At 42.2% G+C, this 58,907-nt stretch overlaps 3 protein-coding genes and 1 pseudogene across 14 annotated transcripts in view; 1 reads left to right on the top strand and 3 right to left on the bottom strand.

The window, feature by feature from the left end:
* Window positions 1-1,638: 1,638 nt before the first annotated feature.
* LOC109254145 (zinc finger protein 177-like) lies at window positions 1,639-33,533 on the bottom strand. 5 transcript variants are annotated; one of them, XM_053896649.1, is made up of 7 exons: window positions 33,514-33,533; window positions 32,809-32,897; window positions 10,345-10,430; window positions 9,588-9,714; window positions 9,047-9,139; window positions 8,262-8,344; window positions 1,639-7,736 (listed from the first exon to the last, which is right to left on the bottom strand). In XM_053896649.1, exons 3-7 carry the CDS (start codon window positions 10,375-10,377, stop codon window positions 6,633-6,635), a joined length of 1,440 nt encoding a protein of 479 aa, XP_053752624.1. In that variant the 5' UTR covers window positions 10,378-10,430; window positions 32,809-32,897; window positions 33,514-33,533; the 3' UTR covers window positions 1,639-6,632. The 5 variants fall into 5 exon arrangements, with proteins under 5 accessions (XP_053752624.1, XP_053752625.1, XP_053752623.1 ...); XM_053896650.1 differs by lacking the exons at window positions 32,809-32,897; window positions 33,514-33,533 and adding an exon at window positions 32,038-32,152 and having other exon boundaries at window positions 1,639-7,731; window positions 8,260-8,344; XM_053896648.1 differs by lacking the exons at window positions 32,809-32,897; window positions 33,514-33,533 and adding an exon at window positions 32,038-32,152.
* Window positions 28,648-30,107, bottom strand: LOC109254150 (zinc finger protein 559-like; annotated as a pseudogene).
* Window positions 30,200-33,676, bottom strand: LOC109254158 (zinc finger protein 426). Its single transcript, XM_053896672.1, has 4 exons — window positions 33,514-33,676; window positions 32,809-32,897; window positions 32,038-32,164; window positions 30,200-30,799 (listed from the first exon to the last, which is right to left on the bottom strand). The coding sequence occupies exons 1-4, from the start codon at window positions 33,674-33,676 to the stop codon at window positions 30,723-30,725; spliced, it is 456 nt and encodes a 151-aa protein (XP_053752647.1). The 3' UTR covers window positions 30,200-30,722.
* A 16,022-nt stretch (window positions 33,677-49,698) lies between these two features.
* LOC109254141 (zinc finger protein 699) overlaps window positions 49,699-58,907 on the top strand; it is a 12,666-nt gene continuing 3,457 nt past the window's right edge. The window contains exons 1-5 of one of the 8 annotated variants that reach the window (XM_053896643.1): window positions 49,699-50,014; window positions 50,097-50,181; window positions 53,983-54,032; window positions 54,911-55,037; window positions 58,834-58,907. The exon at window positions 58,834-58,907 is cut by the window's right edge and continues 25 nt beyond it. In XM_053896643.1, the coding sequence (XP_053752618.1) occupies window positions 53,988-54,032; window positions 54,911-55,037; window positions 58,834-58,907 (246 nt within the window). In that variant the 5' untranslated portion in view covers window positions 49,699-50,014; window positions 50,097-50,181; window positions 53,983-53,987. Of the gene's footprint in view, window positions 50,305-53,946; window positions 54,033-54,910; window positions 55,038-58,833 lie in introns of all 8 variants that reach the window. The other 7 variants (XM_053896641.1, XM_053896639.1, XM_053896644.1 and 4 more) reach the window with 7 other exon arrangements.

Genomic DNA, 58,907 nt, shown 5'->3' with positions numbered 1-58,907 from the left:
CCTCCAGTAACAGGCCTGCTGACTTCACTCTGAGATGCAGCCCTTGAACAGCCAGCCTGTGACTCAGCTGTTGTCTTTCCCATGTAGTAATCAAGAAAGACTTGTGTCCATCTGTGTTCCTAGAGGCAGGCCTACTAACTTTGGTCTGACTGCAGATATTGAAGCAGCCCATAACCCTGCTCCAGACACTCTGGCCGTGATATAGAAGGAATCATCCTCACCTAGGGACCTGGGTGGAGACTTCATCCATCAGTGCCCACCGAGGGAGGCCTGCAGAACTTGGTCATGGATATGGACCCTAAAGCAGCTCTGTGACATGGCTACAGCCTCTCTCAGCTGCGTTGTGGGGCCATTAATGCATGTTTAGCGAGAGAGCCATACATTTCCACCTGGAAAAATAGCCCTGCCATATGTGAACCCTGAAGAGATCCCTTGTCTTAGTGTCAGCCATACTGGCCCAGGTCTTGAAGTGATGTCCTTTCCTGGCCAGGGACCAGACAGGGTCGATTCACCTGGTAACAGGATTGTGTACCACAGACTCCAGTACAGACCCAACAGCAGCCATGTGACCTGGTCTCAAACCCACTTGACTATGATTCTACAGGCAAAACCATCCGTCCGGGGACCTATCACAAGACAGTTTTATCTATGAAAGCAGTCTATATGCTCTGAACTATACAGTTGCCTGCAGGCAAGACCAGCAGACCATTAAATAGCCTAAGCTGAGCTGACAGGTGAAGGACTATCTGTCCTGATGTGACCCTGTAAAGACTGGAAGAGTGATTACTCAAAGATAAAATGCAAAAAGGCAATGATGACAGGAATTAGGTAGTACCACCACAGGAAGTACCCCAAGCTGAGCAACATAACAGTAAATGCAGCAAATTTTACCAACCTTTATATATTTGCCACTAAATATTAACACATTTATAATAGAACTGCATCAAAACACAGACATACTGTCAAAACAGTATATTAGCATAAGCAAATATATTATTAGCACAGAAGTATCTAGAGCCTAAAATAGGAATTTCTTGTTTAATAAAGTTGGTATTTCAAATTCAAAAAAGTTGAATTTGAAGCAGGTCAAGAACAGTTTATAAGTGGTACTGAATCATTTCACCATTGTTTCTGGGGAAGAAGTGACTTGATCCAGTCCCACACCCCACATGTTAAACTATATTCCTAAAGAGTTAGGATTAAAGAGTTCAATGTTTTTCGGGCACCTGGGTGACTTAGTTAAGCATCTGACTCTTGATTTCATCTCAGATCATGATCTCACAGTTCATGAAAATGAGACCCCACACAGGGCTCAGCACCGACAACACAGAGCCTGCTTGATTCTCTCCCCCCCTTTCTGCCACTGCCCCACTTGCACTCTCTCTCTCAAATAAATTTTTTAAAAATAGAGTTCAGTGATTTTAAACAATACATTTAAGATGAAAATCATAAAATCTGTATATAACCAAGTTTGAATAGACTTTTAAAGGCAAGATAGTAAAGCCAGATATTCTCAAAAACGCTCTTTGCCCACATAAAAATTCAATGTTTTGTGCCGTTAAATGTGAATCTCTAACATAACAAAATAGATAATTCAGTTGATGCAGTTATGTTTAGAAATGGACATGTGTAACTAAATCAGTGTTTTAGAAGATTTTTATTAACTCTACAAAGACAATCTACTCAAAATCAATGCAAACATGATTAATGGAGTAACTTTAGAACCATTCCTGAATAAGGGAAGAATGCCCAGTGTCAGTACTTTTTCACAAAACAAGTACAAAAATAGGTATGTGAACAAAAATATGAAAGATTTATAAAATGTCATTACATTGAAAGCACAAGGAATCCATGATTAGAGTTGACCATTGTGTCCAATGTTAAATAAAACGAAAGAAGGGGAAATAAAGGCCTAAATACAAGGTTGATGGAATAGGGGCAATACACTGGTTTTATTTTTTTAATTTAAAAAAAAAATTTTTTTTTTTAACGTTTATTTATTTTTGAGACAGAGAGAGACAGAGCATGAACAGGGGAAGGTCAGAGAGAGGGAGACACAGAATCTGAAACAGGCTCCGGTCTCCGAGCTGTCAGCACAGAGCCCGACGCGGGGCTCGAACTCCCGGACCGCGAGATCATGACCTGAGCCGAAGTCGGACGCCTAACCGACTGAGCCACCCAGGCGCCCCATCTGGTTTTAAAATTAGGGGGAGATAAATACTGAAAAAAATGAGATGCTAGACCTAAGTCCTTTATTTACTAGTAACTACATGATATTATGGACTAATGTTCCAAATGAAAGAAAAGGATTTAAAGTGTGATTTAAAACAGAACTCTACATATAGTATGCATAAAAGGAGACTAATAAAAGGCTAGAGGAAGATTAACAAGTTGAGGAGAAGCAAGCTGATGTAACTGCACTATAGCACTTAAACAACTTTCGTGAATAGGTAGGAGTGTATGGCTCCAAGTCCCTCTTGTCACCCATATCACGAGGAAACCTCTCGAGGCAGAAATTTCATGACTGCATTGCAGACACTCACGTCTTCACGCACAGCCTGGCCACCATTGTTCTCCCTCCCTGAAAAGCCATGACTATATTAACATGTCATTCCCATTGCCAAAATTCTTGAACGTGTGATTTGATTATTCCTTTCTTCCAAGGCCTTAAGTTAGCCTGTCACTATCTCATTGATGTTGGCAGAGAAGCTGAGACATTGACGTCAGAGACAAAGGCCGTAACTCAGTCATGGTCTAGCCAGCAGCACAAGCATCAGCATGTCTGAATTGGCTCCCTTTGTACCCACGTCTGTCTAGGGTTACAGAGGGCCTACATGGATGTGTCCGTACACCCTGGTTGCTAAAGGAAAGGAATACTGAGCTTGTAGTATCTAGCTTATTTGAAGCAGTAAGCAAGCCTGCTCTTTGTCTCAATGGGAGAGATGATCTCAGCGTTCAAGTTTCTTCACTGCAAAGGTACATTTAACAAATTGCCTAGGGAGAGTGTTGACGGACTTGCCTTCTTCCCAGGTATAAAAGTGATGGAGGGCAAGAGAGAAAGGTACACAGGTAATTCCCATTCAGGATTGACTGTGAAGCTTGATTTGGATGATCATTACAGTGGTCTGATTAAGCCTCAAGAAAAGTGTCACCAAGCAGCTGCAGCCCTGACGGCCACCCATGATGTAACCCAGTGTTGCTGGGGCATCAGAGTTGTATGAATTTGTATCACTAAGGCTGAAACGAATTTGTGTCTGTCCCTTTCCACACCCAACGTTCACACTTAGGAACTGTCAGGGATGGCATCAAGCACAGGAGATTGTCAAGACCAGCTATATTCACACCATTTTTCTGTTTTCACAGCACATGGATAGAATGACAAGCACAGTCAGACCCCCGCTGCGACACCTGTTGCTTGAGCTACACAGATGATATGGTTGCTTTGCCAGATTGTGGTACTGGATAAAGGGGCAGAAGAGCACATTCATTATTCTCACCCTCCTGCTGCAGAGCTTGAATAGAAGAGTGTATGGGCCTCCCCAGTTAGTAGGGCGGTGTTCCCAGGGCATGTGTTCATGGTGTCTCACATCACTAGGTGTAATCTCACCTTTTCACCACTCGTCCTATGCTTCATCCTGAGATTTCATGGGATAGGATCAGGTGAGAGAGGGACACAAGGTCATCCTTCCAAAACTGACAGACACGGTTTACATCCCCTACCCTGGCCAGTAGGTAGGGGACTCCAGTGCAGATGGACTCCATGAGCATTTTCAATGATGATGTAGTCCCTGTGTTAGCAATGTCCGATCATGCCAGTCAAGTAAGAGCATTCAGGTGGCAGAAGACAAAGAGTGAATTGTGTAGGTCCGCTTTGGGGCAGGATGCAACCTGGAAGGCGCAGCAACTAGACTGGTCTAGCCATCAGGGCAAGAATACACCATGCCCGCCAAGAAAAGGTCAGGATACAATGATAAATTTTAAAACAGACCTATACAACCACCCACAGGAGATAAAAGGTCTGAATCAGGCTGAGCCTGATGTGGCTTGAACCCACGTACCTTAAGACCATGACCTGAGCTGAAGTCGGACACTTAACCAAATGGGCCACCCAGGTGCCCATTACTGTTTTTAAATCCGTAAGCAGTTGAAGACTAACATGTTTGCTAGACCTGACAGTTATTTAGTGCATAAGATTTAAAGTTGCCTTTCTTGGAAAGGGAGGGATTGCTCGTAGCCACATAAAACCCCTGCCTAGTTTTTTTTTTTCCTTTTGGACTCTTTATTTTTCCCCATTTTTTTTTTATTTTTAATGTTTATTTATTTTTGAGAGACAGAGTTTGAGTGGGGGAGGGACACAGAGAGAGGGAGACCCAGAATCTGAAGCAGGCTCCAGGCTCTGAGCTGTCAGCACAGAGCCTGATGTGGGACTTGAACTCATGAACCGCAAGATCATGACCTGAGCTGAGTCGGCGCTTAACCGACTGAGCCACCCAGGTGCCCCTCCTTTTTTTTTTCTTTAGGTATTTACCTATAAACTCTTGATGGTCCTGAGTGGCCCTTTGCTATGAGCAGTGGTCTCCTTTTCTAGATGGTCCCTTTCAACCTCAGAGGGGCTGGAGTCTATCTCCAAGACAGCAACACAGGGAATTCCCAATTTTATAATAGTTTGACTTTCAAGAAGATGCTCTTACATATTGATAGGCAGTGGCAAGGGCTCAAGGGAGCCCACGCACACTGACCAAGAGATTTACAAACCGGTTTGAGTTGAGAAACCTCCTGAGGTTTCTTAGGAAACCTCATGGATAAAATCGGTAAGATCCCTCACGGTCCACCAGGTAGGCAGGGGTACACATCATGACAGAAGCGAAGCAAGAACAACAGAGACGTATGTGAGGGCCACTGCTGTCTTTGGCAGAGAAGGCTGCTGAGGACCTCCTGATCTCTTTGTCCCCCACGGGGGATGTAGTGGATGAGGAGACTCCCCCACCCCCCACCTTGGAGTTGCAAGGAACACCACCACATAATATGGAGGAGAGGTAAGTTGTTTCTGGTTGTCCTTACAAGTTGGTAGGGAGAAAATGTTACCGACTAGGTCTACAGTTTGCATTTATACCAGCGAATCATAACATTTATTATTAGGGAAGACAGATGGGCCCTATAGAAGAACAAAAGGGCAATTTACCAGAAATATCGGAAGACAACATTTGTATGCATCTAGTTATAGTGCCTCAAAATAAAAGAGACAGAGTTAAAAAAAACCAACAACCTTACTATCCACAGTGATAGTGACGCATTTTAACATACCTATCTCAATAAAGGACAAAGAAGGTTTGTAATGACACAAATTTTAAAAACACAGTAAGATTCATCCAACAGATGCACTGACAGTCATTTATACCAAATAATTACAGAAGAGGTGGTGTTTCCAACCACACTTAAAGGATTCATAAAACTTGACTACACATGTATTATTTAGGGGCACCTGGGTGGCTCAGTCGGTTAAGTGTCCGACTTTGGCTCAGGTCATGATCTCGTGGTTCATGATCTCGTGGGTTCAAGCCCCACATTGGGCTCTGTGCTGACAGCTCATAGCCTGGAACCTGCTTCAGATGATGTGTCTCCCTCTCTCTCTTCCCCTCCCTGCTCGCACTCTGTCATTGAAATTTATTAGTTAACTGAAATCCGTTTTAACAGAATCTTCCCTCCAGAGTGGTTTAAACCAGTTAGGAATTTATTTTTTCTTGTGTTACAGGAAGTCCAGAAATAGGCAATCCAGGGTTAGTACAGACAAATAATACTGTATATATCCCTGACATATCATCAGTAGCCTCTGACTGTCATCCTCTTGGTCTATCTTCTAGGAAAGAAGAGATAGAATAGAGGGCAAATGGTAGAGAGAAAATTCCAGAGGAGACATTCCCATTTCCATGAGCTTTTCTAGAACCCACAAGCAGTGACCTCTTTTTCTCACAGGCCAGAACTATGGGCTTATGGGCAAAGTGGCAAAGAAGTTGGGAGAGGAGTCCTTAAAAAACTGTCCACACTGCCAACTTGAATACAATTATATAGTTTGTTACTTTAGGAAAAGAAGGGTGGAATAGATCTGGGGATAGCAACTCATTGTATCTGACACATCAGCCCACACAGAAAGTCTCCAACAATTTTCTGTTTGAATCTGTCATACAGAATCTGTATCATGAAGACCATGCATTTTGTGTATAATGCAATTAAGTTAGAAATCTATCAAAAATAACATATGCATGGAGTCTTCACATTAAAAAATACATTTCTAAATAAACTATAGGTCCAAGACATCTTGATGAGGACTGGAAAACATTTAGTAGTAAATTACGGTGAAAACATTTATCAACACTTCTGTGATGTAGATTAAGGGGACTACAGAGCACCCTATAACCTTTAATACTTAACATGGTGTCGCTCTTTCAGGATGAAACACTCGCTGATAAAGACAATCACAGACCCAGAACATTTGTAAGATTGGTCCCAGGAAGTCAGGAATTGTGCCTGGAGGCTTTCTACATTGGTCACAACAGGGCTGCTCTCCAGTGTGACTTCTACAATGAGGAATGAAGTGTCAAGGATCAGTAAAGGCTTTCCTGTAGTTATTTCATTCATACTTTCGGCCCAGTGTGTATTCGCTTGTGCATTATAAGGTTAGTGCTGGTGCTGAATGCTTTTCCACACTGAGTACATTTATAGGGCTTCTCTCCTGTATGAGTTCTCACATGCACCCTCAGGCAAGAGGAATTCCTAAAGGCCTTCCCACATTCTTTACACTCATAGGTTTTCTCTCCAGTGTGAGTTCTCTTGTGCACAATGAGGTAAGAGCCCGTGCTGAAGGATTTTCCACACTGACTACACTCGTAAGGTTTCTCTCCAGTGTGAGATCGTGTATGTTTCTTAAGGGATGACTGATCAATGAAGGCCTTCCCACAGTCACTGCATTCGTAGGGTTTCTCTCCGGTGTGGGTTCTCATGTGCTTCTGAAGGGATGAAGGAACAGTGAAAGCCTTGCCACATTCCTTACAGTCATAGGGTTTCTCTCCAGTGTGAGTCCTTCTGTGCACGTTAAGATGGGAGCTCTGGCTGAAGGACTTTCCGCAGTGATTACACTCATAAGGTTTCTCTCCAGTGTGAGATCTCACATGTTTTTTAAGGGAAGACTGAAAAATGAAGGCTTTCCCACAGTCACTGCATTCATAAGGCTTCTCTCCAGTGTGAGGTCTCACACATTTCTGAAGGGACAAGGGGCCAGCGAACACTTTCCCACGCTCATTGTGTTCTGAGCTTTCCTCCACAGTACACAGTTTTTGGTGGGTGCTAAGCAAAGCTCTTTCTCTATAATCACTGCATTCACAGAGCTTCTTTCCAGTAGGTATCTGGTCATATACTGGAAAGGAAGAGTGTATGCTGAGGGACAAAAGACACTGGTTACACTCGTGAGGTTTCTCTCCTGTGACAGTCCTTAAGTGTTTCCTAAGGGAGGACTCTTGATTGAAAGCTTTGCCACAATCCTTAAAGGTCTTCTCTCCACTGTGAGTACTTACATGACTCCTAGGAACTGAGGGGTGGCCAAGGTCTTTCCCATTATCCTTATATTTGTGGCATTTCTCTCCCTTGCAATGTCTTGTACACATCAAGTGACAGTTCTTTCTGAAGAATTTTCCACAACGATCAAATTCCAAGGGTTTCTTGCTGGGTTGAGTTGGTCCAACCTGCTGAACAAGGAGTAAGTAAGTAAATATTTCCTCACTTTCTTTACATTCATGGGAATTCTCTTCCAAGTGGATTTGGCCATACACAGGAAACACACAATCACGACTGACATTTTTACTATTTTTCAGTGCACGCATGGGAATTTTTTTTGCTCTATTCTTTCAAGTTGAATCAGCTCCAACCCAGGACTCCATCATCCCTAATAAAGGACATCCTAAATATGGAGTTTTGCCAATAATGAGTAAAGACTGAATTAATTATGTATTAAATACTTCACAATGGAATCATATTTAAATAAATGTTTACTTTTTGGCATTCTCTGTGAAACAGCAAATGTTGAGCCAAGTTTAGAGATTCCTCTAATTTTACGAGATTCAGGAATACTTTCCTGAGACAGCTTTATGGTGAGTGAATGCCACCTGCCTCACTGTCTCTCCTCATTTGGAAGCTAGGGCTTTAACTCCATGACATTCACAGACTTCTCCTCCTGTAAAAGACCAGGAATCATTCCTAGTGCATCTTACCGTCTTTATGTCATTGCAAGTTTTTTCTCTAGGAACATTCTGTACAGGAAATGCATCTTTTGATTTCAGTTGAATATCCAAGCCTGAAATTGAAAATTTTTATAACTATTGGGATAAAAAAATAGGGATAACAGAAGGACGGACACAGGAGCCCCATGGATGTGTTTTCAATAACACTAAATATAGAGAGGAAATGTGAAAGAGAAGACGTAACCCATGACCAGAGAAATTATTCTAGGAACTTGGCTCTTTGAGAAGATGCCATTGATAGGAATGAGCAATGGAATGGGAAGTGTTTTACTTAGAAAGGATTCTGGAGGTTTGAGACAATAGGAGAGTGTATTATCTGGAAAGCAAAGTAGGGAGAATGGCACAGAAAGTATTCAAAGAAAAGTAAAATTTACAGAGGAATTAAAACAGTATTTTTCTCAGGGCGCCTGGGTGGCTTAGTTGGTTGACTGTCTGACTCTGGTACAGGTCATGATCTCACGGTTCATGAGTTTGAGCCCCGAAGCCCCGCTCTGGATCCTCTCTCTCCTTCTCTCTCTGGCCCTCCCCTGCTTATGCTCTCTCAAAAAGAAATATTAAAAAAAAGAAGAAAAAAAAACCCAGTTTTTTTTTTCTCTGAGACCACACGAAAATATGAATGAGGGGAGAGATGGTCAAAGAGGGAAAGTTCAAATAATGGCCTCCGTGTTGTCAACACAAATCGACATTCCTAAAAGGACCATCCCACATCAGCTATGGCTGCTCCACACAATGACTCCCTTCTGCCTGGGACTCACCTATACAGGTACCTTGGAGCATTCCTCTCTCCTCTGTGCTCAGTGCTTCCTGCCCCACCTCAGTGATCAGACTGTGCTTGCAGAGAGGGTACCCTGCTCGTAGAGAAAGACACATGAGGTGGGAGGACTGTGAAGGAGACAAGAAGTCTGTCCACAAAAGTGGTTCCAATACTTTGATACTAAAGGATTCTGAAGCCAGGCAAGTACCACCTCAGGAGTGACAAAGGAATCAGATCCAAGCTTTTCCACAAGGTCCCCCAAACAAACACCTACATAACGTCCTGTCCACATGGAACAGACCCTTGACACCCAAACCCAAGAACAAATACACACTGCAATTACCTAAATGTTGTAATAATACTGAAAATGAAATCAATGCATTTTTACTGGAAGCCACGAGATTCCCACAAGAGCAGGGGCCACTCATTTCGTGTTGACTGTGTACTGCCGTTCTTTTCACAAAACCCAGAACACGGTGTGTGATGAAGGACTACCTGCTGCATGAAGAAACGGAAAAATGAAGGAAGGAGGCCAGTCTCACCCACAGAGGCCAGGTTCCTGTAGTTCTCCAGCATCACGTCTCTGTATAGGATTTTCTGAGTAGGGTCCAGAAGTGCCCACTCCTCCTGGGAGAAATCCACCGCCACTTCCTCAAAGGTCACTGAATCCTGGAACATCGCACACATTCGGGCTCAGCCAAGGCCCATTTCTAACTATGTAGCAAAAGAATGGTGGGGGAGGCTGCCAGGACCGGGGAAGGAGACCAGCGCACTGCTTGGGAAGTGCAGTTGTGCTCTGAAGGTCTCTTGTTATCTACCCCAAGGCTCAGTTCTTGGAACTCTCCTCTTTTGCTCTCTTTGCCTGGACCACCTCATCCAGACTCAAGCTTTTAGCAGCTTTTCTAATACATAGTTGACCCGATATTTCCACCCAGTAGGTTGTGAGGACCCTTCCAGTCTTAGTCAAGATCCAGTACAGACTGACCATACTGCAGGAGGAGAAAAATACTTGGAAAATGAATGAATGATTTTCCTAGTGAAAAATCTCTTTTCCTTCATAGCACCCAGCAGAATATGGAACGAATACTCAACCTGGAGGAATATCTGGAAAAAAACAAAAAATTTACAAATGTTGTAGTAATCGAAGCCTTTCCAAAGGCATTCTTTCTCTCGTTCTGAGACGCCCAAAGAACTGGGAAAGCCTGAGGTCAGCCCGCTGGAAGCTGTGGGTTGTGGGCAAGACACGTATCCTTTGGAAACAGCATTTTTTTCTTTGAAACAGAATAATTTCCTATATACCTGTGACCAGGTGGTCAGCAATCCTGCAGCCATTCTTCCTCTTGTGTGTCTCCCTCGTCACCAGACAGGGTTCTGAGCAAGCCGACCTAGAGAAGACAGAAGCCATGAAAGTCTAGGCTTGACAGATATTCAACGCTTACAACCTAGAAGCTTCCTCATACTAGCTTCAGAGGGACCACACACCCACACACACAGTAGAGTTCACCTTAAGATTTTATCTCCCTATCCAAGAACAACTAGGGATTAGAAATCTAATATGTTCTTTTTCTTTTTAAACTTTTTTCTGGGCCAAACTCCTAAAAATGTCTAGGGCCAATAGGCATTGCAAGGAGCAATGAGCCCCCACTAGTTCCAGAATGCCTCTAAATGTCACTTGCCCATGAAAGAAACCAAGGCTCATTTGAGAAATAGCTGAGTCCAGTGCAGAATGTGAAGTGTTCAAGGTGAGTCTGGAACATCTTTTTTAAGTTATTTTTTTTAATGTTTATTCACTTATTTATTTGAGAGAGAGAGGGAGAGACAGAGTATGAATAGGGAAGGGGCAGAGAAAGAGAGACAAAGAATCTGAAGCAGGCTCCAGGCTCTGAGCTGTCAGCATGGAGCCTGATGCAGGGCTCGAACTCACAAACTGCGAGATCATGACCTGAGCTGAAGTCAGACACTTAACCGACTGAGCCACCCAGGTGCCCCAAGTCTGGAACATCTTATAGCAGAAAATAAGAATCCCAGCAAAGACTAATGGAGTTGTGTCAAAAATACACAGGAGAAAACTTAAAGGAGCTCTCCTTGGCTTAAGATGGAATAATTTAGGGGCCCCCGGCTGGCTCAGTCAGAAGAGCATGTGACTCTTGATCTCAGGGTTGTGAGTTTGAGCCCCATGCTGGGTGTACAGATTACTCAAAAAAATAAAATCTTAAAAAAGAAAAGAACAATTTAATAAATAATGACTGCAGTCAATTGAAATCATCAAATGTAAAACAAAATCATGAGTTCATAATGATATTTAAAAAAAACCTTAATGGTCAGTATTGGAGAAGGCCAGGATATCAAGTCATAATTCTGAAAATTCATGAGAGGCAAGAATCAAGCATGTGTCTCTCTCTCTCCTTTATGAACAATAGTTTACGACTGCTAAGTTGTTGTGATGGGGAAGAGTTCTTCTTTATACAAGAATTGTACATGCTTTATAAGCTTTGTTTATTATAAAGAAAATGCTAGAGTCAGAAAGTCACCATTTGCAACCAATAGTAAATTAATGAATCTAAGCAATAACAATCAGTGGTTACTCAATTATTAGGGGAAAAGAGAGTGGGGATGTTTGCTTATAGTTTTCAATTTTGAAAATATGTTAAAACTAAAAGGAAGAAAGATCTGTGTGAATATGATAGACTTCCACAGATTCTTTGCCATTAAAATTTGTCTTCTCTCCCCCACACCCTCCCCCCCGATTTCCTCTGTGCTTCAGCAAGAATGTTATTGAGAAGAATCTATTCGAGAAGAAATATCAGATTCCATGACCCTTTTCTCCTACATACTTCAGAGTGGCCCAGGAACTTGGACATTCTCTAACATAACCACAGTGATCAAAATCGGGAACATTTAAACATGGATTTAATATTATACGCTCTCTATGCAGAATATCACTAACTGGTCCAGCAATATCCTTTATAGCAATCATTTTTTTTGTTGTTCAGTTTTTTTAATGTTTATTCATTTTTGAGAGACAGAGAGAGACAGAGTGCAAGCAGGGGTAGGGCAGAGACAGAGAAGGAGACACAGAATCCAAAGCTGGCTTCAGGCTCTGAGCTGTCATTACAAAGCCCAACGTGGGGCTTGAACTCACGAACCGTGAGCTCATGACCGGAGCCTAGGCCGGACGCTTAACTGATAGCCACCCAGGTGCTCCAGCAATCACCTTTTTAAAAGTGTATTTATTTATTGGGGGGGAGGGGCAGAGAGAGAGGGCGACAGAGAATCCAAAGCAGGCACAGCGCAGTGGGGCTCGATCTCATCAACTGTGAGATCATGAGCTGGGCTGAAATCAAGAGTTGGCCGCTCAACTGACTGAGCCAGCTGGGTGCCCCTCCAGCAATCACTTTTTAAATTTCCCATACGGCATCATGCCCTCAAACCATGGTTCTTTATGCTTCTTTAATCGGGACCCATCCCTCAGCCTTTCTTCATCTTTCAAGATACAAAGAGTCCAGGTCTGATGTTTGATGGACTCCACCTCAGTTTTGGCTTTTCTGATGTTTTCTCATGATTAGATTCAGGAAGTTCAGTTTTGTTTTGTTTTTTAATTTTTGATGTTTATTTATTTTTGAGAGAGACAGAGACAGAATGCGAGTGGGTTGGGGCAGAGAGAGAGGGAGGCACAGAATCTGAAACAGGCTCCAGGCTCTGAGCTGTCAGCACAGAGCCTGATGCGGGTCTCGAACTCATGAGCTGTGAGATCATGACCTGAGCTGAAGTCAGATGCTCAACCGACTGAGCCACCCAGGCACCCCAGGAAGTTCAGTTTTGGATGAAGGACTACCTGACTGATGAGTGTCCTCAGCGTGCCACCTCAGGAGGCCTTAGGTGCCAGTCTGTCTCATTATAGGTGAGAACTATGGTCAGTTGGTTAAGGTGGCATGCCACAGGTTTTTCTATGAAGTTACCATTTTCTCCTTTTGTAATTAATGAGGAGTCTTATTAACTAGGGGGATAACTGGAGACTGTATAGATAAGCTGGGAACCTTTATCAAGGAAGGATCAAGCTGACACTGGAACCAAGTGATAAATCTTAACATCACAAAGACGATGTCTGGATAGCAGGTAAGTTCCGGTATGATGTAAAAAGAAACAGCACCATCTATAAAGTACTTTTGCCAAAAACAAAAAAACAACAACAAAAAAAACCCCTGACAAATCCTTTCATCTAATTAGCAGTTTACAGAAGAAAGAGTCTGAGGGGACATGTTAACATCATGAAGATATAGGATGATATCACGAAGATACAAGCAGCCAAACCCAGTCTGGGGGACAGACAGGAAGGACTTGTAACAGCTCACAGAAGCGTGTGGACCTTCCATCTCGATTCCAACAACACCAACTGCAGAAACACACTTTGAGACATTCCGGGGGAAGTGAACACAGACTGGGTATTAGATGATACTGGCAAAGAGAAAAGCAGCCCCTGACATCCAGGAGCAGCCCTGGGACCATCAGCGAGGCCTGTGTGTTCTCCTATTGAACATGAACGACGTCACAGAACAGCAACAGCAGACACGGCCACTCTGACCACGGCATACGAAGACACAACAGGGCTGTTCTGTAGTCACGTCTGAACACAGAACATTATCTAAGCCTCAGAAATGACTCAGCGTCCCCCCTTTCTGGCCAAAATGAACAACGCTGCTTCCTTATCAATTACAGCTTCACCCCTGGTTTATTTTCCCTCCTTCTTGGTAAGCTTTACTAATAAATTCGATTGCAGAATTGCCCTCACTTCCTGACAACATCTAATCCGGAACCCTCCACCAAGAGCACCTGCCACGAGCTCACACCCTGGAGATCTAACACCCTTGGACTGAGAGGTCCCCCGGTGCACAACGCTGTGCATTCTGCCTTGCTGCAAGGAGTGATAGACCCAACCTGTGTAACTACTTGTAGCCAAAGACCACTGAAAATATCAAGAAATGTTCATTTAGGGAGTGTGATAACGGTATTGTGACAATGCTAAAAACTTCTGTTAAACATTTATTTTTATTAGTGGATTGCCTCCTTAGTCTCTTGATCTGTAACAGCTCTCCCTTCCTCGTTTAGCCCCAAACCGGGTTAGGTAGTTATATCCTCATGCTGTCCTTTCCTTTTACTTTATTATTATTATTTAAAAATTTTAAAGTTCATTTATTTATTTGGAGAGAGAGAGAGAGGCAGAAAGCAGAGAGAGAGGGAGTCAGCACTCCCTGCACTGTCAGCACAGAGCCTGACGCAGGGCTTGAAGTCATCAACTGTGAGGTCATGACCTAAACTGAAACCAAGAGTTGGATGCTTAACCAACTACGCCACCCAGGTGCCCCATTATTATTATTATTTCTTTAATGTTTATTTATTTTGAGAGAGAGAGAGAGAGAGAGAGAGAGAGCGAGCAAGCGAACATGAGCAGGGGAGGGTCAGAGAGAGGGAGAGAGAAAATCCCAAGCAGGCTCAGTGCTGTCGGGACAGGGCCCGATGCAGGGATTGATCCCACCAACCGTGAGATCATGACCTGAGCTGAAAAGAAGAGCTGGATGCTTAACCAACTAAGCCACCCAGGCGCCCTACACGTCCTTTTCTATTAGAGAGACAACTCAAATTATGGGCAAAATGATATGATGTCTGATATTTGTTCTAACAGGAAAATAAAACTCAGTAATAATATACAAAGGGAGGAACAGACATTATAAGAATGGCAAGCACTGGTAATCACTGAAGATAGGTGATGAGTACAGGGAGATTTTATCATAGCACTCTTGACTCCTGAGTATGTTTGAAAGTCCATAATTAAAACTTTTAAGGAAAAGAAAAAAAACTTCCATGCAGAAAGGGACATTGAGGACGTGCACCTGTCTAGACTCTGGCATCAGATTCAGTAGCAAAAGCAAATCTTAGGTTTTAGTCCAAATTCACATTCTTCGTGTAGTCCAGAAAACATCAAGAATAATTTCATTTCGAGGGCGCCTGGGTGGCTCAGTCAGTTAAGCATCCGACTTCGGCTCAGGTCATGATCTCACAGTTTGTGAGTTTGAGCCCTGTGTCGGGCTCTGTGCTGACAGTGTGGAGCCTGGAGCCCAGAGCTTGCTTTGAGTTCTGTGTTTCCCTCTCTCTGTCTCTGCCCCTCTCTGCTCCTATTCTGTCTGTCTCTCTCAAAAATAAATAAACATTAAACAATTTTTTTTAAAAAGCATAATTTCATTTCAAGAGGGTCCTAGGTGGCATTGCCACACTAATTGCAATTCGTATGAGCAAATGGACTTATCTCTGGAAAACTCAACTTCAAGCCAAGCCTCAAAAAATTCCCTCGCATAAAGTTCTAAGTAAATTGAGAAAGCCACACTTTAAAATGTTATAAATGCAAATACACAATGTACCATGAAAGAAAAGCAGCCAAAAACACAGGCAGCAGGAAGTAAAGGCAAAAAATACTACTTCAGATATTCAACTTTTTAGACAGGGAATATAAAAAACTGTTAAGTTAAGAGAAATTTGGATGAATATGGAGTAAGATGCTATAAAGATGGTCAAGCAATTTAAGAAAGCTAATATAACTTCTAGAAAGGAAAAACATACTCATGAAGTCAGAAAGAAACTCAATGCAAAGTTCTAACCAGATTAGAACTTTGTTAGCACCGTTTGCTGAGAAACTAGCTACAAATTTCCTAGTATTAGTAAACGACACTAACCTTTAGATTCTGAAAGCACAATAAATTCCAAGCTGGATGAATAAAAAGAAATCCACACCTAGATTCATTATAATTTTTTTCTTCTTCGCTGTTTAATTTTTTTGCCCACCACCACCTTAAGAGCAGCCAGGGGAAAACAAAGATCATCCAAAAAGGAAAAACAAGCGACGACCCAGTTCCGACAGCAATAATGGATGTCACACAAGAGCAGGACAGTACCCTCACTGTGCCAAGAAAAAATAACCATCAACTTAGAATCCTAAATCCAGTTAAAACATCTCCGTTAGTTTAAGAGCAAATTTATGACATCAAGCCTGAATCTAGTCAAGCTTCTAGACTAGCTACTTTTAACAGGAAATATAGGGATCAAACACAAAGACACGGTATCAGCCAAATACATAATGGAGAACATTTTAAGGACAAATGACTTAGTATCTCCACTAAGTCAATGGAATTAAAAAGAAAATAAAAAGGAGAAAGGAGAGGGGGATGAAGAAAAACCAAAGTGATATATACTTCAAAAACAATATGGGGGGAAGAGTTAAGATGGTGGAGAAGTAGGGGAATCCGGGGCTTTCCTTGTCCCTCAATCACAGTTGTATTCAGGTCAGATCAGTTGGAACACCCAGGAAATCAATCTGCAGACTGGCAGAAGGATCTCCACAGCTGGGGGAGACAGTATGGCAGGTGTGAGGTGCATGGAAGTGAAATGGGGGAGAGGAAAAATTGGTGCGGTGGAGAGGGAGGGAACCCTTTCCCTGGAGAGACAAGATGGAGAAAGAGAGAGGGGCTAAGAGAGTGCAGCATCCATTCGCACAAGAGGAAAACCTCTGTGGACCACAGACTGGGGAGCAAGAAGTACTGACAGTCACAGGTTTTTGGTTTTTTTTTTTGTTTTTGTTTTTGCAAACAGTGTTTGGAGCTCACATTCTGAGGTTCTGGAAGTGTGCAACTTTCTTCAGAGTGGAGCTGGGGTGCGTGCTCCTAGGGAGAGGGAGCTGGCCCCCCCGGAGTGCACAGCATGGGGTACTGATTTGGGGGCAGACTGGGAAAGAACATTTCCTTTCCTGGCATACTCGTAGCATACTTATCCTCAAGGACAAAAGACCCCGCAGGCGGCAGCAAAAGGCCTTTCATTGCAGGGGACAGGGGCACACCCTGAGGAAATTTAACCTTTGCTGATTTTAATTAATTATTATTTATTATTTTTAAAATGTTTATTTATTTTTGAGAGAGAGAGAGAGAGAGAGGGATGGAGAGAGAGAGGGAGACAGAATCCAAAGCAGGCTGCAGGCTCTGAGCTGTCAGCACAGAGCCTGATGCGGGGCTTGAACTCAGGAATGGCTAGATCATGACCTAGGCCAAAGTCAGTCACTCAACCGACTCAGCCACCCAGATGCCCCTAACCTTTGCTGATTTTAGTGGTGCTACATCACAGATTCTATGCACTGTGCAGGCAGCAGACATGGTACTATTATTCAGGGACAGAGGACTTCAGGCAGAGCGTGGAGAGGTTCTACAACAGAAGAGGGGAGTGGATCCGTGTGGTGCTGGGTCCTTTAAGACTTTGAGTTCTGAATGCCAGTCACGCCAAAGAAAAAAAGCAGGAGAGCTGTGGCGCAGGGCAAGCTGACTGCCCTTGCTATTCTGTGAGGGCTGCCTGAACAGCGGAGGCTGTGAGATCCTCTGTTCAGGGATGAGATTGGGGTGGCGCCATTTACCCCCAACACCAGCAGGGTGGGACTTCGGAGGGCAGCAAAGCGGCCCCCAGTGGAGGTGGGCCCTGCTTACACCAAACTCCATCCCCCTGGGCCCGGCAACTGCTTATTTACTGGGCCAAGACTGACGCTGAGCCAACGCAGTGGGACTCTCCTACATCAGACCAGCATGGCCAGCACCCTGCATGCACCAAGTGTACTGAAAATCAAGTGCTTCAAAATGACACCTGCAGTTCTGGTGGAAATAGGACCAGGCTTACTTTTTTTCTTTTCTTTTTTTTTTTTTAATGTTTATTTTTGAGAGAGAGAGAGAGAGGGGGGCAGGCAGAGTGAGTGGGGGAGGGGCAGAGAGAGACACACAGAATTCTTTTTAACGTACGTACGTTTGTTTGTTTGTTTATTTATTTATTTATCGAGACAGAGAGAGACAAAGCTTGAACAGGGGAGGATCAGAGAGAGAAAGAGACACAGAATCTTAAACAGGCTCCAGGCTGAGCTGTCAGCATGAGCCCGACGCGGGGCTCGAACTCACAGAGTGTGAGATCATGACCTGAGCCAAAGTCAGACGCTCAACCTACTGAGCCACCCAGGAGCCCCTGGGCTTACTTTTTTTCTTTCTTCTTTTTTTTCTTTTGGAATCAGGCTCAGGGTTTCTTGTTTGTTTCATTTCCTTTTCTTTCTTTTTTGGATCAGGCTTGAATTTTCATTTCCTTTCTCCCCTCCCCCCCTCCCCTTTTTCTTTGGAATCAGTCTTACAGGTTTTTGATTCTCTATTTGTTTTTCTTTATTCCCTTTCCTTTTCTCTTGTTGGGATCAGGCTTTCCTCCCCTCCCTGCCTCCCCCCTCCCTCCCCCCCCCCCAGCTTATTCTAACAAAGAATCAAAGCACACCTAGGTAAAGGTCCAAACACTCCCCACTCCAAGCAAGGAGGAGCTATGCAGAGGAAGACCAATGGGAAAGAGCAGCCAAAATGCAACAGAGTGCATACAGCATATACCAGAAACACTTCCTGAAGTGTCAGGCCCTGGGCAGTGTATGACCCCTTTCTAATACAGCATTATTCTCAGGTGCAGGATACATAACAAGCTGTCTCCATAGCTCTCCGCCTCTCCCCCCATTCTCAAAAATAAACATTTAAAAGCATGTATCTTAAAACTAGACTTAAAAGAACCCTGTAAACTTTGGGTCTCAATCAGTGCTTTACAACCCTAAGAAATGGTATTTTATCAGGGGCGTGAGGACTGAGGATTGATTTAAATCTGCATAATCAGAGACTATGATCTAAAAGTGAAAATCCTGGGGCACTGGGTGGCTCACTTGGTTGAGCATCTTCAGCTGAGGTCATGATCTCGGGGTTCATGAATTCAAACCCCACATAGGGTTCACTGTAGTCAGGGCCATTTCAGATCCTCTGTCACCCACTTTCTGGCCCTCTCATGCTTGTGCTCTTTCAAAAATAATACACACTTAAAAGTAAAAAAATCCCAATCTGGTAGTAGAGAAAAGGATACATTTTTAAGGTGCTTTGGGGTTATTACTACATTTAGACACTCCAAACTCAGGATTTATAAAAACCTCCATAGCCCCTTGTTGAGCCTTTTCTTGACACCCCCATGAATAAAACATCTGCCTGGACACAGAAGGATTTAAGAATAATGAAGAGGACCACTGTTAATATTATTTAATGGTGGTACCTAGAAGTGGAGATCTGTGGTTAAAAGAAATCTCAATACCTCCTGGTGGGCTGTGCTTCTCAGGCAGACCAGCTCCAGAAAATACCTGCCAGTAAACTGAAGGCCCTTTAAGTGCCAGGGACTCTATTACTAATATTAAGTTTACAGATCAGAACCATGTTTTTAAAATGGGAAGTTTTCGGGGCGCCTGGGTGGCGCAGTCGGTTAAGCATCCGACTTCAGCCAGGTCACGATCTCACGGTCCGTGAGTTCGAGCCCCGCGTCAGGCTCTGGGCTGATGGCTCAGAGCCTGGAGCCTGTTTCCGATTCTGTGTCTCCCTCTCTCTCTGTCCCTCCCCCGTTCATGCTCTGTCTCTCTCTGTCCCAAAAATAAATAAACGTTGAAAAAAAAAAAATTTAAAATAAAAAAAAAATAAAATAAAAATAAAATGGGAAGTTTTCTGGAGCCTGGCAGGCTCAGTCAGTGGAGCATGTGACTCAATCTCGAAGTTGTAAAGTCAAGCACCTTGGTGGGTATAGAGATTATTTAAACTTCAAAAGCTTTTAAATCTTTTAAAAAATGGAAAAATTTCAACCTACATTCCACCCCCCCCAAGAAAAAAAAGAATTTGAAGAGGCTAGGTTCTTTTCTTCACTACATAATGAGCACAGCAAGACACGGTACTGTTAGGTGAACTATGAGGATGCTTACACACATTTACTGATCACTGATTCTTGGCTTTGTTCTGTGGACAAAGAATATTTTGTGACAGAAGTAAAATGCCCTAGCCCTCATGGGCTCCCCGCCAACACACAGCTTTGGCCAATAACTCTATCCTGACCATCTGTGTTTATGCACTGCACTGGAAACCCAGGACCTCTCATTTCTAGAGGTCGTGACAAAGGTGCACCTGCAGATGCAGAGGTCAGGCTGTTTATTCATAAACATACAGCTAATGAAATCGGATTCCTTGATTTCACTGTTTCTGAGGGGGGGTGGGGGGGGGGGAGGAAGGAAATTCCAGAGAACCAAATGGTCCAGAAATTCAGACAGTGGAATGTCTCTTCTCACTGCCTGCTCTGCTCCCTTCTGCTACAGTGAACAATCCTGGACCCTCACCTCAATGTTCTTCTACTCAAAAGACTACCAAAGGGCTGACCCCACCTCCCATGGATGCAAACATTTGGGGCAGGGGAGTGGGTGTGGGGTGTTGCACCGATTTTTATGTCAAAGGTAAGTGGAGGGAACCCACACAAGATGCCTTCAAAGTGCCAAGCAGAACCTGGGGACATGAATGGGGTTGGCATCAAACTACCGCACCAGATATGAATTTCCCATTTGTATGAATCTCATTTGAGAACTAATGACATAGGCTTCTCTTACTGGGAACCTTATGGGCTTTGACAGTCCAGTTAGGTTTGGGGTAAGCAGTGTAGAAATGCTGGAGATTTCCTCGCAAGCATTTGTAAAAGTCATGTTAGAATGACTACATTTATACCAAGCCACCATAGGCTCCTACAAATCCAGGAACACTTTGCCATGCATTTGCCTAGAATCTTTGATCTCTTTAAAAAAACAAAACAAAACAAAAAAAATAAGACCTCAAATTGAAAACAAGCCCTCAATCTCAATGGGTAACTCTTCTTTGATTAGAAACCTCTGCATTTCCAATCTGTGCATTATTACTGACCAAATTTTCAGATCAAAAAAAAAAAAATTCCTACTTTAGAATTTTCTTAAGAAAATTTTTTTTTCAACGTTTATTTATTTTTGAGAGAGACAGAATGCGAGTGGGTTAGGGGCAGAGAGAGAGGGAGACACAGAATGCGAAGCAGACTCCAGGCTCCGAGCTGTCAGCACAGAGCCCGACATGGGGCTCGAACTCACGAGCTGTGAGATGTCCTGAACTGAAGTCGGACGCTCAACCGAGCCACCCAGGCGCCCCAGAATTTTTGTTTAAAAAACAAAAATACCTCAGTGGCTCAGTCGGTTAAGCATCCAACTTTGGCTCAGGTCATGATCTTGCGGTTCCCGGGTTCGAGCCCTGCATTGGGCTCTCTGCTGTCAGCGCTGCCCCTCCTCTGCTCACTCTCTCTCAAATAAATAAACAAACATTAAAAAAAAAAAAGAAGTCCCTCTCACCACTAATACCAAGATCATTGTACCACATATGGGGTAAGAACGGAGATGTATTTCAATACAAATTTCCAGAAACTAAACCTGAGGGATTTCAGGATTCCAAAACTAAAACTTCTGGCTTCATTAAATGCTCATGTATACTTCAAAATTATCTACCTTCCCTTGTCAAATGCTAAGTTTTTTTTATAGTAGACAGATGTACTCTTGATGACAGTAACAAATTTTTCATTTTCTGTAGATTCCTCAAAAATCAACACATATAACTGGGATTACCTGAAATTAAATCATTTGTACTGTTACTAGTGGCAAAACAAAGGAGAAAATATACATCCCTTTTATTTCTCCTGGAGTTTTTGTGGCTCTAAATCTGAACAACTACTAAGAAGCAAAAAGGTCAGTCTTGTTCTGGTATGATTTTACTCTGACTTAATAGGTCTCTGCGACCAACCACTGGGGGGAGTTTTCAGGTTTATCTTGGGATCTAGTGAGTAAGTGGCTTAATAATAATAATAATAATAATGTCCTTATTTAATAATAATAAAATCATGTCCTTAATTATTGTCATACTCATATTCTGAAATATCTGATGTCTAACAAGACTGTATAGGGACGTGTGGGTGGCTCAGTTGGTTGAGGGTCCGACTCTTGGTTTAGGCTCAGGTCATGATCTCACAGTTTCATAGAGATGGAGACCCACATCGGGCTCTGTGCTGACAGAGGGGAGCCTGCTTGGGATTCTCTCCTCCTTGCTCTCTGCCTCTCCCCTACTCACATTGTCTCTCTCTCTCAAAATAAATAAACTTAGAAAAACAACAAAAAGACTGTGCATGATGTGAAATCAAATGGATGAAATTTGCTGTGTAATTTCCACAATAAGAGAGGGGAAATAAATGGGAGAGGTAAAAATAGGGAGATAAAAATTATTAAAACTATTAAAAAAACTCATAAAAATTATTCATTCACAGCTGCAAAACCACGGGCTTGTCTTCATTCCTGTCAAGACCCAGCCTACGACTGTCTACTGTCCTAACTATTCACTTTCGTCAAAATGCGTGTTTCACATTCTTTACAATCAGTTGTTGGCCACATCTTGAAAGCAAGGGCAGATTCAGTTCTGCTGGCAGTTCTGGGTCAGCTGCAACATCAACAATGGGTTTCTGTGTGGAGATACCTGTGTTCTAATTGTGAGTTCTCTGCCCAGAGGAACACAGTAATTCTGAAAATCTGTCCACTTGTAATACAGAACCTGGAGGAACACAATTTGGCTATTGTTAATTCTGGATGAGGCCACAAAGCCTGGAGTCAGTGACTAGGGTTCCTGTTAGCTCTAAAAACTGCATGGTTTAAAGTGAAACACTGAACTAGAATCCAACAGAAATGATAGAGGATACTTCATGTCATATAAATCACATAAAACAGAGTAAGAACAGAGGCTCCCTCAGAGAGCTGTGATGAAGTGACTCAATCCATGGAAAGCTTTCAGGGCATACAGTAAGTGCAAAATAACTGTGAGCTCTCACCAGCCCTTTTAAGTCAAGACTGTTAGAAATCTGTTTCTGTGGCATTTAGCAACAAAAGCATCTGACGTATTAACGATCTCATTTAACAAATGGAAATGGGGCTTAGGAGAGGCTAAGGAAGTACCCCAAACACACAGCTCAAAAGCAACAAGGGACAGGACCCACACTCCAGCTCTAGTCAGGCTCCAGTCTGAGCCCTTAACACACATACTCTACTTGGGCAAAAAGAAAGCCAATTTCTGAAGCACACTGGAACCCTGGATTTTCCCAGTTAATAGTTTAGACCACTGAAGAGACTAATAATGAAGAAGAGAGTTAAGGCTGTTATAGTTATTTCTGCAGTATAACAAACCACTCCAAACATGGTCATACATAATAGCGGTTCTCAAAATGTGGTTGCCAGCCTGCTGAGGGACCCCAGACACTTTCAGTTTGTGAGGCCAAGCCTATTGTTAAAATAGTTCTATTATTTACCTTTTCATCATGTTGACATTTATATTGATGATATGAAAGCAATGGTGGGTAAAAGTGCTGGCACCTTAGCAGAAATCAAGACAGTAGCAGCAAGTGCCACACTGTATTCCTTATTGCCACATATTCATGAGAAATAAAAAATCCAGTTTTCCTTAAAAATGTCCTTGAGGCGACAGAAAATTTAGAAAATATATACCTGGGACCATGATGTTGGCTGTTTCTTAACATTTACAAACCTTTCTGCTATGATCAATAATTGTATTAGTGTATGATGCTTGATGCTGGATAATAAAATAGGCCAACATTTGAAAAATATGCATAATGTAGTGAACTATTTCCCATATGACTAACACATGATGGCACAAGGTCGCGCATGGGTAAAATATCGATTCAAAATACAAGAAAAATCAATGGACTTGAATGTAACAGAATAGGAAGAATTCACTGACAGAACTTCATACTCCACAGTGCAACTAATCTTTAAGAAACTACATTAGTTGAGTTTCAGTGAAGTATCAAATATCCAAAATTATCTGAAAATACTTCTTTTTTCCAATTATATATCTCACTGAAACCGAATTTTCTATATATACTTCATCCGAAACAACTTACGGGAAAAAATTTAATTCAGAAGCAGGTACGAGACTCCAGTTGTCATTAAGCTAGGCAAAATGATTTATAAAATTTTTTTGTAAAAGTTGTCACTCATCTGGCAAGGAAGAAAAAATACTTAAAGACACCTGTTAAAGATGGTAAAGTGGACTTTTTCCGCCATTGAGACAGGTATAGGGACCACTGCAACAAGATTTTGCAGTGAGGGGGAGGGGGAGTGATTGGGCTTAAGTCTGAATACAGCATGGGTAAGTTGGAACTTACAGCCAAGGAACAGGATACACAGGTCAGTGGGTGGAAAATTATTGAGAAAAGATCAGGGATAAGGGGGATTCTGGCTGAACTGACCTAACAGAATCTTTGCCGAAGACAGGCCAGGGTGATTAGAAATCACCTGAAGGACGGTGGAGGATGAGGAACCCAACTAGGTATCAAGAATGCTCGTTAATGGAGAATGGGGAACTCTTGCTGAGTTAGCATGGTTCTTGCTATAATTGGATTTTACAAGGAAGTGCACAGATGGACCTAGGAGAAGGTTCAGGACCCTCACTGAAGTTTGGACAAGAAGAGACTCTCACTTCTCATATTTGTTATCATTTTGAAAAAGTTATTCATAAATGTTAGGTACACTGTGAAATTAGTTATAAAAATTTAAAACATGTCTTATTTTCTAATATATCAAATACTCATAGATACAATGCCCATAAAATAAAGATGCTCAATTTTAGAGTGTAAAGGAGTCCTGAAGTCAAAAAGTTTGAAAAGTGCTGGTGTGGAACCACCACCACTCTGTTACTTTCACAGTTCATAGGTCAGGAATTTGGACAAGATGCAGTGGGAATGAATGAATGGCTTGTCTCTGCCCTACAATGATCAGGGCCTTCCTTACCTGGGAAGACTCACACAGCTCAAGCCAAGGGCTGGAGTCATTTGGGGACTCATACATGCATCTGGTGCCTTCCTTGAAATGGCTAGAAGGCTGAGAGCAGCTGGACTGCTGAGAGAAGCATCTCCATGTAGCCCCTCCATGTTACAGCATAACTCCTTGTTTCCAAGGAAAGAATACTAACTGGGAGTATCCCAAAAGAGAACACGCGAAGATAACCAAGAGGGAATTGCATGGCCCCTTATGGCCTAGACTCGGAAATTATACGGCATCATTTATATTGTACTCCTCTGGGTAAAAGTCAAGGGAAGGCAACAATGTCAAAGAATTTGGGGGCCATGTTTTAAAACCATCAATCTGCCACAAATTTTTTATGTACCTCCACACATACAATAGTCATTGCCTATTAAAACCATGCCAAAATCTTGTGCCTATAGTATCAGACTCAAGTTCTATGTCTAGAATCTTAACATCCAAGTCAAGGCCAATCTGGAAAAGGCTATTTTAAAAGGTTTGGCTTGAGTATGTTATTCTCAATTTGGAGATTTGTGAAGTAAAGAGACAAGTTATTTACTTCCCACACACTCAACATATAATTGTGAGAGAAGGAAAGGATAATCAGAAGAGATATTCATATTAAGAAATGGGTGGGAGGCACCTGGCTAACTCAGTTGGAAGAGCACAGGACTCTTGATCTTGGGGTCGGGAGTTGGAGCCCCACTGGGTGAAGAGAAGACTGAAAAAAATACTAAATAAACTTAAAAAAATAATAAAATGCTGGCTGCTTATCATAGAAAGAAAGGGCGTGGGTGGGTGGGAAGAATGGAAGACCCACTGCAGCCAATGGTCCATAGCAATTCTGAAAGTCAAACAGGAACATCTTGCCTTTTCCTTAAGGGGCACTACTGAGCCACAGCAATGATTCTTTGCAGAGGTCTGCTACCTGAATCATACTTGCTTTCCTGTAGGACCATATTTTTAACTGAGTAGTTTTAGAGACCTATTTCATCTTGCTCCCTGCCCACAGTTTGGGGGTTCAAGATCTCTATTCACTTCAAGACTTTTTTTTAAAACAAGTTTTAGGTTCAGTGAAATTGGGCAAGGTACGCAGATTTCCCATATACCCCTGCCCCCACACATGCATAACCTCTACCATTACTAACATCTCATACCTGAGTGGTTAATTTGTTACAACTGATGAGCCAACATTGACATGTCATAATCAGGCACAGTCCCCTGGGGTTTACTTTTGGTGTGCATTCTATGGTTTCGACAAATATAGAATGACATATTCACCACTATAGCATCATACAAGGTATTTTCACTGCCTTCAAAATCCCAGGTGCTTTGCCCATTCATACCCCCCAGCCACCTCTCTCCACTCTTGACAACCACTGATCTCCAAGTTTGCCTTTTCCAGGATGTCATAGAGTTGGAATCATAAAGGATATAACCTTTCCAGATTGGCTTCTTTCATTTAGTAACGTGTATGAAAGGTGCGTCCAGGTCTTTCCAAATCCTGATAGTTCATTCCTTTCAAATGCTGGATATTCCATTGTCTGGATGCACCAGTTTGTTTATTTACCTACTGAAGATATTCATTTGCCTACTGAAGTTCTGGCAATTAGGAATAGAACTGCTATAAACATCCATGACCAAACAAAACAAAAAAAAAAAAACCCTACACCATGCATGTGCTGGTTTCTGAATGGACAGAAGTTTTCAACTTCTCTGGGGAAATACCAAGGACCCTAGATACTGGATCATTTGGTAAGAGTATGTTTAGTTTTATAAGAAACCACCAAACTGTTCCAAACTGGCTGTATGATTTTGTATTCCCACCAGCAAAGCATTTGTCGCTGTTAGTGTTCCAGATTTTGGCCATTCTCATAGATGTGTAGTGGGATCTCCTTTTAACTTGTATTTTTCTGGTGACATATGGTGTGGAGCCTCTTTTCATAAATGCTCACTTGCCATCTGTACATGTTCTGTGAAGTGTCTGTTAAGGTCTTTGACCAATTATTAATAGGCTATTTTCTCACTGTTGTTTTAATATTTTTTGTATACTTTGGATAACAGTCCTTTACCCAAATACGTCTTTTGCAAATATTTTCTCCCAACCTGTGCGTCTTCTCACTTGCTTGACAATGTCTTTCACAGAGCATATTAAATTTTAATAAAGTCCAGTTTATCAATTGTATCTTTTTATGGATCATGCCTTTGGTGTTTTATTTATTTATTTTGGTGTTATATTTAAAAAGGACTGCCACACCCAAGGACATCCAGGTTTTCTCCTATGTTATCTTCTAGGAGTTCATAGTTCTGTGTTTTCTACTTAGGTCTATAATGCATCTTGAATTAATCTTTATAAATATAGACTGTAAAGATTCATGGTTTTGCATGTGGATTTCTGGTTGTTCCAGCACCATATGTTGGAAAGAATTATCTTTACTCCATTCCACTGCCTTTGCTCCTCTGTCAGAGATCAGTTGACTATTTATGTGGCCTATTTGAGCTCTCTGTTCTGTTCCATTGATCTATTCTTTTATCAATACCACACTGTTTTAATTAATGTAGCTTTATAGTAAATCTAGTTTTTTAATGTTAAGTAATCTCTACACCCAACGTGGGGCTCAAACTCACAACCCCAAGATCACATTCTTCTTACTGAGGCAGCCAGCTGCCCCAAGGTTTATAGTAAGTCTTGAAGGCAGGCAGTTTCAGTCCTCCAACTTTGTTCTTCTCTTTCAATGCTGTTTTAGCTATTCTGGGTCTTTTGCTTCTTCATATAAACATCAGAATCAGCTTGTCAATACCCACAAAATAAATTGCTGGAATTTTGTCTGGATTGAACCCATTAGTGAGATTGGGAAGAACAAACACCTTGACAATTACTGAGTATATCCATGAACATTAAATGTCTCTCCATTCATTCAGTTCTTTGATTTTGTTCATCAGAATTTTGCGGTATTCCTCTAGATCTAGAGAGATCTAGTACATATTTTGTTGTGTAAACAGTATTGTGTTTGCAATTTCAAATTCTATTTGTTCATTGTTAGTGTACAGGAAAACAACTGATGGTTTCATGGATATGTGCATGCATTAAAACTTAAACTGTACACTTAAAATATGTGCAATCTGTTGCATGGCAATTATACCTCAATAAACCTGTTAAGAAAACCAAACTTAATAACAAAAGACTCTAACAAGAAAAAAGATATTGAACATACACTTCATCAACAATAAATGGATGATAAGTACATGAAAAGATGTTCAACATCATTAGTCTTTAAAACTGTGGGTCTACTTTGAAAAAGACATACACATAGAAAGGCAACTCATTTAAATAAAAATGCTTTCCTTGGTTTTCTTTTCAAGTATCAATTTTCTTATATGCAGTAAGTGAAAATTTGTACTCTATACTTTACCAAAACTTTTATACTTTTAGATTTTGTTTAAAAACCCTTTGTAGCAAAGGCTTTTCATTTTAAAAACCCTTTTAGGATTTCAATTTTTATAAAAATATATGTAAGTTATTTACTGAAAGTATTGCTTTTACATTCATAATCTAACATGACTTACTACATGTAAAATAAAATTAACAAAACCTTTTTCCACATTCCCTACATTTATAATTTACCATTCCTGTCCAGTGTGAGTTGTTTCCTAATAACAAAGATCAAAGACATTCCTATATCTCTTTCAGTCATAGGATCTCTTCAAATCCTATGTGTGTTTTCAAATGTGTGCACACATTTTCAAACCAAATGTGTGCTTTCATATTTCCCCCAAATGAAGGATAAAACTAAAAAAACAAACAAACAAAAAAAAACACAAAAAAAACCTCCCCTACCCTTCTTACATTTATAAGATTTTTCACAACTGTGAAATCATAGCTGAACAGTAAAATACAAGACAGAGCTAAAGGCTTCCTATATTCCTCATAATAAGGTTACCTTTATAATGAATTAGTACAAGTTAAAAAGAGAAAGTATTTAAGGCTTTCCCACATTCTCTGCAAGCATAAGCTTCTCTCAAGTGTGAATTCTTATGCGTTTAGGAAGGCATGAAGTACTAAACATTCCTCATCTATATATAGCTTTTCCCCACTGTGAGTTCTTAAATGTCAAATAAGATATGTGGGTTGAGTAAAGGCTTTCCCACATTCCTTACATTCAAAAGGTCGTTCACCAGTGTGAGTTCTCACGTGTACTGTAAGGCCTGATGAAATAGTGAAGGCTCTCCCACATTTTTTACATTCATATGGCTTCTCTCCAGTATGTGTTCTTTCATGTTGACTAACGTATGAGGAATATCTAAATGATTTCCCACATTCCTCACGTTCAAAATGTCTTTCTACACTGTGAATTTAAAGGCCTTCCCACACTGCTTACAATCTTAGGGTTTCATTTCAGGGTGAGTTTGCATGGGATTTTCAAAGCAAGATGAGTTACTAAAGGCTTTCTTTCCCACATTCCTTACATCGATAAGGCTTCTCACCAGTGTGAGTTCTTATATGTACAGTAAGGTGTGATGACCTAACAAACGCTTCTCCACATTCCTCACATTGATAAGGCTTCTCTCCAGTGTAAGTTCCTCTGTGTTTTTTAAGACCTGAAGAATCAGTGAAGGTTTTCTCACATTTACTACACTTGTGGTTTTTCTCCAGTGTGAATTCGCATGTGAGTATTCAGTTTTGATAAACAAGTAAACTCTTTACTACACTCTTTGCGAACATAATGTTACTCTCTAGTATAAAATTGTACACGTTTAGCAAGATCTAGGGAACAAGAAAAAGCTTTCTCAAATTTCTTACATTCCACAGGCATTAATTCACTTTGAGTTCTTAAATGTTGAATAAGATATGAAGATCAACTAAAGGTTTTCCGACATTCTTTAGATTTATAGGACTTTTTCTATTGCGAATCTGCACATGTACAAAAAGGCTTGTAGAATGATAAGTAGCTTTCCCACATTTCTTAAAGGCATATGGCCTCTCTCCACTATGAATTCTTACACATTCTCTAAGGTGTGAGGAAGAAGGAATTCCTTTCTGACAGTGCATTTATAAGGTTTCTTTGGAGTACAAGGTTTCCTGTGAACCAGATGTGCATTTTAGCTTAAGGTGTTTCACACTGATTACAGTTAGGAGGGTTCTCTCCATTATCAGTTTTGTTGTATGGATTAAAGGCAGAGTTCTTTGTAAAGGCTTTTACACACTGATCACACAAGTTTTCTTTCTATTGTGAGCTCTCTTGTAAGTCTTAAAGCAGCAGTGTTCACTCAAGGTTTCTTCCCAATGGTTAAACAATTCCTCTCCAATGTGTTTCTCTCCTGTTGATGAGCAGATTGGTGAGATGTGTTTCTCTCCTGTTGATGAACAGATTGGTGAGGTCTTATAAAAGTTTTCCAGCTTTATTACATTCAGAGATCCTCCCCTCTGCCTTGAATTGTTATACTATAGAGGAAACCAATCAGTATGACTAAAGTTTTTTGTTTTCTCTTCCATTTTCACTGTATGTAATGCATTGTTCCAGACCTGAGTGCTTTCAAGCAGAATGAAGAGACCATTCTGCTAAACAGTTCTTTTGCAGTCTTTTTTTTTCCTTTTGTAGTCTTTACTTTCACAGGGATTCTTATAGCATTTAGCTGATAACTGATCAAGATGAAATTACTTTTCAAAAACTTTATCTGAATTCTATATATGAAATATTGAGCTAACAAAGTGTGAATGTATTTTGGGGAGTGTTTAAAGTACTTGTCAAATTCATAATGCTCAGAGACTCTATGAGAAACGGTTTCATTTAGGATGAATAACACTAGCCCCAAGTGTCTGTTATGGTTTTGTGCTGCTTTTCTATCTTATGGAATTTCCAAACTTCCACTGTTGTGGAAGGCAAGGAATTACACACTGTGAATCTCACCATTTCTACCCATTGGGTGTTTTCCCCTGCAAAATATTCTGCTGAGGTGCTGACCATTTGGTATTAAGACAAATCTCCCAATCTGAAATAAGATTAAAAAAAAATTAAGGTCTTGGAGGAATAAATGATGGAAAGAAGTTAAAAATAAAAACCAATGCCTATTTACTTTCAAAGACTGACTTAATATAGATTACAAAATAAAAAAGACATGAACATACAGAGATTGAAAAGTCTGACTATATTAAGAGTTTGGCATTGAAAAAGGGTGCTGGTCAAATTGGTAGGTGATTCTCTAAGAAATGATTCTATACATGTCGAGACTGATGGTGAACAGAGAGCAACATAACCAGGAAAACAAAGCTGAAAGAAAATGAATGAAGAACTAAATGCAGAATTTAAAGAAGAAATAGATCTTACTGTCAGGTCAAAAGGAAGTTTCAGAAAGTAGATGAAAAGTTAAAGAGAAGTTTGAAGGACCCAAGGAACCTCAGAAACCAAAGGCACCAGCATTCTCAGGAAAAATCCATCTTCAAAAGCTTCCTGTTTAACATTTCCAAATGGACTGCAGCTCTCATGGATTCCTGCTGTTTTTCATAAAGAATCACATCTCCCTTTTCCCTTACTTTGCAGAACTTCTCCCACTATCCTCAGCTTTCCTTCTTGTTCCACCTGAAAGATCAGAACAGGTCTGCATAGCTAGCACCTGGCTCTCAGAGGAAGACACTTGATGTAAGAAGAACATGCAAGGGATGACAGATAGTTCCACAAACCAGGACCAAGATTCTGCTCTGCAGGGACACCAGATACGGTCAGGTAGAAGTTGAGAAACAAAATGTTTGTGCCAACTTTATCAAACCAATAAACTTTTTTTTTTTTTTTCAAACCAATAAACTTTCAAATGAAACTAAAATACAAGCACACACTTCCTCATTGCTCACCAAAAGAGGTGCCGATCTTTCCCCTAAAACCCAGGCTCAAACTTGTATATAAGTCCTAAGCATTTCAATCCATACAGACAATAAGGCCAGTACAATGAACAGATCTTCGTTTTCAAGAGGAAGTCACTTCAAGGTAAGGTCAGTGAGAGCAGAAACAACATCTGCTCTTTTTACCACTGCATTGCCAGTAGTCGGCACAGACACTAGGACACAGTTTAGCAAGGGCGCCTGGCTGGCTTAGTCGGTAGAGCATGCGACTCTTGATCGCAGGGTCTTGAGTTTAAGCCCCACAATGGGCATGGAGCCTACCTTTAAATAAAAAAAAAAAAAAGGAAAGATTTCTTCCAGAAAAAGCTAAATGAAGAAATGGTACCAGCCTTACCTACTGCAACCAGATTCTTGTGGTTCTCCAGCATCACATCTCTGTACAGGTTTCTCTGAGTTGGATCCAGCAAAGTCCACTCCTCCTGGATGAATTCCACAGCCACATCCTCAAGGATCACCAGATCCTAAACCATCACAAACATTCTGGCATCAAGCAATTGCCATCTAAACCAACGTTCACTGGAGAAAGAGAATGGGAGACCCAAAGCTTAGACAGGTTTCCATGTTCTCCCATCATCTCTTCCAGGGCTTGATGGTCCTCATGCCCATTCTCCTCTCTACCTGGATATATTCACTGGTGAGCTCACCCAGTCATGTAGCTTTAAGAGCACCTCATTCACCTGACTGCAGGTATCTCACCACAGCTACATTGTACTCTTTTCTAATCTTATTTTTCTCTAATGACAGGACTTACCATGGTCTGAGTACACTACAGACACAATAAATGCTGGCAATGAATGAATCATTCCTCCAGGGACAGCACAAATTCTGAAAGACACATGTCCACTCCCTCATAGAGTATCAAAGCAAGACAAGAGCACACAATCAACATGAATGAGAGTTGGACTGAATTAGTAGATATTGCGATAACAGTATCATCTCCTTATGTCATCTGTCAACCACATAAAATATCCTGAAACCTGAGGAAATTTAGCTGGGTATGCAGCCCTTATATGCACAAAGAAACTCTGTGTTCTATTAGGAAAAAAACATGTCTATCTGGCAGGAAGAACATGTACTTTTATAAAAGAATAAACTTCCTACTTACCTGAGAATAATTTGTCAGACACCTAGTCACTGTCCTTTCTCCCTCTGATTTCTCCTCATGAAGACAGAAAAAATCTTGACAAAGATGACCTTAGGAAGAAGAAATAAAACCTGAGAACCCAGGCTACCCAAAGTTTCTACTCATAAGCCTAGAAGCCACTCCAGAGTTGACACACATGCTAAGCAGCCTGCCTCATCTGAAACCAGAAGGAGGGTTTGGGCTTTGGGAGGAAGAGTTTAATATTCCCATTTTATAGACAATGAAATTTAAAGTTTAGATAGGTAAAGATGTTGTTTTCTTTTCTAAGTTTATTTATTTTGAGAGAGAGAGACAGAGACAGAGAGCAGATGTGGGGCAGGGGCAGAGAGAGGAAGAGAGAGAGAATCCCAACGTGGGGCTTCAACTCATGAACCGTGAGATTATGACCTGAGCTGAAGTTGGACCTCCCAGGTGCCCCAAAGTTGTTGTTTTCTTTGGCCAACAATAATGAATCTCACGTAAAAAAAGAATCTCATGTTGATTAAGCAGAACATCTCCCACATCCTTATCCCTCCTTCCCAAATCTAAGGATTCAGATATCAGGACGTTCTTATCTACTTAAGCCCTCTCTCAGCACAGAAACAAGACTGCTTAGACCTTGACAAGACAGGCCGTTCACAGGCCAGTTTAAAGCAGTCTCTGACAGGAGCATCAACAAGGACTTACCACAGGAGAAAAGATCAATGGCTGGCATCCTGTGGGTATGACAGTAAAATCTGACTGAACCCTTCTCGTTCCCAAAGTCCCTCAAGATGGTGTCTGAATTTAGCGGAGAGGTCAATCTCAATTCCTCTTGATTAAGTACCAGTGGATTCTCGCCAAGTACCATCAATCTTTAAGCAACAGGCATCACTCAGCTATCATGAAGCATTATTCATTAGTCAGCTCTCTGCAAAAGATAAAACTGTATTACACAAAAGCCGTTAGAAACTGTAGAGTAGTATACTACAGGAATATACATAACAATCGCCATTTACGGAGTACCTATTATGTGCCACAAGCAGTGGTAGCCCAAAGGATTATCAACATAGTTACTATTACTGTCATTTAACAGCTGAGGCAACCTACGTTGAGACAGGAGTAGTCACTGACCCAAGATCACCAATTAGGAAGAGCCAGAGTCTGAATACAGGTTACTCTACCTCAAAAGCCTGAACTCCTGAGGTTATTGTTACTCTCTAACATATCTGGATGACCGTGATAAGGTGATGTGCAAGAAATGATTAACCCAGGTCTGGGTTGCTCAAATCCTGCACTTTCCTGAGAAAGGCCTGTCTTCAGACCTACTCTAGGCTGGGCTTGTGGGAGACGTCCATGGACTACCCTGCCTGGTAAGAATGTTTTTGTATGCCTGAGGCCTTGGGTCACACAATACCAGTCTGACCAGGTAGTTTATGCTAACAACGTGATTTATGGTTAAACATGTTTTTATACGCCTGAGGCTTTGGGCGCTGGAGCCTAAGTGGCTGAAGTCAGTCACGCAGGTGGTGTAGGCCTACAGGACTGACCCACGATAAAACCTTAGGACACCAGAGCTCAGGTGCTACAGATTGAATGTTTGCACCTCCCTGCATCTTCATATATTGAAACCTAATCCCCAGTGTGACAGTTTGTGGAGGTAAAGACTCTGAGAGGTAATTATGGGATTAGTGCCTTTGTGAGAGACCCCAAAGAGCTACCTTGCCCCTTCTGCCATGTGATGACACAGTGAGAAGACTGCCTTCATTAATCAGTAAGTAGGTCCTAACCTGACACCAAATCTGCTGGCATCTTGATCTTGAGTTTTCCTAGCCTTCAGAACTGTGAGAAATTTCTGTTGTTGACAAGCCACCCAATCTATATTTTTGTTACCACAGCCCAACTGAACAGCCTACTGTATCAGGTGAGCTTCCTCGGTAATTTATTATTACTAGGAATATTAAGCAATGCCCATTTGACTGCACTGGGAAAAGACACCTGGATGCTTGTGCCTGGTTTTTCCTGGAATTAATCCTGTGTGTCTTACTTATCCCTTTGCTGATTCTCATCTGTATCCTTTGGTTGTAATAAACCATAACGGGTTTAACAGCAGGAGTCTTGCGCATCCTACTGCATTGCAGAGCATAAGGGTGTTCTTGAGGATCCCCAGCACAAATGGTTTATTTAATTCAGACATCTTTGAGCTCATCCAGCTGGCAAAACCACCTAGCCCCAGTTGCCTTCAAATCCTTACATCAGCCTATGCCTTCATTCATTATGCAAGTATCTTGAAGGTCCTTCTCTTTGCAAGTAACACAGTAGGCAATGAGGAGAGAGCAGTGAACAGAAAATGCCCCATACCTTAGATTTTTTATCACTTTCCAAGGGCCAAGCAGATAATAAACACATAAATTTGTATTCTATCAGCTGGTGATAAGTGCTAGGGAAAAAATATGAACAGATGAGGAATATTATCCTCTGCCTCCCCCAACACATACACACACACCCAAGGATTTTTCTTATCAAACTTAGGACTAGCTCTGGGAAAGATAAAGACAGAACAGGAAAACAATCATTTTTCAGAAAACTCTTGAAAACTAACATCTGACTCGCCTAAAAAGTGAGATTCAACTTTTGATCTAAAGCACTAGCATAATTCAAACAAACAAAATAAACTCAGAATACATTTCAAATACTGCTCTACTTCAATGGGGAATCAATCAGCTTAGAAACCCCTCATATAAAAGATGTGACCCTCTCCCCTAGGTCTTACAGGTATAAGATGGATGGAATAGGTGGAGTGCTAAATCAGACTTTGCCCAAAGTTTATTTATTTATGTATTAATTTTTTGAAAAAACCTCACTTTTTTTCCATTAAATTTTGCCTTTTTTATTCCTTCTTTACCTATGCTTTATGTTCATTTTGTTGGTCCTTTCAAATATTTAGAAATTATAGTTGAGTTCCTTTTTCAAACATTTTGAATTATACATTCAAACAAGTTCAGAATTAGAAGTGTACAGTACACTATCATGAATTTCTTGACCTGAAGCACTCATATGCCTCATCTAAATTACTCCTTTCTCCTCTCCAAATGGAAGCACTATTGTGCCTTGTAAAACTGTAATTCTGCCTGTTTTTGAACTTCATATCAAATCATATGGTGTGCATTAATTTGTGTCTAGCATTTGCCATTCAGTGTCCTAGGACTATCTGTACACTTCCTTGTAAAATCTAGTTTTAGCAAGAACCCTAATTAAGTCAGTTTAATTACATGATCACCCTCAATATCTGATCAAGTTCCTAATCCTCTACCATTTCCCAGGTGATGTCTGATCACTCTTTTATTTATTATTTATTTTTAATGTTTATTTATAGGACAGAGAGAGACAGACAGACACACAGACAGCGCAGGTGCGGGCGCACACACACAAGAGGAAGGGCAGGGAGAGGCAGTTAAAATCTGAAGCAGGCTCCAGGCTCCCAGCTGTCAGCACACAGGCTGACCGGGGTGAGATCATGACCTGAGCTGAAGTCAGATGCTTAACCAACTGATTCACCCAGGTCCCCCTGTCTTTTGTTTTTAAGTTTATTTATTTTGAGACAGAGACAGCATGGGTGGAGGACTGGCAGGGGGGCGGGGGGAGAGAATGAATCTCAAGCAGGTTCCACGCTGCTAGCGCAGAGCCCGATGCAGGGCTTGAACCCATGAAACTGTGAGGTTTGACCTGAGCCAAAATCAAGGGTCAGATACTTAACTGACTGAGCCACCCAGGCACCCGCTGATCTGTCTTCAGTAAGAACCCTGTTAGGTCATTTTAGCCAGAATCCCCCTTACCTCAGATGTTTCCTCTTAGTAATTTTCTATTCATTAACCTGGCTATAGATTCTGGTCCCTGGCTATAGATTTCCACTTATGCGGTACTCAGTTGGAGTAGAGCCGAGCTCTCACCCACGCCGTAAATTCCCATTGCAGTGATTCCTACACCTATCTCAAGGCTCCTAAGAAAAGTTTGCCTTACCATCCTTAACAAATGTCACTGAATATTTTTTTCTTGAACACCTTGCCTAAATCTCCCCTAGTCATAATACCCAGTGCCCTAAAAACATTCCATATTAGACAGATGCTCTAACATAATGAATGATAAATTAAAATTCAATCTTTAGCAGTCATGGATTGGCTTATTAAAATGTAATCCCATGGACCCCCAGGTAAAATAGTTAATAGGACCAATGTAATTTAAAAGAGGGTCTTCAAGGGGGGAAACTCATGATATAAAACCTAATTAATAAAGGGGTGATTATCTGCAACAACTTTTCCATTTGACAGCCCAATTTTGCCTCTTCTTAAACCTGGAGAAAATAAAAGGTGCCTTATGATGTATTACGAGAACTGTAACACTGTGGTTCCATCCAATCAGGGCCCCTGTACCCAACATTCAATATTATCAAAAATCCTGGCTCCATCCAATCAACAACCAGTAAATATTTTGCTCTTACAGAGTGGGCTAACATGTTTCTGCTGTTCAGTGCCTATTTAAATAGCCTCTCAGCTGCAATTTGCCTTCACCTCTGAAGTGTATCAAATTGATCACCTAACCATGCAGAGAAAAGACTCAGAGTACATGCAAATATTTGAGCAGAGTACTCTGAACTTTATATCCTTAATATAAACTATAAGGACAAAAAGAAACGCAAATAAATTTAATAGTTTACTGAGTAAGTCTACAGTTGATAGTAACATTGGTATTACACTTTTTGAAACCACTATACACATACTGTAGCATAAAACAATATATTAATGCTAGTGTTTACTGTAACAGAAAAGAGGTACGAGTATAAAATAAGAGAAAGCAAACCAAAAAAATCCCATATTAAATTTTTACTGGGAATATGAGTACGAACTTACAAGTAAGGAAACATGCGTTTTAGATATCCACTGAAAGGCCTAGGCATGATTATACCCAAGTAGCACCAAGCCCATGTATCACACCAACCTTGGTGTCTAAAAGGAACCAGGCTTTTTGGAGAAATCATTGGTTACAGGTTTGTAACAAGAAAGTACAAAGTGAACTGAGGCTTTGTTTTACACTTAAAGACTAATAGGATTCACGTTGAAGGGACACTGATTCAAAAGGCAAATGTGGGACAGCTGGAGCATCAAAATAAATGACAGGAATTGATTATAAAATAGTGAATGAAAGAAAAGCCCAAGAATATGTTGTGATACTCCAAAAAGAAAAAAAAAGTATAGAGGGCAGGGGAAGTGGGGAAGGAAAGCTGCTCAGCTAAAGAATGGAGAAGGATTGACACAATTAGCAAAAACATCACTTTGTAACCCCCCCCCCCACGCCCACCATGTAAAAATAGGTTGAGGCAAAGATTGACAAGTGATGTTGAAACCCTTAGATGAAAGGCTGTTGGGGAACAGAGTATCCCTGTTGCCAAGTATTACCCAAGGATTACCAAAAAAAAAAAAAAAAAAAAAAAAAAAAGTGTGCCTATATGAGCCAGAAGGGCACCTTGACTAAATGCTTCTCATCCCTCATAATGGGACGTGCTTCCTGAATGGAATACAATACAAAGTACATAGAAACGTTCCAGTGTCTAAACTTGCCGTCTAACCCAGGAGCCACTGGGGGGTTCTCTGTGGCCACCATGAACATGTAACATGGCTAGTGTGACTGAGAAGCTACATTCTCAACTTTATTTACTTTTAATTAATTAGATTTTAGAAATAAAATTGATTCAGTTACTTAAAAAAAACAACAACACTTTTCAGTATGTTCCAACAATCTCAGTTTGGAGACCTTTTTCAACAGTAAAACAGTAAAAGCTAAAAACAGATCAAGAATTCCCAATGAAAATTCAGCATCCACACGGAGATCCGCATACACGCCAGATTCCAGCAACTTATTACAAAAGAAACATAAAATTTCTCATTAAGAATTCCCTATTAGCTGCATTTGTCGTTAATTCCACTAATTTGAAACTGACAGCTGGATAAATTGGGTTAAATAAAACATATTAGAAATGATTTCCCACGTACATTTAAAGTTTTCACTTGGCTATTAAGAATTATAAAAAATTACATCTGTACCTCACGTTTTATTTCTATGAGACAGTACGGCTCTAGACCCAACGACCACTTTGCAAGGAACAGTCAAGTTAATTAGATAATTAAATAAAACCGTAAGAGAACAACATCGTATCTGAATGCCAACATTTTACGATATAACTTTCCTGGAGCCTTCAAGAACCAAAATTAATTTCAGTTTTAAATGCAGGCAACAGTTTTAGGGACGAGAGAGCTAAAGCAAAATGCAATGTGCATTTTGCAATCTTGTTCGGGTTCTAGCTCCAAAAAACCCCGACAACTGTAATGGATACTTTCGGAAAACTGGAGAAAGTCTACTTTCTTGGACGGACAGGGGAGTTTTGATGTTAGAAGACTGTCCTGATTCTCAGAGGATGCATGCTTACGATTAAAAGGTGAAGCGAATGTCTGCAATTTACCATTAAATGGCTCATTCGTTAAGAATACACAGGACTAGAGACAAAATCTTAACAATTAGCGAACGTGGATGAAGGTTCCACGGATGTTAGTTATAGTGGCGCTGCAGATTTTAAGGAAGAATTTCTACACGGACACCCGAAAGAAAAACCTACCTGTCAAAACTTCACCCTACTTAGGGTGAATTCAATTCCAGCTAACGGCCACCGGCCCGCCGCGTCTTTGCTCTCTAACTGCTACAGTCGAAGCTTCGGGCATTTGCAAGGCTCTGCCGCGCGGAGTTTTCTAACTTAACGCGAATTCACTCACTCAAGGCGTTTAACGTCGATAACTGACAACGCCAAGAGCACCGCGTGCCCGCCAGGATGCGACACAACCGCCACGCTGGGGGGGCGGCGACGTCGGGGCCGGAGCCGCCGCGACCAGGAAAGGCCTTGCTCCCACGCCCCCCCCGGGGCTGCTCCCCGCCTCGGGGGCCCAGCCGGCCCGGGCTCTCGGAGGAAGGGGCTTTTGACTCCGCGCCTCTCTCTTGGGCTCCCCCCTTCCTACGTATCCACTCAGAGGCCGGGCGGCGACAAGCAATGACTCTCCCCCCGACGCGGGAGTGGCGCGCGGCCAAGATGGCCGCCGCCCCGCGCACGCGCTTTTCCGGTCTCCGCAAAGGGCACGAGGGGCGGGGCCTCGGAAGCTGGGCGGGCCGCGCCGACGCCTCTTCCCGGGCCCGCTAGCTGAGAGAGGCAGTTTTCCTCCTGCCGGGAGGCGGGGAGCCGCTCGGAAGAAGCTGGAGCGGAAGGTGGGGTTGTGGTCCTGGGCCGGCGCGGTGCTCTTACCCGTCTTACCTGGATGACAGTTGCTTTCAAATTTTGGTGCATACGTGAACCGTCCTCTTCATTGCACAACTGTGCCTGCACGTTCCCCGCGGAGATCATGAATACAATCGCTACATAGCTGCACTTGACCTTTTCCTATGGCACCGTGCGTGATTCATTTTTTCAATGTAGTTCAGCCTCCTGTTTGTGAAGGGAGCTGCAAACTACACTTGAGGCAAGAGGGAGAAACGCTACAGCATCTCAGTCTGAAGTCTCTGACACTACACTGGAGGTGAAGAGGTGACCTAAGTTTAAATGAAATGGCTTGTCTAGATGTGCGGCTGGAGCTACATGTCTTCTTTACCGGGCTAGGAGAGCAACTGTTATGCCTAATGAGCCTCTGATTTCCATTATGATTTTGAGTTAAAAAGTTTTAAGAGTTTGGCCATCCCTTTCAGGTACCAACTAAAAGGAAACGGCTTATCATTTGGGAGACCCAGAGTGGGAGAGTTCTCCCTATTATTAGCCTTGAGTTGGCCTTAAGGCTAACGCTACAGTGACCTCCCATGGCAGAGCTTCAGGGGTGTCATTAGTCATTTCCTAGAAGGAGGCAGATAAATCATTAAGTTGGCAATGGACGGTCTACAATAAGTCTTAGGAATCCTCTACATTATCTTTTAGTGAAAGGGGAGGGAATTTTGAATGGCTGTAATTTTTCTTGGCTTCAGGGATTTGCTTCCCAGGGATATGTCATGGACTAGGTGGTGAACCTGCTGGTCTGACAGAATTGTAATTTATTCTCAGAAACTTTGTCTTGTGGGAAAAGGAACCTTACTAAAATGCAGTCAGGAGGCCAGAGGGGGAACTCTCACAGGGTACCACTCCTTAATCACAGTAAGAATTATCAATTATAGGCCCCCCCACCAAAGAAGAACTGCAATAGGAAATTACAGCCCCCAACAGATGCACATCTCCTACAAGAAATAGACTACCCCAGCAATTTAGCCAATGAGAAACCATTATCAACCTGAACTCTTCCTTTTCTCCAATGGACCCGTTGGAAACAACCCCTCCCAACTTTCTCCTGCTCCATAAAATAATGTTCCTCCTCTTTGTTGGACTAGCCTATGGTTTTTGCTGTAGGTTGCTTGTCCCAAATTACAATTCTCTGCTATTCCCAAAAAAACCTTCGTAAACTGTCCCCAGCTCCTCCCTTTGCTCCTACTTGGGAGATCAGAAAGAGTGTGTGTAGCCAACACACTGGTCAGAGAAAAATGCACACAATGAGATAAGACCGTGAAGGACAACAAACGTTTTTAAAATGCAGTAAAATATACATAAAATTAACCACTTTAGCCATCTTTTAGTGTACAACTCAGTGGCATTCAGTACATTTAGAAAGTTGTCCGACGATCCCCACTGTCCATCTCCAAAAATTTTTCACCATCCCAAACAGAAACTCTGTAGGGAAACAAATCTTTATGAGATCTGGCCAATGTTTTGGTCTCCAGGATTTCTGGAAACAGGGAAATGTGAGTTTAATTGCAGCAAAATGAGGATGCTGAATTGTAATGAACTTTAACAAGGTGTCAATCCATAAACTTTCTCTCTGTGCCTCAAGGTAACCTCTGAAATGAAGACATTTAGACACTTCAAAGAACCTCCAGGGAGAAGCAGTTCCCTTGATATTGAACTTGAATTAACAGCACAAAATTAACTTTCTGGACACTATATGATTCCCTTTGGCCTCATCCTATTATTATTGGCTTATTTTGTACATTTCCCACAGGTGATGACAATGTTCTAAACACTCTAGTGTGAGTGATAATGAACAACTGTGTTACCCTGGACCTCCTGCTGGCCAGCTGAAGCAGGATACGTTTCGCCGCTGACACATCTTGCTGCACCCGGCTTACTGATTTCATTGGCTTGGGTCTGCATGGGGAGCCTAGCTGAAGCCATGTCCCCCTCATTACCCTGCCGGGAGTCATGGTCCCGGTCAGTCTTGTCTGAAGTTCCCTAAAAGAACAGAATCAATTTGGTATAAGCCCCTATGGCTACAGTTAATTACAATATCTGTGTTAGTCTCCTCTTGCTGCTGTAACAAGTTACCAGAAACTTAGTAGCTTAAAACAAAACAAATGTACGGTCTCGTAATTGTGAAGGTCAGGCATCTGAAATGGGTCTCACTGGGCTACATTCAGGGTATCCACAGGCTGTGTTTTTTCTGGAGGCTGTAGGGGAGAATTCATTTCCTTGCCTTTCCAGCATCCAGAGGCTGTCTCCATTCCCTGGCTTGTGGCCATAAATCACTCTGATCACTGCTTCCATTCTCACATCTCTTCCTCTGACTCTGACCCTACTGCCTCCCACTTTTGCTTAGAAAGGTCCCTGTGATTACACTCAGCCCACCTTAATAACCTGGGGTGCCCCCCCCCCATCTCAAGAACCTTAATTTAGCCACACCTGCATAGTCCCCTTTGGCATACAAAGGAATATATTCACAGGTTCTGGGGATTAGGCATGGACATCTTTGGCAGGGGCATTATTCTGCCTACCGCACAAAGCATCTACAAAGAATTCTTGGCTAGATACATGAAAAATCAGGGGCCAGAGTTGTAGAGAAATGGCTCTGCCACAGTGCCCTTGAGACTTTGTATCTATCCACATAGGCCATGCAGGCAAAGGGCCTGACTGTGGCAAATGTGAGTGTTGGCAGAACCCCCTGCGGATCTTCCCAGAACATGAGGGATGGGAGGCCTGGAAGTAAGGAGCTACTATGAGGCCACCTCCCACTTACCTCCCCTGGGAAACTGTCAGAGGACAGTTTCTCATTGCCTCTTAGGTTCTGAGGAGGTAAGGGTGTTTTTTGCCCTGCCCCATTCAGAACAGAAGTGCAGAACGTAAAACTGCTTGGTCGCAGTCTAGATTGGGCTCTTCAGCTAAGGGGAAGTGGCACAAGGAGTACAGGTTCAAGTTGACGGTCTTTGTGTCCGCCTGTAGAGGAACCTCCCCACCCTGCCCCCGGGGAGTATGCCAAAATGATGTTATCTGTGTAGTCTGAAGGCATGAGTTCTACTTCCCGGGTACTTGCCTGTCTCTCCTGTGAAACTTTTACACAACAGAACATTTTAGCCAAATGTAGAACTTCAAATCAAATGTCATCCATCTAGGTGGTGATATCTGGGAGGGGTGCTCTAATGAAGGGAATAATCATGTTTAACTCTAGTCTACCGTCAGCCTCATTGATGCTTAGTGGCTCTAAGCACAGGCCGACCAGGGAATTAAAAGGTGAAATAGCAGGAATCTGTATCCTTTCAGCGCCTTTGCTTGGCCAGTAATTACTGCAGCATATTGACCACCAACCTCCACTGGTTAACTGGTTCTTAACAGCTGGTGCCCACCAACAGCAAAAAGCTTTAGGCTCATTTCACGAGGGTGGCTCAGCAGGTCCCATTCTAATCATGGGAAAAGGTGATTGTCTGGAACACCCAGGACAGAATCTTGTAGCCAAAGTGCCCGATTTTAACAGTTAAGCTGGTTCCTGCCCTTTTTGTTAATCCTCCTCCCAAGGTATTCGTTTCCTGGGGCTGGGGAAAGGGTTAGGCCCTTAAGGAGAGGGATGATTTGAATTACTTCCTCCAAGAGTCAACCCTTTTTTTTTTTTTTTTTTTTTTTGCCTTCCCCTTTTGCCTTTTGGTCTTTTACAAGTTTTTGGATGGTCACTGGCAAAGTGGAGGATAAAATGTCTTCGTTCTTACAGTGGTGACACTGCATTTTTTTTCTAGCAGAGAATGTCAGTCATTTTTTTTTCCCCCCCAGGATCCTTCACTCTGTCCTGTCTCATCTCCCCCAGGAGCCTGGGCTCTTTCCTCCTCTGGGTGGTATGAAGTTGTGGTAAGCAGGACGCAACACCCATCTCATGGTTCAGAACATTTTTTCAGTAAAACAGCCACCTTCTTTGGGCTCCTGGGAAAGGCAAGGGTATAAACTTCTTTGACTTTAGTTACTTTAATGTTTTGGCTGGCTGGGCCCAAGAGTTGGGGGTCTCAGTGGCCCTCTGGGGAGGGGCTGGAATGCCATCCTAGACAGTAGATCTGAGTGGGACTACAGCTAAAGCCTGCTGGCTGTGGACAAAGGCACCTCCCCCAACTGTGCTTAGGAGACCTGCCATCCCTGCCTTATGGGCTTATGAACCTGTTGTAGCAATTCCTAGGGACTTGTCTAGTCTCAGAGTATCCCAAAACACCAGTTGGCCATGGGGACCTCCTCTCGCTACAGCCCATGATGGGGTCAGAGGCAGCCCACCCTTGGTCCAGACTTAGGCACTTCTCCCCTTTTCCTGCTTGGGCCCGGAAGTCTTACAGGGTCCAGAGCTGCTTAGTGGGGGACCAAGCAGGCAGGCTTACCTCTCTCCCCAAGCTACTGCACCTCTGACCCCAAAAGTCAGTTCCAATGATGTTCACTCAAATACCTATGAGGTAGGGAAGCTGAAGGGACTCCATTTTATTTATTTATATTTGTAAATGTTTAAAAATGTTTTTATTTATTTTTGAGAGGGAGAGGACGAGTGGGGGAGGGGCAGAGAGAGAGGGAGACACAGAATCCAAAGCAGGCTCCAGGCACTGAGCCGTCAGCACAGAGCCTGACACGGGGCTGGAACTCATGAATCATGAGATCACGACCTGAGCTAAGTTGGACACTTAACTGACTGAGCGCCCCAGGAGCCCCAGGACTCCATTTGAGAATGACCTCATCTCTGCTGTTTTTCTGCTTGGCCCCATTTACTCATGTTCAATATTTTGCCTCTGAATAAGACAAAAAAAGCTATGTTCCCATTCAGGGGGAAGGCAAGAGAGTTAATCATTCTTTGAGTTGCATCCTAGGCCCCAAATACCTGATAACACCTAAGAAGAGCCAGATCCCAAACATGTTCCAGGACATTAGCTTTGAACAAGCCTTGGTTGATAATGGCATCAATACCCCTACCTTTAGTAATTTGTGGAGTCTATTGCTCACCTGACACTTGCCTTTGATTGGACCCTACCCTGGATTCCTGAAGAAAAATGTACTCTAGGCCCTTTTCCAATATAAATCCCTAACCCCAATTCTCTTTTCCTTTCCGAGTCTCCCAGACACTCGGTCTGCCATTCTCCATCACCGATGCTATTATTCAGGAAACTCTGTTTTTACTTTCTCTGGCTTGCATTTGATTTCAATCCTGTGAGAAGCCAAAGGCCCCCTTCACTGGTCCTGTGGTACCCTCCTCTGGGTCCCTGGGCCCACCCTGCCTGCATCACCTGCACTACCACTTGTTGAGGCTAATGAGACATAGTGGGAGATCCCAAAAAATATACAGAGCAAGGGGTGCCTGGGTGGCTTAGTCGGTTAAGCAACCAGCTCTTGATTTCGTTTTAGGTCACGATCTCACAGTTCAAGTGTTCGAGCCTTGCATTGGGCTCTGTGCTGTCTGCTTGGAGCCCACATAGGGACTCTCTCTCCCTAGCTCTCTACCACTCCCCTGCTCACTTGCTCTCTCAAAATAAATAAACTTCAAAAAATAACAAAACACGCAGAGCAAAACAGCACAGAACAACACCATGTCAAACTGACACACAGGTATTTTAGAGTTTCAACCACTTGAAACTGTCCAGTATAGTTTTGTCAATCGATTGTCCTGTTGACTGGTGGTCCCTATTATCTATTTCCTGATTACCTCAGTCGCATCCTGATCACCTGTAGGGAATTTGAGAGATTTGAGGACTGATCTAGGGAGAAGACAGGACCACAAGAGGTAGAAAATCCAATGACCTTTACTGGGTTGACAAAGATTTACCATCCACTGACCTCCACCATACCTCTTGCCTATAAATTCTCATTTACCCATAAGATACTTGGATTTGAACCTGCTTTTATACTAAGGTCTCTTTTCCCCTGTTGTGATAGTGCTGAATAAAATCGTTTTTACCACTTTAAGTCCACCACTGTTTTTCCTTCAACAGGGTGGCTCTTGGACAGGGTTGTGTGACAGGGGAAGTCCCAACATGAGACCATCCAAAGGCTTATGGCACAGAAGCCACCATCCAGAAGGGGAGGAGGGCAAGGGAACCCCTGGGGGAAAGGGGCATCTGGGAGGGGTCTTACTGTCTAGGTGACTTTGCTCAGCACAATGGAGGAGTCAGAGAGCTCTGAAAGGCCACAGCAGCTTGGTGTTTTACTAGGCTCTATGTCTTATCAGTGTTCAGTAGATGCTGGGTGACATTTTCACAGTATCCAAAGCAGGGAGGCTCTGAATGGCTAAAAATATGCTTGTTGGGCTATTTTAAAAGTTGGACATGCAAAAGTTTGAGTTTGGCCCCAGAGGGCTTTTGAGTTAATGGGTCACAGCCCGTAGTGAAGAAATAAACAACCCAAAGGCCAATACACAGAGTGGCTTATTAGCATAACAGACCTTTATCTCACACTACACACTAAAACGCATTCCTTGAGGAGTAAACATTGAGAAGTTTTAAAAATAATAAAATGTGGAAGAAAATTAGGAAAATAACTTTTATACTCTAGAGTTTAGGAAGATTTAAAAGCAAGCTAGGAGGGGCACCTGGGTGGGCCAGTTGGTTAAGCCTCTGACTCTTGATCTCAGCTCAGGTCTTGATCTCAGGGTTGTGAGTTCAAGGCCCCCCTGCTTAAAATAAATAAATAAATAAAAGCAACCTAGGAAACCCAGAAAACATTCTTTAAAAAGTATAGGCTTGGGCGCCTGAGTGGCTCAGTAGGTTAAGCGCCAGATTCCTGATTTTGGCTCACAGTTCATGAGTTTGAGCCCTACATCAGGCTCTGCACTGTCAGAGTGGAGCCTGCTTGGGATTCTCGCTTTCTCTCTGCCGTCTCCCGCTTCATGAGGTTTTTTGGGGGTGATAGTGGGGCTTGTGGGGTCCAGGTTTGACGACCAAGAAAGAGATTTTGAAGACGTTTTTGGTGCAAAAATGTGATTTTATTGAAGCACGGGGACAGGACCCATGGGCAGGAAGAGCTGCCCAGGGACCATGAGGAGAGACTGGTTATATATTATGGGGTTGAGGGAGGTAAAGTCCAGGGGAAGTTTTCAGTGAGATTTTGATATGCTAAAGAAGACTCACAGAATAGTGGAGGCCCAGCCATTGTCAAGCTAGGGTTGTTTTTCCCTCTAGCAAAGCATTAGCATTAAGACCATAAGGAGTTCCTGTAGAAACATTTTAATCTGCCGGCCTCAAGTATTTGTCAATGGGCTGGAGGTTATAGGGAAATTTATTTCTATCTGCCATTTCCTTCTGCCTTTGTTTACCACTTTACTATGGAGGAGTGATGGAGACTTAGGTCCTGCAGGACTTTGATCTCTATCAGATAACCATTTGTTTTTCCTTTTCCTTTGTTCTTGGGCAGCCAGGAGTGTCGGAGGAATATCACACATATCCTACCTGGGGTGTTTGCAGCCTGTCAGCTTGCCTTATGCTCCCTCATTACTGCTCATTCTCTCTCTCTCTCAAAATTAAATAAACATTAAAAAAAAAAAAAAGTATAGACTCGGGGCGCCTGAGTGGCTCAGTCAGTTAAACATCTGACTTTGGCTCTGGTCATGATCTCACGGTTGTGGGTTTGAGCCCCAAGTCAGGGCTCAGAGCCTGGAGCCTGCTTCAGATTCTGGGTCTCCCTCTCTCCCTGCCCCTCCCCACTTGTACTCTGTCTCTCTCAAAAAATAAATAAACATTAAACAAAAAAGTATAGACTCAAAAGTATAGACTATTGGGTTATGTAAAATTAAATATTGTATACAGATATGACATCATAAAGTTAAAGAAGCAAAGTTATGTTATCAGTTAATAGATGCATGAACATTTGATTACATTGATCAAAAACTGATAATACATCTTCATAAACCAGATTTTAAAAGGTACTTCATTAACTTCATAAAGAACACAATCTGAGTTTTTTGTGTCTCATGTCCATGAAGTACAGCCAGACCAATACTAAACCATCCTGCACACCTAGAAAAATGATCTGAGGATTAACACAACAATCTGCACAACCTGAACCACAGAATCCAGCAGGGATACAGATGGTTCCTGGCTTAAGATGTTAGATTTAAAATTTTTTGACTTTATGATGGTGTGAAAGTAATATGCATTCAGTAGAAACCATACTTTGGATTTTTAATTTTGATCACATCCCAGGCTACTGATAGGTGGTATGATACTCTCTTTTGATGCTGGCCGGGGGTAGCCAGCTGCAACCCCAGTCAGCCATGAGATCATGAGAATAAACCACCAGTACACTTAAAACCATTCTATGTCCATATACCCTTTCTGTTTTTCAAGTTCAGTACACTGCTTAATAAATTGCATGAGATACTTAACACTTTATAAAAGATAAAATAAGCTTTGTGTTTGCCCAACTGTAGGCTAATATAGGTGTTCTAGGCACGTTCCAGGTAGGCTAGGCTAAGCTATGATGTTAGCTAGGTTAGGTGTATTAAATGCATTCTAGACTTAATGGTATTTTCTACCTGGGATGGGTTTGTCAGGGCATAGCCCCATTGTAAAGTCAAGGGAAACTGTAAATATACTTCCTTTAATAGATTCAGGACTATGTAGCTCTTCAACTTCTTTTCACAGCTTCAGTTTGTTGTAAGTTTCAAAATTTGTCAATTTTATGTAAAATCTATTTTAAATAGAATGATGGATGAATGAATACATCTCGATGTATAAGTGTGTAAAAAAAACACCATACACAATCTACAGCAAATAGCTTACCTAGCATCCTTGATAATCATTACCGACCAAGACAAGAATGCTTGATTTCTTTCTGACTTTACAACAGTTTGAGAGGTCCTGCACAAAGAAACGAGGTAGTATTAGAACAAGAAAAAAACAGGGACAGAAAATTGTATTTATACGGAAAATCAAATAACGTAGTGACAACTATTAGAGGAGAGCCAGCTTTCCAGGTAACTGGACTTGCATAAACAATTATCAATAGCCTTTCTCTACAAGAGCAGTAATCAATAAAACAATGAAAGGGAAAACTAAAGACCTAAGAAAGGACTGAATTAATGGAAGGGAGATCTTAGGAAGTGGTATAGGCTTAAAGTTACAACTATCGTGTCCTGTGCATAACAAAGTGGAGAAGGGTATAAATTCAAAAAAACGCAATTGAGCATCCAGTTGTCTGGCTTCGGAGCCTGAATGGGAGCCCCTAACCCTATCCCCGCAGCCCCGCCCCCTAGACCTCAGCTCCCCAAGAATTGCCAACCAAGTCTCGCCCTTCCACCTGGTCCCACCGTAAACCGTGCCCTTCGGAATAGTCAACTAAGCCACGCCCCTAGGCGTTGTCTCGACCCAGCTCCGCCCCACAGTCCTAGTCAACCAAACCCTGCCACGGACCTGATGCCCCCCCAGTCCCGTCCAATTCCAAATCCTGCGCTGATTCGCCCGCAGGGCCCAACCGCCTCTCTCCCCAGAAGAAAACTAGCATTTCTCTTCCACTCGCGGCCAGAAAGAGACGCCTCCCGCCCGACCACCCCTCGTAATCTTACGGCTCAGCTACCGAGGCTCCGCCCCTTACGCTGTGCGAGGCCCAGAAACCGGAAGCAGAAGTGGACTCATGCGCCTGCGCGAGCTGGCGGCCATATCTCTTCGGACCCGTCTCGAGTCCGAGGTAGTTAATTACCTCCGTTCGTGTCCTTCCCGGCTGCCCCTGGCCAGCGCCAGGTCCGACCCGCTGGAGGCGGAGAGGTCGGCATTTACAGGACGGCCTCTCGGCCGTGCCTCCTATCCCCGCTGGAACCCAGCGGCAGGCCGCCGTTCGTCCCGAACTCACTGAATCCGGAGCTCTGGGCTGCGTCCAGCAGCCGGGGTGAGTCGGCTGTAGGTTAGAGTTAAGAGAACCACCTTCGTATTTAATCGGCCTTCCAAAGCATCTTTTGGTGTCTTCTCAGAAAGTAAAAGCATCCCTGCCATTCGGGTTACGGGGACGAGCGCCTCCACCTCGTCTGTACGTTGGTCTGGATTTCAGCGTGTTCGGTGAGCACGGGGTGGTGACATTTGCTTCAACTCCGTTCCCATCTCTCCCCTCCTGGGGCAGGAGATATTTGATCGGTGAACTTTACCTTGCCTGTGGGCATCAATTTGATACATTATATCCAGGTACATAAAGGTGAACTGATTACTTAATATCCCTGTTACCCCTCCCTCGTGGAATGCAGCTATACATTTTAATCATTTATCTGTAGATTGTTTTGAATTTCATACCGAGAGTGCGGTCTTGTGCCATTCTCAGCATTTTCTCTTTTATTCTTGTACCTTGCATTCCTCTTTCTTTCTTTCTTTCTTTCTTTTCTTTCTTTCTTTCTTTCATTTGTTTGAGAGAGAAAGCACGAACAGGTGAGGGGCAGAGAGAGAGAGAGTATCCCAAGCAGACTCTTTGCTCTCAACGTAGGGGCCGGATCTGGATCTCCCCATCCGTGAACAGGTGAGGGGCAGAGAGAGAGAGAGTATCCCAAGCAGACTCTTTGCTCTCAACGTAGGGGCCGGATCTGGATCTCCCCATCCGTGAGATCATGACCTCAGCGGAAATCTAGAGCCAGTGGCTTAACCGACTGAGCCACCCAGGTGCCCCTTCTTTTTATTTCTTTAGGGTGTTTGCTAGGACTTCTACTACGGTAGACAGACAGTACTAGAATAGTGTATAATTTGCATCCTTGCCTTGTTCCTGATCCCAGAGTTATTCTATCATTTCAGCAGTTAAATAGGATGTTTGCTGTAGATGTTTGTAGATAATAATAATTATTTTTTCCAATTAAAGCTGTTCTCTAATTTTGGTGGGTTAAATTATCACCAATGGATATTCATAGAGATCAGTCACTATTTGGTATCTAAGAGGAATAGTCATGGTTTTCTGTTAATGTGATGATTATATTAATTGAAGATTCAATTTTTAACCACTATTCATTTCTTGACTGCACTAATATTTTTATATTACCTTGCATTCATATGTATGAATGAGATCTTGCCTATTTTATTTTGAGTTGTACTTTTCTGGTCTTGGAAACATTCAGGAAAATAGTATTTTCCACCCCTGCAATGGAATTATGAACCCTTTACTTATTTGGTGAACTTGCCTGTGAAACAGTTTGTAATTTATATTTCCTTTGTGGGCATGTTTTAAACTACTGTATTGTTTAATTAAGGGCTGGTTGTAATCAAGTTTTGTATTTATTTTAGAATGTTGCCAGAAAGGGGCGCCTGGGTGGCTCAGTTGGTTAGGTGACCAACCTCGGCTCAGGTCATGATCTCACAGTTTGTGAGTTCGAGCCCCGTGTCGGGCTCTGTGCTGACAGCTCGGAGCCTGGAGCCTACTTCAGATTCTGTGTCTCCCCATCTCTCTACCCCTCCTCTGCCCATGTTCTGTATCTCTTTGTCTCTCAATAATAAATAAACGTTAAAAAAAAAAAAAAAAAGAATGTCGCCAGAAAGTTATACTTCTTTTAGAAATTCATTCATGTCTGTACATTTTCATATGTTTCCTTAATTTTTTGGTTATATTCTCCCTGCAACATCTGTGGTTGTGACCCATTCATAATACTATTAAAATTGCTAAAGGTATGTTGATTTCATTAGTTTTCAAAGGGCACATTTTTTGTTTTTATTCTTTTTATTAAAAAAAATTTTTTTTTAGCATTTATTTATTTTTGAGAGACAGAGCATGAGTGGGGGAGGGGCAGAGAGAGAGGGAGACACAGAATCTGAAGCAGGCTCCAGGCTCCGGGTTGTCAGCACAGAGTCTGACATGGGGCTTGAACTTACGGACCCTGAGATTATGACCTGAGCTGAAGGTGGACAATTAACTGACTGAGCCACCCAGGCGCCCCTCTTTTTATTAATTTTAAAAAAATATCATTAATTTTGTCTTATTTTCATTTTTCTGAACGTTTATGCTGTTCTTTTTCCAACCTTTAAATTAATCGTTAGCCCACCATTACTGATTTTTTTTTCCTCTGGAGTTGATGATATTTATAAATATATAAATCACACCAGCTGTGGATTTCCAGTGTTCTCTGAAACACTTCTTTTTTTTTTTTTTTTTTTTTTAATGTTTACTTATTTAGAGAGAGCGAGCATGAGCGAGGGGCAGAAAGGGAGAAAGAGAATCCTGAGCCTGCTCCACGCTTAGCCTCGAGCCCGCATGTGAGGCTTGATCTCACAACTGTGAGATCATGACCTGAGCCAAAATTAAGAGTTGCAAGCTTAACCCACTGAGCCACCCAGGTGCACCTGAAACACTTCTTTTAATTGTCTACTTCTTCCCTGCCACAAAAGTAGTCCTGACTCACTAAAGATAAATATGTGTGTGCCTCTCTATCCCTATAATGTGCTGGCTACATTATTATGTATCACCTACCACTACCTGATATGTTTCTCTGTTTATTCCCCTCCCTTAGAAGATTATAACATCCCTGTGCTTCAGGACTTTTCTGTTCTGTTTAGTGCTATATCCCCTGTGACTGTATGTAGTGGGATCAGGGTAAATATTACCTAAGTAAATATGAAATAAAGAAGCAAGAGGTAAGGGCCTTAAGGGAAGTGTCCTTGCTCAAGACAGGAGGCTTAGTCAAGAGAAGGCACTCACAAAGATAAAACATTTCAGTGGAATACTTCGTTTGTGTATTCTCCAGAGTGCACAGCAGGGTTCAGGCCAGACTCTGGTAATGTTAGTAATAACAGCCTCATTAACAACTAAATTGTAAGGTCTGTGTTCAGAAATACGCTCATTGGGATTTTAGGCTCTGAAGGAAAACAGGCCTGCATTCACACGCCTGTATATGTAGTATATACGCCCTTTCTGACTGAGTAGCATTGAGTATGTGGTTAACTGATGCTAAGATTTCTCAACTCTAAACTAGTTGTAATATCTGGTTTGCAGAGCTTCTATGAGAGGAAAGCTCTTGGCAAAGTCATTCTCACATCATGGTTGCTCAAATGGCACATTACTAATGTAGTAAAGGATGTTACAGTTTTTATTAGATTTAAAATATACTGCTGGATGCACTGCACGGACAAAACGGTTGCGTTTGTGTTATTTTAAGTTTGCGTAACAACTGCAGAGAACGCCATCGGAGATGCCATACTTTGCTAACTTGAGGTGTTCTTGCCCTGCTGCTGCGGTCCTCTGTACAGGCAAAATTTAGCAAGAGAGTCAAGCATGGCAGTCTTCACTGCCTCCAACACGTGGAATTGAGTCGGTCGATGCTCTTTCTCAAAAACCAAGTTTCAGAGACCCTGCAGCCCCTGGAGGGAGGATTCGGTGGTCAGAGGCTGGGAAGCATTGCCTGTTAGCCTGCCAGGAGTGCAGAAGAAATGTCGAGAGTGGAGCCCCCAGAAGTTGGATATAGAAGTGCTGTTTTGGATTTGACACAATGTGTATTTTTATGGTTGAAGGCATCGTGTCATAGGTTTTGCTTTTCATTATCGTGGGAAAATTGACAGCTAAACTTTTAAAAATTTCAGTTAACTTACAAAATGGGACGTTTAACCTTTTTTTTTTTTTTTTTAATGATCAACACGGACCACAGCAATGGTTTCTAGCTCTAAAGAGTTTCTAGCTCTAGAGGAGATAAGATTACTTCACCTTCTTAGCAGATCAGTGTGTATTCGGTTGGGTGTCTTGGGGCTGTGCGCGTGTGTGTTTGTTTTGAGGGGAGTGGTCCCTCATAACGGACCTGCCGTAGCATCTCGCCTCGTGAGTTGTGGGGAGATCTGGATTCTCGTGTCTTCTTTCTCTTGCTTCAGCTCTAACTTCTCAGTACTCTGGCTTTCTTCATGAAGGGAACATGAAAGAAGAAAGAGCTGCTGAGTTGCAGAAAAATATGACACAGGTAAGTAGGGGCTAATAATTCGCCAAAAGAATTTTCCATTCCGCCAGGTCATTGACCTCCTAATTGTGTGGAGCAGTGGTCAGCAGTCTACTTCTCTGTTGGACCACATAGTATTTTAGGCTTTGAAGGCTATAGAGTCTCTATTGCAGTTGAACTGCCACTTTAGCCTAAAGCAGCCCCAGACCGTACTTAAACAAATGTTTTATTGTGGTCCAGTAAAACTTTATTTACACAAGCAAGTAGTAGGCTGGATTTAGCCCATGTGCTGTAGTTTGCTGACCCCTGGCCTAGAGGACAAGAAAATATGGCTAGCTGTGGGCCTGAGATGAAAGTTGTATTTCTGCGGTCCCCTGAGTCTCAGGTTAGTGAAAAAAAGAAGAGCTCTCTGTTCCTCGGTGTGTTTTTATGCATTTAAACCTCATTCCGATATGACCCAGTGTTTCATGTTGTGCTCATTGCTATGGTGGGAAAGAAGGAAGCAGGTGAAATTGTTTCTGTAACAAGTAACTGCTGGTGTCAATGTGGAATTTATTTCATTTCTAGAGCATTTCTCTCATTTCAGCCATATGCTCTGGACTGTTCTGGATTATTATAAGACTGGAATTGGTCACCATCAAACTGTGGAAGAGATAAATTTAACATTTTAGAAGTGTAGTTAGATGCGTGAGACAGGATTGGATCAGTTAGGAAGAGAGTTACGGGGAGAGCAAAAGATCTGATGACTGCATTCTGGGGTAGATGTCAGGAGACCATAGAATCTTCAGAACTTACTATGAGTTAGTTAGTTCTCAGTTCCCCAGTATTATCAACCTCATCAGTTCTGCATATATGGGGAGAGTTGGTACCTTTCTGAAGAGAATATGTGTGGTGTGTTTTAGGACTCAGTGGTCTTTGAGGATGTGGCTGTGGACTTTACCCAGGAGGAGTGGGCTTTGCTGGATCTTGCTCAGAGGAACCTCTACAGAGATGTGATGCTGGAAAACTTCCAGAACCTGGCCTCATTAGGTAAGAGTGGCAACATTCCTTCATTTAGTTGTTGAGAAAACAATTTTACTAATTGATCTTGTTCTAGGATTTGGACTGAGGAATTAGAATAAAGCCGTAAATATGACACACACTTACTGACCCCAAGGAACTTACTGTGTCTAGTGGTTTCATCATGAAAATAAACATCTGTGTAGTGAACTGTCTTTTTCTTGTGGTTAAAAGCATTGATGCTTATTACGTGTTGAAAGTGTGGGCATAGAGTTCCGGCATCCCTTTGGGTCTTAGGGAGGTTTGTGGTTTCGGTCCTTAGGATAATTTTATTGATGTCAGTGTTCTTTACTCAGAGACTACCAGGAACATACCTGTAAACAAGTGGGGTTTATTACTCAGTGACCTGGGGAGCTGTGGTATGTCTCAGAAAGGTGTTAAAAAGTACATCTTATAGGGTTTGTGCTTTGGTTGAGTGATTTGGGGATGGGCCTGTGGAAGTTGGCTGTATTAGTTTCCTAGGCCTTTCATAACAAAGTACCACAAACTGTGGCTAAAAACAGCAGAGACTTACTTCATATTTCTGGAGACTGGAAATATAAGGCCAGACTCCTTTTGAAGGCTCTATGGGAAAATTTCTCCTGTCTCTTCCCGGCTTCTGGTGGTTGCCAGCAATCCTGGGTGTTTCTTGGTACACAGCATATCATTCTTTTTTTCTTTTTTAAGATTTTCTTTTTAAATAATCTCTCCACCCAATGTGGGGCTCAGACCCACAACCCCACGATCAAAAGTTGCATGCTCCACCAACTGAGCCAGCCAGGTGCCCCATGCAGCTCTCTCATTCTAATCTTTGCCTTTTTTAAAAGAAAATGTTTATTAATTTTTAAGAGAGAGACAGAGCAGGAGCTGGGGAGGTGCAGAGGGAAAGAGGGAAATAGGGTCCGAAGCAGGCTTTGTGCTGACAGCAGAGAGCGCGATGTGGGGCTCGAACTCATGAACTGTGAGATCATGACCTGAGCCAAAGTCAGACATTCAATCGACTGGGCAACCCAGGCGCCCCTCTAATCTTTGCCTTTATCTTCACATGGCCTTTTCCCCTTTTTATGTTAATCCTTATAAGGACACTAGTCAATGGATTGAAGACCCACTTCAATCCAGTGTAACTTCATCTTAACTTGATTATATCTACAAAGACCCTATTTCCAAAGAAACATTCTGAGGTTTCAAGTGAACATGACTTTTTTTTTTTTAAATTTTAGACAGAACGCACGCTAGTGGGGGAGAGGAAGGCGGGGGAGAGGGAGAGGGTGGGGAGAGGGAGAGGGAGAGGGAGAGGGAGAGAAAATCTTAAGCAGGCTCCATGCTCAGCCAGGAGCGTGACGAGGGGCCTGATCCCATGACCCTGGCTGGGATCTTGACCTGAGCTGAAATCAAGAGTCACTTAACCGACTGAGCCACCCAGGTGTCCCTGACATTTTGTTTTAAGACACTTGTTTTTAGAGCAGTTGTAGATTCACAGCAGAATTGAGCAGTAGATGCAGAGATTTCTCCTATATGCCCTGCCCCTGCACAGGGACAGTGTGTCTTCTGCTATCAACATCTACCAGAATGGTACGTTTGTTACAACTGACAAACCTGAATCGACACAGCATCATCACCCTGCATCCATAGTTTACATTAGGATTCACTCTTGGTGTTATACATTATGTGGTTTGGACAAATACGTAATGGTGTATATATCAGTCATTATAGTATCATACAGAGTGGTTTAACTGCCTTAAAATTCTCTTTGCTTTGTCAGTTCATCTCTTCTTCCCCCCTAACCTGTGGCAGCCACTGATCTTTTTACTGTCTTCATAGTTTTGGCTTTTCCAGAATGTCATGTAGTTGGAATCATATGGACCAAATCGTATCGGTTTTCCCGTGGCTTCTTTCACTTAGTAATATGCATTTATGATTCTTCCATGTCTTTTTGTGGCTTGATAGTTCATTTCTTTTTCGTTCTGAATGATATTTCATTGTCTGGATGTACCACAGTTTTAGTTATCCATTCACCCACTGAATGACATCTTTTTTTTTTTTTTAATTTTTTTTTTTTTTTTTAAACGTTTATTCATCTTTGAGAAACAGAGAGAGACAGAGCATGAGTGGGGAAGGGGCAGAGAGAGGGAGACACAGAATCAGAAGCAGGCTCCAGGCTCCAAGCTGTCAGCACAGAGCCCGACGCGGGGCTCGAACTCACGAACTGCGAGATCATGACCTGAGCCGAAGTCGGATGCTCAACCGACTGAGCAACCCAGGAGCCCCATGAGGGACATCTTAATTGTTTCGATGCTTGGGCAGTTTTGAATAAAGCTGCGGTAAACCTGTGTGTGCAGGTTTTTGTGTGGACATGTTTTCATCTCCTTTGGGTAAATTCCAAGAAGTGTGATTGCCCTATCATACTATCTTCCAAAGTGGGTGTCCCTATTTGCATTCCCTCCAGCAACGAATGAGAGTTCCTTGCCAGCGTTTGTTGGTGTCAGTGTTCTGGATATTAGCTGTTCTCATAAGCGTGGGGTAGTATCTCATTGTTTCAATTTGTGTTTTCTTGATGACATTTTGAACTATATTTTCATATGTTTATTTGTCATCTGTATCTCTTCTTTGGTGAGTTGTCTGTTGAGGTCTTTGGCCCGCTTTTTACTCAGGTTGTTTGTTTTCTTATTGTTGAATTTTAAGAGTTCTTTGTTTATGGGGGTGCCTGGCTGGCTTAGTCAGTAGAGCATGTGGCTCTTGATCTCGGGGTTGTGAGTGTGAGTCCCACATGGGTGTAGACATTACTTAAATAAATAAACTTTAAAAAAATTATTTATTTTGGATAACAGTCCTTTATCAGATGTGTCTTTTCTAGATGTTTTCTCCCAGTCTGTGGCTTATCTTTTCATTCTCTTGCCAGTGTCTTTTGCAGAGCAATACTTTTTTAATTTTAATGTAGTCCAGCTTGTGAATTTCTCTTATGGGTCATGCCTTTGGCGTTGTATCTAAGAAGTCATCTCCAGACCCTAGGTCATCTAGATTTTCTCCTATGTTTTCTTCCAGGTATTTCATAGTTTTGCATTTTACATTTAGGTCTTTGATCCATGTGATCCCTTTTTGAGTTGATTTTTGTGAAAAGTGTAAAAGTCTGTGTCTAGGTTAATTTTTTTCCATGTTGAGGTCTAGTTGTTTCAGTCTTTGTTGAAAAGACTATCTTCTCTATTACCTTTGCTCCTTTGTCAAAGATCAGCTGACTGTGTTTATGTAGGTCTATTTCTGGGCTCTCTGTTCTGTTTCATTGATCTGTTTGGACATAAATTTTCAAGGGACACTGTTCAGTCCACAGGTGGTCACTTTAGATTGGATGCTGACAAAAAGAGGTAGAAATTTTATTATGGAGTAGTGTGTATGTATTGCGGGGGGTCACCCTTAGATTAAATTACATAGTGGCCTTGTTTTGCTTAATTTTATCATGGTCTCAGCATAACCTTGTTTAAGATTGGTATTCTGTGAGATTTTTATATTCAGGAGAACAAAGGGTCCTGAGTATCAGACCAGCTTCTAAGAAATATTGAAGTTTAGATGTGATTGTCACATTGGTTCTAGAAATCAGAGGCTGTGTCATTGTTTCTGTCACTGTCAACCCCCCCTACCGTGCCCCCACTTGAAAAACTTTTTTGACGTCTTGTTGAAATTAAATTTACTTTGCCCATAATTAGAGTATCAGAAGAGCAAAATTTTGACTATCATGGAAATGTTCATGGTTTGTCATTGTTTTCCGTCATGATAAGCCTTTCTGCATTACTAGGGTATCCACTCTACACACCGTATCTGATCTCCCAGTGGAAACAAGAGGAGGACCTGGAAACAGTGGAAAGAGGA

The sequence above is a fragment of the Panthera pardus genome, unplaced genomic scaffold (genome assembly GCF_024362965.1).
Source record: "Panthera pardus isolate Hobbes unplaced genomic scaffold, ASM2436296v1 HiC_scaffold_8, whole genome shotgun sequence".
Lineage (NCBI taxonomy): Eukaryota > Metazoa > Chordata > Mammalia > Carnivora > Felidae > Panthera > Panthera pardus.
The sequence above is the reverse complement of the archived record's forward strand: the minus strand, read 5'-3'. Positions and strand labels throughout refer to the sequence as shown.

What these genes read in the sequence shown, in the direction of transcription:
- LOC109254145 (XM_053896649.1), bottom strand. Translation starts at nt 10,377, where the DNA reads ATGGCTGCAGGATTGCTGACCACCTGGTCACAG. An exon ending in GCTCCAAGGTACCTGTATAG is followed by an intron (nt 8,345 to 9,046) that starts GTGAGTCCCAGG and finishes TTTCAATTTCAG; the next exon opens with GCTTGGATATTCAACTGAAA. An exon ending in CTTGCAATGACATAAAGACG is followed by an intron (nt 7,737 to 8,261) that starts GTAAGATGCACT and finishes CTTGTTCAGCAG; the next exon opens with GTTGGACCAACTCAACCCAG.
- LOC109254158 (XM_053896672.1), bottom strand. Translation starts at nt 33,676, where the DNA reads ATGGTACTTGGCGAGAATCCACTGGTACTTAATCAAGAGGAATTGAGA. An exon ending in GTCTGACAAATTATTCTCAG is followed by an intron (nt 32,165 to 32,808) that starts GTAAGTAGGAAG and finishes GTGATGGTTTAG; the next exon opens with GATCTGGTGATCCTTGAGGA. An exon ending in CAAGAATCTGGTTGCAGTAG is followed by an intron (nt 30,800 to 32,037) that starts GTAAGGCTGGTA and finishes ATCTTATTTCAG; the next exon opens with ATTGGGAGATTTGTCTTAAT.